The sequence below is a fragment of the Mytilus edulis genome, chromosome 14, assembly GCF_963676685.1.
Source record: "Mytilus edulis chromosome 14, xbMytEdul2.2, whole genome shotgun sequence".
Taxonomy (NCBI): domain Eukaryota; kingdom Metazoa; phylum Mollusca; class Bivalvia; order Mytilida; family Mytilidae; genus Mytilus; species Mytilus edulis.
Genome location: NC_092357.1, coordinates 8,102,183 through 8,174,271, shown reverse-complemented (window position 1 = coordinate 8,174,271; position 72,089 = coordinate 8,102,183). Strand labels below are relative to the sequence as shown.

The following is a 72,089-nucleotide window of genomic DNA, read 5'->3' as shown; positions in this document are numbered from 1 at the left end:
ATATTCAATTTGACAAGGTTTACAATGTCAAGTTGAATTAAGAATGAACATACCGTTTATTCCGTTTGATTGCTTAAAACACAACAAATATCATACTTGTATGCAATCATTAATGACGCAATAATGTTGGAAATGAACACACTACTCTGATCTAGAGCATAACTATTTCGCAATATCAGGAAGGTTTTGATTTTTTCCTATCCGTAAACGAAGGCCTCAACTATTCATAATTGACCAACTTTTTTCCTAACAATACAATTAAGTTCCTGTTTTGCATGATATATATTTTGAAATAAAAAAAAAAAATTTTGATAGTAAAAAAAAAAATAAAAAAATCTGTAATTTTCAATAAAAAAAAATGTGAGTGGATACAGTCTAATTCAACAAACGGATACCACTGTGATATCTTGCATTCATGATCTAACCTTTCCTGGTCATATATCCAATTCTATTTAGGTTTATTGTTATAAGTAGACTCTTAAAAGAATACGTCAAAGCCTACTTGTTGGACGCTCAATAATCCATAAAAGAAGATGTAGTATTAGTGCCACTGAGAGTACACTCCACTCAAATCCCTTGGTTTATTAAAAAAAAATGTCTCTAAGTCATATGCATCTCAATGATATCTTTTTTTCCACAAAATACGAAGAACTTAACAGGTAATTTGTTGAAGAATTTTACCAGTTATATATGTTATACAGGTTTTTAAATACTTTTTTCGGATTATATAGCAAGTTAAGGTTAATGACCCCTTCCATTATACTGTGTATTATGAATTATGGAATTTCCAAGTGTAATAATATAAAAAAGAGCTCAAATACTGAAAATAACGAGACAAATCAAGATGTATATTTTTATATTCATAAAAAGGAAATGTCTTTTACAGAAATTCTATAATCAGTAAAAGCTGCAAATGCCAGTTTTAAAGTCTTTTGTATAAGGCACTTTAGATATGAACCTCAACCTTCAGAAATGAATTACGTGATTTATATAGTATTAAACCCTTGTAATAATAAACAACATTGACTTAAAAATACCGAATCCCATGGAAAATTCAAAGAGGACATTATATTGTCAATGAGCAAAATCAAAGGCTAAAACACATTAAACAGACAACATCTGGTATACATGGTATATATACATGATATATTTTGCAAAAAACAAATATCTATTAGTTCATTAGAACATAATTTATCTATTTATCAATACCAGCGCGGGATATTTGTTTGTAGTTCTACTAAGTGAAACAACGTAAAGTGTGGTTTTAATCTGATTGTTATATACATTAATCAGATTATTAATTATCGTTTGGATATTTTACGTAGTCATTTCAAGGCCTTTAAAATCTAGCTATGCGGTTTGGTTTCGTTCATTGCAGAAGGTTTTATAGTTTAACTTCTACGTCAATCTGTTCTCTTGTGAAACGTTGTCTTTCTGACAATTGTTCTTTCTCTTTTTTTTATGTTAACTCTGTATATATGATAGTCATATTTCACTTCTTGTCATGATAACAGATTTTCTTAGTTCCGGAACCGATGAAGTGAAATTTTCAAACCTTGAGTTCGTGTATCTCAAATGGAGACCGAAATGTTGTTTTTTTTTTAATCATGATTGATTGCTCATTCCATTCATGTATTCAACAGCTGAGAATTAATTATTTTTTTGAAGCCTTTTGTAAACATTTTTATGAAGAACACATTTTTTAGAACTTAAGGATTTGATGTTTGTAGGCGAAAAACGTAACTTTACATCATTTAAATATGTTTTTTTTTTAATTATTATCAGATCCGCTCAATGTGTCTTTATCAGTAACGCTTGATTCAAAACAGTTCGAAAGTAAATAAACACTAAACTATCTTTGCTTGTCATATAAGATGTGTACTTTAAACAAAGAAAACTGTCTTCCTGGTTTAACAATTCATTATTATGTATTCATTACTCCTCTAAGTATCCAATAAGTAATCTCTGACGCATTTTTTTAAAGTCTATTTAACATCAAATTTAATAAACCTGTATAGTACTTAATACAAATGTATGAACAGGAAACGTAAGATCATTTGGGCAAGATATGTTAAGTGGTATAATGTCCTTGAAAAGGATTGCACCATCAATTGAAAATCACAGTTTTTTTAAAACCTTTTTTGATAACTATTGAATATTTCTCTTTTTTATTTCAAAATGTGGACAATGTAATACAAGGAAATAATTGTATTGCTGAAGAGAGAGTTGTTAAAAGACATGGGGCTATCTTTTATTGTAAGGCAAAAAACAAATCTTCCTTCAAGTGCTAAAACGGTTAAGAAATGGGTTTACATTTTATGTTGCGCATTTATAGTTTTTTCAATTTTGTAGCGTCATTAAATAATTGCAAATAACCACAGGATGATGATGTTTATGTAATAAGTAATTGTGTGGCAAGCAATGCATGGACATCCTTTGGTATCTGTTGAGGAGTTTTCTTATTACCCAAATATACTTGTACCACATATTTTATTTTGTATTTTTTTTTGTTTGACACCTTGGCATTGTAAGTCTTGTCAAATTCAATATATTTTTTTTTTTTTTTTTTTTAAATCATGATTAATTGATTCACTATATAAGAGCATGACATATTCCAGAAATTTTATTAACAGGAAATCTACTGGTATGTGATTGTGTGGCAAATATAAATTTTTAATACACAATTAAAAAATCAGAGTTTTGAGGTTATCTAAAAATAAAATAATTCAAACTATTTACAAATGAGTGTAAAGAAATGAGCTGATTCTAAAAGCAATTAATATGTGTGAAGACCGATATATTTGTCCATCCTACTCATTCGCTTTACATTTTCTGTCCTCTTTTTTTTCAGCAGTTCGGAAAACGCAAGCGGTTTATTGACAATTATCTAGAGAGCTCAGTTTAAAAATAACCATTCAATTATCGACCACTTATGTTTTGTAACCTCTCTTTTTCCATTCACAGCTTATCAAATTGTTTAAATTTTCTCCTTGTGTATTAAAACTTTGACATCTTTTTCCTTAAGTTGTCTGATAGAATCTAATTTGTGTTATTTTTTTCGCATAACAAGTTTTCTCATCATCATATCGGACAGTTTTGTCTCTTCAGATTTAGATTTCCCGGTTATTGTCTGGTACGAATGTCTAGAAACTGAATCGTTCGGTATTTAGATTAATCCCTTCAGTCTACATCTTGTTTGTAGTAACATGCAAATTAATTTTCAGTAGGAAAGTTAATAAAAGACTTTCATGTCTGAACTTGTATAAAACTTTTCAGAAAATAATATCGAAAAAGTTAAAACTGCAGGCGTGGTCATTGCATCAGATTAAGAACTGTTGAATTTCACTTTTTTATCATTTCTAGAAGATTCAGGAAACGTATCGCATACATCACCTTCATGTGTATGCATGGTGTGGGCTCCTTCGTCAACGCTGAGGAACATCATAAATTATCTGTATCTCGTTCAATATTCGCATGTCATGTCAATAGTGTGATACCAATATCACTTCGATCTGATCTCGGTACTATATCTCTCAATATGGACGTTGCCCTGAGATGTGACGGAAACATAGACATTCTTCCTCATGATACTTCCGATATAGTCCAACTGTTAATGTAATGTTGGCTCTGGTGGTATTTTTGTCTCATAGCCAATCATACCACATCTTCTTCGTTTTACGATAGTAAAATAGTTGTAAAAACAGCTCCTATAACAGTGAAAATATAACTTATATAAGAGAGATTTGCAACAGATGCGTTTGTCCTGCTTCCAATATTAGAATGGTTCACAGATAAGACTGAATTTTTAGTTGTAACGAGTTTTTCTCTTATGCTCATAAAATGTTGTAACGTAGTATTAACTTTTGTTGCGTCAACGAAGGTCCTAGGGGTAGATATCCACTGTCTCTTTGTCTTTGAAGACGAAATGAAAGGCTTAGTGGTAAATCTTGTTACTAAAATAGTTTTGGTAGCTTGTTTGTTAAGGTGCATGTCTAGTTCGCTCATTTTCCATACATTGTTTGGTAATTTGTGAACATTTCTATCCTTAAAATCCAATGGTTTCTGTTGTACTGAGGACACTGTTACCAATAGTATGTAAATGACCAGGTTAACCATGATTTCCTACAATCAATTTAAATACTGATCATCAATATAGTTATTGCATTGATCATATTAATTTGTATTACAAACAAAACATCAATCTTTATTCATATAATAGAAAAACAAAAGAGATCGGGTATCCATCATGTCCATGTATCCTCGACATAAGTATAGCCATAGCTATCAGAACACATACAAAAAACAAAGGAACAGCGCTTCATATGACAGTCACATTGATACCCTGATCACTGCAAGTTTAAAGCAACATTTAGCAACGGATTTTGTAGATTATTCTACGTGGAACAATAGGTAGGAGGTATTTTAAGGTTTAAACAATCGTCATTCTCATTCCAAAAAACTTTGCCATTCTTTTGCCGATTTGGGTCCTTATTCATATGAGACTGACTTGATACAAAAACATTTTAGGAAGAAACGAAATTAGTTAGCAGTATTCTCAACCCTCCTTGGTGCTATATAAGTTATATTCTCTAGCTAAATGATTTAAAATCTTGGTGATTATGTCGAATGCATATATCCCATCGAATTTTAGAAAAAGGATACAACAGATACAGTTCAAACTGCCTCATATCTTGACTTACGTTTAGAAAATGATAATTAGTGTCGGTTAAAACAAAAGTTTTATTACAAAAGAGATGTGTTGATCTTCCCAATTGTGAACTATCTATTTCTATGTATCAACATTCTAGCAGCGCCTGCTTATGGGTTATATCAACAGTTGATATAATATTCCTCGTCTTTTATTTCATATAATGATTTCATTGATAGAAATATGCTATTTAACATAGATTTCTAAGTGGTGAAGCTAAAATTGTCCCTTCGTATGTTTTGCAGACGCACCAACGAATCGAATAAACGTTATGGCATATCCGTTTCACAGATGATAGCGAACATGTTCTGCTTATTATTAATACCATCCCATTCCCTGTTACCGAATGTGACCAAAATATTCAAAATTAATATTAGACCTTAAACCTAGAAACATTTATCTTGTTCGCACATCGCAATAGATTCATTCATAATTAGTCAATATTTTTTATAGATGACTCTGTATGCGTCACAGGAAACCATTGTATTTCATTATTGAAGGAATGACTGTAATATTTTTTCTGTCTATGAAAAAATAACATAACGAATTTGATGCACACTGAATAACGCGCGTAGCGGGTTATTTAACATTGTGCACCACATTTTTCTGTTATTTCGAATAGACAGAAAGAAATATTACAGTCTTATAATTTAATTCCAAATTCCATTTTAAACCGTAGAAAACCATGAAAAAACGTTGATGACATCACGGTCACATGACTTACTTATGTCTATGGGCTGATAACAAAATAACGTCAGCCAATCAGAAGATCCAAAATTAAATTATATAAACATGGTTGTGTCTTACTTTTGTTTATTAATAAAAAAATTAAGTTGATAAAGATAGTAGCGTATTATGCTGGCGTATTTGCTCTTATATTGAACATCCTTTCTTGTAAATTTAATCAATATATATAGATAAGTGCGTACTACTGGGCTGGTGTAACCCTCGGCCAAATAAATCTCCACAAGCAGTGGCATCGACCCGGTGGTTGTAAATAAACTCATCCTAGATACCAGGATTTAAATTTTATGACATACATTTAATTAAAACCATCTTAAAATGTTTTACCTACCACGAAATGCGTCTTTCCGTGTCTGTTCTTTTTTTTATTATTATTACGAATGATCCAATGAAAATAATATGCTCTTATAGCGTATTAAAAATTTCCATTCACATCTTCTATTAATAGATTAATATTTCCCCATTGCTATTAATATAGTATAGTCGTACGATTTTTAGATCGCGCCTTTGATGTCATCGATTATTTTTAGAGTATATATTGTATACCACCATAATCTTATTGCAAATTAATTCATGGAACCTATAGAGTTTTGTGAGAAATTTACACATAGCCTCGGCCATGTGTAAGTTTACAACGAATCTTTTTGATTCCAAAGGAACAAATACGGTCAATCCTTAACCTGAAGCGGAGATAGGTATTTCGTGTGTGTTTGGTTGTTTTAACCCTTACTCCCTATTAAATAACTAAAACTTTCCAATAAATATATAGCCCGCACGAAAAAATGTTTTCTTAAATAACCGCTAGAAATATCTTTAACTGTTTTAACATTTCTACGCTTGTATCTTGTACGATACCGTCACATTCATAGTTTACATTTTGTAACGAAATAGCCACCATGTTAACTAGCTGATAAAAGTAAGAATGCGAATAGTAAAATAGAATAAAAAATGTAACAACAGCGGTATCTATCTCAAAACTCCATGTTCATTCAACATCATCTGATTTGGAAAATTCACAGAGCGAAAAACCTTTCAGCTTTTAAGTTTTCATTTGTATCAGTGAGGTTTTGAAATGACTTAAATGCACCAATACTATGTTGTCTCTGTGACACATTCCCTATTTCCATTCTCAACTTGTTATCCAAATTATCAGTATGTATACTATGTCTTGGCTTAACTTGAAAAATATATTGAATTTTACTAGGTTTACAATACAAAGTTATACTCGGAATGAACAAAACGTAAATTCCATGTAATTGGCTGAAACACACAAATTATCATACTATACAATAATGACGCAATAATGTTTAACACATTTGAGCACACTACATTTATCTATTGCATTACCATTTCGAAATATAAGGAAGGTTTTGATTTAATTTTTTATTATTGACGAACTATTTTTAGAACAATGCAATAAGTTTCCTTATTATATTTATATTGAAATAAAAAATAAATTAAGGAAACAAATTAATTTTTTATAACTTTTTCCATGAATCATGTTAATGATGCAGCCCTATTTAAAAACATATACCACTTGCGATCCATAAGATATCTTTCATTTATGATCTAACCATTCCTGATCATATACAAAAGTATTGAGTTTTATTGTTAAGTAGACTCTTTATTAATTTGACTGTCCCTCTGGTGTCTTTTGTCCCTCTTTTATACAGTATATATGACATAATCTGGGTTAATATGACTATCTATTGGGATGTGATTTGCTGCAAATCAAAATCTTAATTACACGATATGAAAATTGTTTTATTTTTCTGTATTTAAGGATTGATTCAAACTATTTACAAATGAATGTAATACTCGTCTTCTAAAGGAATAAGATAATTCTAACCGCACTTAATTTGTTTGAAGTACATATTAATCATTCACACAGTATTTACGTTTGTTCAGGATCTTGTGTACATTTTCTATTCCACTTTCTTTATTTTAGCAGTATACGCATACGATTAATTAAAAATTATAAACTCTAGAGAGCTCTGTTTTGAAAATAACCATTCCATTATCGACAACCACCACAAAGGTACATATATGATACGTTTTCTCATCAACTACCAGTTCACGTATGTCTAGTTCTTATGTTCTGTTTGTTATATTCTCCTGGTGTATTGAAACTCTGGCATCTCTTTCCTTTTTTGTCTCATAAAATCAATTTTTTTTTTTCGTATAAAAAGTTCTTCTCTTATCCTATCGGCCAGTTTTATCTCTTTAGTTTTAGATATCCCGGTTATTTTCAGCTACGAACGTCTATAAACTGAATTGTTTGGTATTACGATTAATCCTTACAGTCTACGCGTAAAAAATATAACGTGCAAATTAATAATAAGGAGGAAAGTAAAACTTTGAAGTTTCAACTTGTATAATCTTTTCAGAAAAAAAAATCGACAAAGTTACAACTGCAGGCGCGGTCAGTCTATTACATTAAGAACTCCTGAATATTGATTTTTGTTTTTTAACATTTCCAGGAGAAACAGAAAATGGACCGTATACATCACCTTCATGTGTATGCGTGGCGTGGGCTCCTTCGTCAACGCTTAGAAAATAATAAATTATCTGTATCTTGTTCGATATTCGTCTGTAAAGTCAATAGTGTGATACCAATATCACAACGATCTGATCTCGGTACTATGATGATTTCAGTTTTCCAATTTTGAACTTCTCTATTCTATGAAACAACATTCACTTTAGGACAATAGAGATGATTTCAGTTTCTCTAATTGTGAACTAATCAATAAACTATGTAACAACATTCAAGTAGCGCCTACATACGGGGTATATTTCCTATTTGAGACAATGCTCCATTTTTTTACATTCCTTGATGGAGGGTTGCTGCTCAGAAAGAAGCTATCAAAATTAGGTTCCAAGTAGTGAAGATAAAATCATTTCAACGTAACGAAATGGTTGACCGTTATGGAATATGCATTTCTCAGATGAAAGGGGATATGTTCCATATGTCGTGACTACAATATTGGTTCGTGTTCCCGAATGTGACCAACTAAATTAGAATATTTACCAAGTTCTTACTAACATAAGCAATACGACGACTGCCTCAGTTTTATTTGGAATGTTATTTCACAAAACAAAACAGAGGTAACGACACTGAGGAGTTCTCGAATCTAGAATCCCTTGGAAAACGTTTACCACAACAGGATGATGCGGATTAATCAAAACTTACAAACAGGCACGTTGACAAGAATTTGATGAAAACAGGAAGCATATGTGCGACATCGAGAGAACATTGAAATTGAACTAGCGAAAAATTGACTACTAGCGGACAACTATCTGTTTAACACGGATTTCGTTAAAAGTGAAATTCGTTAATAAATTTACTATTTGAATTTGTTTTCAACTTTGTACTTGTTTGACTTTATAATAATTTGATATGAGCGTCACTGATGAGTCTTATGTAGACGAAACGCGCGTCTGGCGAACTAAATTATAATCCTGCTTTTGATAACTTTTAAGAAATACACTTAACTAATTAATTTTCAGGTTTTGTTTTCTTTTTGATAAAAATTTATAATATTTTTCATTTGTACTTAGAATGTAGGGAATTTAACGCAATTTACAACAACGCATTTATCTATCTGTCACAACATACCGTAGTAAAACACAAAATGTATAGATCCTGCCAAAATCAGTGAACACTATTTTAAAAGGCACTGTATGCGACACAGGACACCATTGTATTTCCTTTTATTTAATATTTTGAGTTGTTAACGTTATCAACGACAGAAGCAATAACATAAAAAAAATTGGTGCACATTGAATAACGCGCGTAGCGGGTTATTTAACAGTGTGCACCACATTTTTTATGTTATTTCGAATAGACAGAAACAATATTACAGTCACTTCTTATGATTTAATCCTAAATTCCATTTTAAACCGTAGAAAACCATGAAAAAACGTTGATGACGTCACGGTCACATGACTAAATCATGTCTATGGGCTCATAACAAAATAACGTCAGCCAATCAGAAGACACGTTACATCCAAAATTAAATTATTCTTATATATTAGCTACAATATAACACAATCATTACTGGTAAGTTTTAACAATATGAACGGGAAAAACATTTCCTGTCATAGATTTTAATCAGATTCGATAATTTAATTAAATGAAAAGTCAACATTATCATTAAATATGTAATACATTTTTTTTAAATATTTTACCTGCCTCCAAATGCTTCTTTCTCTGTGTGTTTTCATTATCAATGATCAAATTATAAAGCATGCTCTTAAAAGGCATGTAAGCTTATAGAAAATTTCCACTACATCTAATATTTATAGATTAATATTTCTCCTTTTATCAATATAAATAAGTCATACGACTGTTAGTAGTTAGGTCATGCCTTTGTTTTAACGACAATTTTGGCAGTGAATCACCATAATCAAATTAAGAACTGTTTCATGGAAGCCATATGTAAATTTACAACTAATCTATGTCTTCAATGAATCATTCAGATTGTTATGGGACAAGTACGGTCAATTTAAAAACTGAAGCGAGAGGAGTTGGTATGCCGTGAGTTTGGCTGTTATATTTTACCCCTGTTTGACAGCTTAAACTTTCTAACATTTGCCATATTCAATTTGCCTTTTCTTAATCTACCGCCAAAAGCATTACTGAAGTTTGCCATGTTTGCCGAGCCCTAATGTATGATTGTTATTCACTAGAAGTAGAATTGAGGTTCTGTAATGTTTTTTCATTTGTCATTTTTAACACAGCGAAATTGACATAGCGTTTGCACATGTTGGTTTACGCGGGAGGTATTCTTGAACAGATATTATTGTGTTGTGTCGTGTTTATTTTGATTGAGTCTTATGTAGACGAAACGCGCGTCTGGCGTACTAAATTATTATCCTGGTACCTTTGATAACTTTTCGCAAGTATTTGTTTACGACCTGTACTGCAGCGTACAACGATGCTGTTACAATAGTACACTGCGAACTGTTTATGTGCAATCTCAGATGAGCAATATCTGGTTTCGTGAAAAAAGCGGATAGGGCACATAGAACATTTGTATTGACAAGATAATTGTTTTCAGCTTTTTATATTTTTCATATTTAAATAATTTTTCAAAACAAATTATAGTATTGCTTCATTCACAGAACTACATTTACATCAAGGAATACTTTCTTGAATTTTCCCGGAAACGTAAAGAAGATGAAATGTAGCGTTTTAACATTATACATGCAAAATCTAAATTGGAATATCACGGAAAGTAAGTCATGATGGTAGATTTTGCTTTGCTTATTTCGGTCGTGCATGTCAGTATTGGCTTTGTCTTAAACTTTGAAGGGCACATTAAGGCAGATTTTATCCTGTATCGTACAGCATTGATCGCATAACGTCCTTTCCTAAAAAATCAGGTGATATGAATTATAAAAATAATTCAATTGTGTTACTTTAAAATAATAAAGATAAAGCATTAACTCTTGTATTTAAATGCGTATATGTGTCCTAATTACAAAACATGATTTGAGGACAAAGCATGTGATGGAGAACTTTAGTGTACCACGCGATTCAAAATCAATAATGCCGTATTTCCTGTATTTCCTGTTTTCCTGTATTATAATGATGTTTAGTCATTTAACAATGCGGAAGTAAGCTGTTTAATTATCCTTTATATTCTATATGGAACATAGTATTTTGCATGTAATTATTAAGTCACCATCATTTTTCTGTCCCCTCGTATTTTTGTATTGTTATATAAAAGTAAAATGTTCGAGCAAGTACGATACACTGCCTTTTATGGATATGCATAATTAAGAATATCTATGTTTCTGCCAATATAATAGTTAGTTTGCATACTACTCGATTCTTTTAAATGAGTTATTGGACAATTCAATTTATGAGTTTCAATGCACGATGGACTACTACGTGTGTACAGTTGTCTGTGAACGCATGTTTCACTGATTGCCGACACGTTATTTCATTTCATCTTCTCTTTTTCTTGTCATATGATTACATTTAAAGACCATGGATTAAAGTATAAGTTCTGTGATAAGCTTAATGATTTATTGTATTTAAGGAATGACTGTACTATTTTTTCTGTCTATGAAGAAATAACATCAAAAATGAAGTGCACACTAAATAATTTTAAAGTGTGCACCACATTTTCATGTTATTTCGAATAGACAAAATAATATTATAGTTATTTCTTATAATTTAATTCTTAATTCATTTTAAACTGGAATAAACCATGAAAAAACGTTGATAACGTCACGGTCACATGTAAAATAAACACAATTAGGATCTATTATCATATAAATATTCTCAACCGTATGTTTGTTGTAACGTATACTATATTGTCTAATCTACCTTTAACATTGAAAAGATTAGTACAACTTCATAAACATGATAAAGGGAATTTGTAAAACAAACAAAAACATCAGATACAAGTTTTGAATGAATAACCACTTTAAAAAAGGCTGTTCATGGCCTTTGCACCAAGTGATATCCTTAATTTTGTTTTTGAGTTCTTCATGTGGTCACCTCGACATCGAAGAGGGTGTGATATATATATATATATATATATATATATATATATATATATATGTGTTAATGAGACGACAACTAAGCAAAACAAAAACACACAACCAAATGAAAACTAGATATTAAACGTCGAGTGCTACACTCAAAGAACAACACTTCTTTTCTAACTTTCAAACTGTGCATGTAAATTAAAGTGTATATACAATACATATACAACAGTACATCAACACAATAAAATAGTTATCAAAGGTACCAGGATTATAATTTAGTACGTCAGGCGCGCGTTTCGTCTACATAAGATTCATCAGTGACGCTCATATCAAAGTTTTTATAAAACCAAACAAAGTTGAAGAGCAGTGATGATCCAAAATTCAAAAAAGTTGTGCCAAATATGGCTAAGGTAATCTATGCCTGGGATAAGAAAATCCTTAGTTTTTCGAAAAATTCAAAGTTTTGTAAACAGGAAATTCATAAAAATGACCACATTATTGATATTCATGTCAACACCGAAGTATTAACTACTGGGCAATGAGATTCCGATAAACAAAAAATATGTCAAATAATTCTTTTCAACAAATATCACATGTTCTTAAATTTTAAAGAAATATGTGTAACCCACAAATCATTGAGTTAAGTGGCCGATTTAACATGGGCATGCATACATTTCAATATTTAGAAACTATCAATTCAAAGTCATTCTTATGTCGTAAAACTAAAGGCCTCGACTACTAATAGCTCCATCCGTTCATTGAGATGTGTGTTGATAAGGATTGACTATCACAACGGTTCTTATGATAAAACTGAGAAAAATAATGAAATTTCATTAAAATACACAATTGTTCTGCAACCAAAGAAAGGTATGCCCTTCCGATGACTCCCCCAGGGTTCTGTTCCTGCTTGTGGTTTGTTACAGGTTTTAACGTTTCTATGTAGTGTGTAGTGGACACTTTCAGTAGATTACAGCTTTTCCATATCATCATCAGTTTAAAACTTACGACTTATGAGTTCGAATTGTTCTATCCGTATAATTCCTAAATCTGTCAATTTATTTAAAAAAAGAAGTGTTTTTTCGCTTGCTCTTGTCTGTCAAAAGAGGCCTGTCCACATGATGTTGATAAACAGAACCATAATTTACTCCTTAACACACCAACATCATCCAAATACACAAAAACAACACATGCAAATTTAATCATTTATTAGATTTTAGTTGTTTATATACTTCTACATATTGGTCGTGTAATTGTTTTACCATTTTCTGTTCCTTTTTTGATGTTTTAGAGATGCCAAATGATTTTGGAGGCTTTCCAGCGATGCCACAGCATGATGAATCTACACATGATCTCTGGACACATTTACAAAAGCACAGTTTTCTACAGAAGCTGCAAACACCAATTGCACCAACGAGTCTTTGTGATTTCAGTATTTTCTCTGAAAGAAAAAAAAGCTGAAACATAGTAATTAAACTGATGTACTTTTAACAACACAAGAAACACATCACATCCTACCCAGTAATAAGTAGTTTCAAAATTGTTATTGCTACTAATTCTAATATATTTGTAGCATACATAGAGAATTTACAAAGAATTTATAATTTTAATAGCCATACAGTGAATGGCATAACTAGATAGAAATGTGACGAATCTTTTTAACATTGTCCTTGATAACGCAACGGTTCATACTCTCATTATCCATGTTATTGTTGAAAATATACATTTATTCAGTTCACATTCAAATATTAATGAATAACATTAGTGTACTTTTAATTAAATTGATAATAAAAAAAGGAATCAAACAAAAACATAAGATGGTTGTACTGTATATTTATATATGGAATATATGAAACGACATTGTTAGCAATTAAATCAAACGCTGATAGTTTTATTTCTACTGATGCGCAATATTCGGCAACACAAGTCTCTTGTAAACTTATTCTGTTGACCCATATGATATACATTATTCACGACTTGTGAAGTTTGATTATCCACGTAGTATCTTCCACAAATTTCAAATTACTAAAAAAAACATGGATTTTTATAAGTATTTGTATAAAAGAAACATTTGACATACAATTATATTACAAATGACAAATACATTTAAAAATACTTGCCTTTCTTTATTACAGGATGCCTATTACGTCTATACGAAAGAGATAGTCCAATCAACATGAACAATACCAAATAAAATAGAAAATGGTATTTGAATTCCATATATATCGTAGGGTAAAACGTTTAGTTAATAACTTCTGAATGTTACCCTCTGAAAAACAGTTGTTGAGTTTTGCGGTTTCAATTGAATATGTGTATGATTGACTTTTTCGTCGATTCTAGTAGAACACGGTGTAGGATAGTTTTATGTTTCCTGTCAAATAAAACACTGTTTAAGATTGTTCTAAATATTTCGTCTCGAATAACTCAAATGGAACAACTGTTGTTTATTATTTATCCTCTTTGCTCATTAAAAACAAAACCATTCCCAGTTGTCTTTTGGTTGTATTTGTTTGTTATCTCACTTTGCAAAACTGTAGCTGATGTATTTCATTTCTCTTAATTAACTATGAAAAACTGAAATTGTTATATGCAATATGTTTATCAAACCTCACTAAGTGCAACGAAAACAAGCATGTAAATTAATGTGATATATCTTACGATAATGGTTTCAAGAGAGTTTATGACCTAGATATAAAGAGTTATTAATCACGTGATTGTCAACATTTTTATACTTAGCCTATTTAACATGTTTAATGAACTTATACTAATAAACAATTCATAAAATTATAAAATACTCGATAAAATGTATCTTAATTGATAGGTTTTATTATTGCAAAAGTATATAGTATTGGATAAAGACAATTTAATGACCTTAAATATATGCAACATATTGTAACATATCGTGACCAGATTCTAAGTAATTATTGAAGGTAATGTTGACAATTATAATATTCATACTTCATTTAGATTTTCCAAAATTTTGATTTCATACTCATATACATTTATATAAAAAAAAAAGAAGATGTGGTTTGATTGCCAATGAGACAACTCTCCACATACATATGTTCGTTATCTCTTTAAGATTTTAATTCTGATTTCGGGGCCTTTTATATATGACTGTGCCTAATGAATTTATTTCATTATTGAAGGCTGTTCGTTAACCTGTCGTTGTTAATTTCTATGGCATGTGGTCTTTTGTAGTGAGTTGTCTCATTTTCAATCATATCACATTTTTTTTAGTATGTTTTTTTTTCACATATTAGTTAATTAGCGATACATTTACTGAGTGTAGTCAACATTGAGAAATGAATGTAATGAATGATCGAAAAAAAAACCTGAAATTTAAATTATCTGACTTCATCAGCACGATTTCAACACAGATACGCAAGAAATTGTATCCTTTTCTACCGATCATGCAAGTGTAAAATGCATTGAGGTGTAACCACGTCCTAATGCTCAACTTTAAGGTCAGATCACACTCATCAGTCATCAGTCAAAATATTTACTGTAATTATCATTTTCCATATATGTGATACATGTTACTAAATTTGCATGACACACATTAAAATCCGACCAATCTTTCTAAAAGGACGTTACAACATGGAGGTGTATATTTGCATTGGAAAATTATAATAATTTAACTTCAGGGTAACACAATTCAAAAAGACCGTATATATATAACTATTTCACATAGCTCAATGTATTGACTAAACATGCGATAACGACATTCAACAATTTCATTAAAGTATGTGTGTTTGTGACATAACATTTTGACTTTTCTTACTGAACTAATCTATAAACATGATAAACATGATAAATAAATTTCTTCTTTTTTTTTTGTTCGAAAAAACAGTAGAAATACTGTTGAAATATAACTCTGTAGAATAATATGTTTCATTAACATGCAAAAACTAAAATCGTTAATCAATTGGCAACATCAAAAGCTCAAACACATCAAACGTATGAACAACACCTGTCGTAGTCCTGCATTAGAAGAAGCGTTTTCTTACGTAGAAAGCATTTGGCGTAATAATTTCCCGAAATGTGACCCTCTGTTTTATGAAAAAAAGTTTGAATATGTGTGAAAATAGACAAAAAAAAAACATTCTTTTTATAAAGCATTCAAACGTTGTCTTTTGTAATTTGTTAGAGGACATGTTAACTTAATTTCATTTGTTATAATGTATTAGATACAATTGAGTAATGTTCCACATCATTTTGATGTACTACTAATATGAGACAGGCATTACCTGTGAATGGGGACGAAGTTTATTTAAATTATTGTTTTGTATTTTAAATATTTGTTAAAAAAAAGATACGGAAATACCGTAACGTTTCCGGTTTTGGTTCTGTTGTTAGGGATTTTACTTGTGACGTTATTTAAGTTCTGACGTCATGTTCAATGTAAACAAAGAAACGCAATGCATCAGGTAGGCCTAACGTTTATTCATACCAAAGACAAAGAATGATTAAAAATGAAATATTGGTATTGTGTTCCTTGAGTTCCTATATTTTACTAGACTAATCAAAGTCTCACGACAAAAAGACCGGAAGAAGGAAGTAGAGTTATGTGTTCTGCGCAGATCCGGAAATTAAAAAACACGACAAAAAAAAAATTGAACGATTTTGAGTTCATTAGTACAATGAAAAATTCGGGAAATTTTCCCCGATTTTTTTTTTTTTTTTTTTTTTATTGAATTTTCTACTGTAATAGGGGACTTCGTCCCCATATTACGTGTGTGTTGATGGTTTTTTATAGTTGATATTGAAATTAAATTTGTTGTGCTTTGTCTTGAAAGAACCACTGTTGTACATGTTATAATTATTGATATGATTGTGCCAATGTTTTGTTTTTGTTACCTGCCTTTTTTCACTTTTTAACGGTCCAGATATCATTTTCAGATAAAATTATGTTTGGTATGTTGGAGTGGAAGCACATGTTAACCAAAATAAAACTAGCTGTCAACAGTAACCAGACAAAATGTTCCTTACTCCAAAGGATGCAAATATTAGTTTTGCTACATATCATTAATCACCACTCTACTGAAGCAAGGAAGGGGATAACGCATATGCTGCCATTTGACTGAAAAGTATCAAACTCTAATCTTTTAAGTAAAGGTTCTTTTACAATATTTATGAAACAAAATCGTAGTACGTAAATGTCTATATTGAATCACAGTCTATTGCCAGAAATCTGTTCAAAATACATTTTAGTCCGCCTCATGTTTCGACTTTCGTTTAGAAATTAAGGGCATACGATACAGTTACAGGGGAGGTAATGACGTTGCTAACGTAAATGTTATTTTCGCGACGTCAAACTGTGACATATCGGGAAAAGATGCAGTTTTAGGCTGATTTTTATCATTCAAACTGATTTGATTTGAAAACGAGTGAATGGACTTCCACTTTTTAAAACGAAATTTTGTGTCATTTCGCAGTGAGATTATGTGGACCAAATTTTAAAAAACTGTAAATAGTGCAATTTTTTCAATTTGGATAAATAAACAGCAAAAAAAGACGTTCTTTTCTCAATTCATGACCATTTGATAAATATAGATTCGACCACTGCATCGAGTGTAATACAATATTTATCCACTCGGGACAGTTAAATTTTCAAATTTAAAACGCGAGGCTCGCCGAGCGTAAAAAATATTTAAAATTTAACTGTCGAGAGTGGATAAATATCGTATTACACGAGATTTAGTGGTGGCATCTGTTTCTCTAATGATTTGAAAACAATACGCAGGCAAACTTATTCCTTCTCTGCGACTGATCTGCAAACAGATGTGTTCTTTCTATGTGACGTCATCCGGCATGGTCGCCTTTTTCATGCCGTCACAATAGGAAATTCAGAGGAAAACTAAGAAAATTCGACGTCATAATCGGATTTTAACCAATGAAGAACTAAGATCAAACGAACCACACGTTGATTAAATTTTTTTATACAATAGGTGCAGAAAGGGATAAATTGACGAAGAATTAGAGAAATATGAGTTATTTCGGAATAAAAAATGCATAAATTTTTATGATTCTTATAAAAAACAGAAATTACAAATTATTTAACAAAAAAACTGTTTGTATTTTTATCATTTAAAACAAAAAAGTTATGTCTTTCTTTCGAAAAGCAAAATACGGCTACAAATTTTATATGCAAATTTTCTTCAAACTTTAAATACGGGATCAAAACTTTATCGTATGCCTTTAAGGATGTTTGCCAAATGAGAACAAAGCTTTTCTACAAAGAAATGAAGTCGGCTTCCAAAATGTAAACGTTCTATTGATATATAGAATCATTGCAGAAGTGCCAGCAAATAACGAATGTGTGCTAGTATTCAAGTTGATACCTTACAAATGAATTTAAGAGCTTGCTTTTTATCATCGATATCGTTTCTGTTATGAAGGGTTGTTGCTCAACAGGTATATATGTAGCTTTGAAACAGAGATTCCACGATTTCTAAGAAATAAGGTAGGAATCATCCCTTCGAAACCTTTAACGGACACTATCGCGAGTTTATCAACGATTATGAAATATTAGATATACGGATACCAACGGATATGTTCCACTTGTCGAGAGCAAATCCGTGCTCTTTTCCTCGAATATGAGTATCCGAATAAAAATTGACTTATGTTTGTACCTTCTTGAACACCACGACAGGTACCATATGGTATATGTGTAATTTCCCGGAACAACTGATATCACCAAATGTTTTAGTTAGGTTCAAGTTAATTTTTTATTTTAGTTTGTATGGCTTTTTTCTCGAAATTGTTGGTAGATTTTGGTTTTTTTTGCCATGGCTTTGTCAGTGCGTTTTAGACTTAAACGTTTAGTTATCCGTTTATATCTTTTGTCGTTCGTATACACTACGTATGTGTCGTACCTATTACAGATAACCAGTGAGATCACGAATCACGAACGTATCACCTACTTTGCCGTATGACACGAAGCGGGATCATTAATTTCAAGTTAGAATGCTTAAGTGTTTATGATTATCTCGCTTTGATTATAAGTGCATTTTTTATCGATTGACATAGTACTGCAACTGTCCTCTAAAAGACTCTTACGTTAACGAGTTTAATGTTCCGGAATAAATTGTTTTAAATGATAGAATAATATTTATATTTTAATTTCCGTCTGGTCGTAAAAAGTTAGAAAATAATTCTGTAATATACTGTAGTGAAAAATTATAAGCTATTTGAAAGTTGATGGATGTGAAAAGGTCAAGGCCCCTTCTTTTGCTATGCTATAAATGAAAAAGACCAGAAGGTTCGAGATCAACGCCATTTTGTAATGGCAGCTCTTCATATAAGAAATTTGTAGGTTTAACATCGTTTATGGTATATGCTTATGATTGGACCGTTTTTGTAGCATTCTATTGAATAAATATCATGAAATTTCTCCTTTTTATCCTAGTGGTTGAAATATTGATATTTTTTGGTCTTACTTTTGACCTCATTTTCAAAAAAATGTCACCACTCTGGATTTTACGACCAAACTGTTCTTATTGTACACGTTGTCCTCTTTGCATCGATATACAATTTAGATATGTGTTCTTCCGGAACATTAAAGTTTAAAAAAAAACTCTGTTTGCAGTACTAACTACACGAGTACTGTCTTTTTTATTTTTTTTATTTTGTATGTCGTTAGTGACGGAGCAGTTTCTGGAAGGAGTTGATGGAGGGGAGTGGGGGGGGGGGGGGGGGGCATTCTTATATTTTTGAAAAAAAATATTTTGATTCTGATTTTTGTTAAAAAATAATTCTGGCCAGCACCTAGAGTGAGGAACGACCGTTTGATTTGTAGGGGTTTTAAATAAAAAGGCAGGACAGGTCATCCAAGATGGGAAATGGCATTAATTGTAGAGCTTTATGCAGCTCTTTCTAAAACAAGGGCTGATTATCTGCAGAATTAGCATATCACTTACAGCATTGTGTTAATAATGCTTATAAATGTATATAAACATTTTGTTGTAAATTATGAAGGTCTGATATACCGTGCAATAAAAATTGAATATTAATACAGACGACAGCTCCATGGTGACAAATAAATAAAAATACTTTTATAATCTATGTTTCATGTAAATTTTAAATGAAGATCACCTTTGCTTTAGTATTTATATTTATTTGTCAACTTGAAGCTGTCGTCTGTATTACTATATTTACTTCTTGGTTTGAATAATGCATGAGCATGCTGGGAGAGGAAAAAGAACAACATCTCATGTATGCAAATAACAACTCCTTTGATAGAAAAGTGATATCTGACAATATACAACTACCTGCAAACTTGAAGCTTTTAAAAACAAGTAACAACTTTAATTGGATGCAGTACCAAACTCTCCCAAACGGTACACACATTTCGCGTTGAAATTGTGACCAAAACATGAGTTAAGGGACCGACCATTTAACTTGTATGGAAAATGGGGGGAAAGGGGGGGGGGGGGTAGTTCCGGAAATAAATTTTTTGATTCCAAATTTCAAGAGACTGAACGAAAAACAAAATGGCTAGAAATGAAAGAGACAAAATTAATTTTTGACGAGAAAATTGAACATGCCATTCCCCAATTTAAATGGCTGGTCCCTTATAGTTACCAATTTCTGCCCTACTCATAGATTTGTCTGATAGTTTTCGCCTAGTCATATATTATGCCTGAAATTACCGGCCTATTCATATAATAAGGTTTAAATTTTATACCCAGTCATGTATTTGACAAGTTGAAAAAGGATCAATTCTAGCGAAACGTCTGTATATACTTTTATATAGAAAGTGACCCCTCCGTTGGTGCATACGCAGGCAAAGCTTAAGAAAGAATTAACTGAAAATTTGTATTAATCCGGATCATTGTTTAGAATAAGCTAAATAAAAAAAGGGAGGATTCCTTGTACTCTTTGTACTTAGGGAAAAATGAGAAAAAAAACGAATACCGAATACTTAACAGAAAACTTCATATATACTATTGTTCTTTCGCAGAATTTTCGATCAATAACCAAATAAGATATAATGATATAATTTTATAATTCCTGCGTATTAGATTCCAACTTTATTTTTCGGCATACTATTCTTTTTTCTCGAACCAAATATTTGAAATAATACCAACGATACCGCATACTAAATGGGGGTAGGGGACGACCCTTTGATTCTAGAATCGGAGCTGGCAGGCTTTGTAAATAAATTTATTTGTCAGGAAAAAAATACAAGTAAATATGCTGGCTACCACCTAAAAAAACCTGGCCTCCAAATTCTATTATATAGTAAAATGGTACATGTGTAATACATAATCTTGCGTGTAGAAGTTGAAATTATTTTCTAAAATGAAAAATATGGTTGAACAAATTTGCCAGGCCGGCCCCCTCAGAATCAAATGGTTGCCTCTTTATACTCTCCTCAAAGATAGATGATCGATACCCGCTATAACGGCGATATACAATAAAATATAGGAAAAAAACGGGGAAAAAGAGGGGGGGGGGGGGTAAAATGATTTTTTTTATTATTTGTTGCAGATTTCTTGTAAGGGACAGTCCCATGCAGTCCCTTGCAAGAAATTTGCAACAAATAAAAAAAAAATTGTCGGACCGACCATTTAACATGAAAAGGGGGCGGGGCATGTTTCGAAAATAATATATTTTGATTCTGAATTTTGAGAAAACAATTAATCTGACCAGGTAAGGAAGAACAAAATCTATCTTGGATAATTATCACAAAAAAAAATAATGTTAAATATGAAACCATGATTTAATCATGCTATCATTCCACGTGACTATTAAAAGTGTAGAAGGTGATCACCACAGGTATACATTTATACGTTCTTTTTCGTTTTAATCCGTACATAGACAGCCCGATATATAAGTTAAAAATACATAGTCTTATATATCCATCCTTATACTTGAAAGCTCGTATTTTATAATCCTGGTACTTTTGATAACTATTATCATTATTTTCTAATAAAGGAAACTTTTTGAGGTGTCAAGGGGTATTTTAGTCGATTATTCGATTTTAATGAGCTTTACCCAGGCAATATCAAAATCACTGCTCCCAATACGTTCAATCGTCATTATTCGCCGGTTCGGGATCTCACCGTTTACCGCTTATATGTATCAACATAATTCTTTCCACCACTAAAAGACAAAAAACCAAGGGTAAACAACTGCGTATCAATACAGAAGTGCATTCAAAAGCCAGCAACCCAACAACAATAAGGTATAAAAAGTATGATGATGACACAAATTGAAGCTATGTTAATGACAACCAAAAAGATAATGTATATTAAAATATTGAACGAAAGGCAATCTGAGTAAAATGCAATAAATAAAAACCACTAGATTAAAGTATCCAAGCAGAAGTATGTCTAATAAATACAGGTACGTTAAAGTGTGTAATCATATCTTTGCATGGTACATTTCAAAATGCAGATACTTTCAACATGTTCAATTAAGTTTTTGCATAACAACAACAAAAAAGTCAGTTTCTATAAATTGGCAAATTACTTCTAAATATTACAGCACACACTTTCGTCAAGTTCCGGTCATTAATGTTATAGTCGTAATAGTTTTCGGATGCTTTTATTGAGAAACATTCCATTTGGGTCAGCGCCAGACTTTTGCAGCTGCTCCTTGAATGCGTCGATATGTTGTCCCATATGCTGCAAGATTATGAAAAAAGTAAAATAACAAAAACTATAGGACACCGAATGGCCTTCAACAATGAACAAAGCCTATATCGTATGGTAAGCTATTAAAGGCCCCTAAATGCTGGTAATAGAATAATGGCCTTTTAACGTGAAACGTTATAGGACCGACGTTCTTCATCAGGTTATCTATTATTATACTGAGACGTATAGCTGATTACATGTAGTCTTGTGCAGAGTTGTTACTTTTTAAATTTTACCACATCTTGTTCTGTTTATATACTTATACTACAACAAAACTGCTTAATGGGCATTGGTAATATTTCATCTCTTCGCGGGATGCAATTTCAAGCTACTGAGAAATCGTGGCTACAGTGCTTGGATTGCAATGCAATTCTATGACCAATATATTAACAAGAAGACGTGGTTTAATTACCAACTATAAAACTCCCACAAAGGAACATAAATGACACAGAAATTAACAGGTCACCGTATGGCCTTCAAATATGAACAACGCCCTTACCACAAAGGCAGTTGTAAAAGACCTGGAAATGATAAATACTTAATGTGAAACAATTAAAAGGAGAAAAATAATCCAGTCTGTCTATTGGGGAAGAACATACGATAATTGCTGTGTTGATCCACTGACAATCAGTGCGAGAAAAAAATGGTGTTTTTGGTTTTCTAAATTAAATGTCCAAATGCTGAATAAACATTAATTGTAAGTGTCAATGAATTTTTAAATATAATTGTTTACTTTATATAGCTGCTGGCGGACTGATTGTGTTACTAGTGTTGCTGACCAGATAACATTTCTGGTCTTTAATTCAAGTTTCAATGTGACTTTTATAAACACAAAGCTTATCTTTATTTATTACCTTGTAGATATGATCCTCAATACCAGGAAGAAAGTCCCACTGCTTTGCTAAATGTGGAACACCATCTAAAGCCATCCATTCTTTTCCTACGTCTGTGGCAAACTTTCTCCATCCTTTGGTGTCGACAATACTTAAAACTTCTATAGTAAAAGTGCAACCAGATCCACCATATGCTGGATTTCCGATTATAGCAGGAGAAAGAAATGAGTCACTGTAATTAATTAAGAATTTATAGTTAAAAGACACCTTTGAAAAAACAAAATACAACATCACATATAAAAAAGAAGTAGACAGTTGCCTATTTTGCCACAATGATGTTCCTGTATGTGTTAAGATAGTAAGGTTATAATTTCATAGTACATATTCGAATAATTTTGGATTGGTGTTATGTTGTCAAAATATTGAAAACGTGTTTATATAAATACTACAAATGGAAGTTTTTAACGACCTTGACTGGCTGTACAGCCCTTGCACGGTCGGTATATAAATACTAACGCTATTTTTTTGTTTATATTTACCTGTAACCCATCAGGCGCATTTCCATAACAAGGTTCAATGGATACTCATCTTTATCTTCGTGATGATCTACTTTTTCCACCACGACTTGAATAATCTTCTGCAATCGTTGAGGATTGAAATCGAAAGCAAACTCCATGCAATTCACAGGGGCCTTATCAGTATGCTGCCTGTGAAAGTAATTTTAAGGTAACAAATAATTAATGAGTTACCTATTTTCAAGTATTTTTTACTGTAATATCATAGCTAAATACAGTTCACCTTGAAACGAAATAACTATAATTTAAACTTACAAATGAAATATGTACTACATGTTATTAAGCAAAGATGCATTCTATAAAATCAAACAGGTAATTTTGTATTTAAATACCGTGCATGCGTCTGACATTGTTGCCATAAAACACAAATACATAGATGGTTAATGAATGAACTAACATTGATTGGAAGAATAAGTATAGAAACACAAAAATGTTATAATATGTTTATTCAAGAAATGTTTTAAAAATATTCAAATTACTTCATATTTTTATTGTCATGAAATATTACCAACCACTCAATCAGCTTATTCCAAACAAATTATATCTATTCATTATTATACAATTAGATTTTCATGGAAAACGCATGTATAGGATTACTTGTGCCAAATATTGTTATGTTGAAATCCTTCCCTGGCCTGTGCCTCGTTTGACATTAGTAGCCTATATTATGTTAGTGCGATAACATATCCATATCAAGGGGTTGACTCATAAATATGAAACAGTCTTACCTAAAATGAACAGCGTGAGGAAGTTCCTGATACATTGGACCTTTGGGAAATACGATATGCTTCAAACTTCCAAAGGCTGCCCACGCAAACCATGGAGTCAAAGAAGGATTTTCAACTACTACTGATGACACGATCGACAATCCTTCTGCGGTCAAACAATCTTTCGTTTCTTTCCAGTCGTAGTATGTTTGGGTTTCTGTCTTTACTTTCATTGTGTCCTTCGGTTTTTTGTTAATTACACGGATCCATAATTCATCATCTTTTGGATCGTAATCAAAAAGTCCGAGTGAGTTGTAAGGAAACCAAAGAATCTGAACTGACCAGTTTTCCTCAAATATGTTTTGTAAACTATCAGGTTTGGAGAATAACTCTTTTAGTGGCTCGTACCGATTTTCTACTTTTACGATAACTTCAGGGACGACTTTTATTGTCATGTCGAATATAACTCCAAAACATCCAAGGTTTGAACTTATCGCTTTCAACATCTCTTTGTCGTCTGATGTATAGGTTCGCAGTTTACCATCGCTTCCGATTACGCGCATTCTCACTAAATCATCACCTGGTGTCTGTACATCCTTTCCAACACCCTATATGAACAAAATATTACATGTTATACATATAACCATCTGTAAATTAAACAACTGTTATACGTATAACCATCTATAAATTAAAAAACTGTATGGCATAAATGTACATGTCATTACCTGTGGTAATGCAGGGCTTAAACCATAATTTGTGTTTACTTCATCTCAAATGCAGCCTAAAAATTTCAAAGAAGCAGGAATTTGAAACCCGCTTAGGGAAGGAAAAAAATTAGGACAAGCAGATTTGCAGATCTGACACTGTTTAACTAAATTTCATACGAACTATATATTTATACAGTATATGTCTAAACGTAGAACAAAAACCCCGAACTCTAAGATAATTTCACACACAGAAACGAACTATTACATATTACTGACTTGGTACAGGCAATTTTTTAAAGAACAAAATGTTGGGTTGAACCTGGTTTTGTGGCATGCAAAACCGCCCTCTTTTATTGACATGTTAAATATAACATTAAAATGACAACACAACATTGCAGGACTACAATACAAATAAATAGGAGAATACAATTGACAAAGAAACTAATAAATAATAGCTAACAAAAGGCACCAGGTTTAAAATTTAATACGCCAGAAGTGCGTTTTCTCCTCACAAGACTTACTAGTGAGGCCCAGATACAAAAGTTTGAAAGCCAAAACAAGTACAAAGTTGAACAGCATCGAGGACCAAAATTTCAAAAAAGTTGTGCCAAAAACGGCCACAAATCAGCTAACTAAAAAGGTTATTCGCCGGTGATTAATAGGGTCATTCACCGTTGGTGGAATTTTTTTAGGGTTATTCGTCCTTCCTTGCAATTGAATGAAAATTAACTGAATTATTCCATGTCACGTGATAGAATTGTTTGAAATATATGTAATGTATAATAATATATTAATTTCCTTCTGGGGCCGAATAATTGGTCATGTCACACCCCCACCCCCACCCCCCCCCCCCCCCCCCCCCCAGTACCTAAATATAACCTTCGCAATACATGGAACATATTTCTATAAGAAGTTAATATTGGAATGCTTTTATATTCAACACATTGATTTAAAAGAAAACTTACATGACAACCTGTTGCTACAACACTGACCATATGAACACAATCTAAAACAACATTACCAGGTATATTCACTTTGTGTTCTAGTTGGAAATTTTTAAATTCTTCAGTCGTAGCTCCGGTCATAATGTCCACTTCTCTTTTTTCACGCTGAAATGCCGTTAATATAATATTATTTTTCATTTTATAACAAGAGTATAAACGAACATGCCATGACCATTTTCCAAAAAAATATTAAGTCTGGTTATGTATATAATGAGGTCTGTTTTTCTTCGGAAATCAAGAAATCGTGACAGGCTTTTAATAGGTGTTGTTATAGATTCATTTATTCATACTTGATTTATAAAATAGTAATTGTACTTGATTTGACTGTTACAAATTTATGAATCGAGAATCACTATCAACCTTGGTTAGACAATACTCGCAACTAACGTCCAAATTATATAGCCGTGTATCGTTGATGATGTTATTTATCACAACACATCCGATCCATGTTAGTGTTATCTTCTCTTTTTTATATAATCCACAATATACTAAATTTCTTTTGATATATTGAATGGACCCTAATGTGATGGACCGATTATTGTCCTCAGAATCATTTCGATTTTGTATGTCTAATTAACGTTTTCAAAGCATACATTTTTTTATATACTTGTGTAATAACGCTTACATCAGATATTCTAATTTTAGACCCATCCTTGTAATCGCTTTTCATATCTTCTACATGAATAAGTAGTTGATTACTGTCCGAGAATAATGGAGCCCAGCTGTGACCTCTTCCAGCACATCTTACACTCAGACCTTCTTCAGATGCTGCTAACACCAACTTTTGAAGTTCTTCTTTTGTTGTAGGGGAAGACGAAATAACCTCCATAGATTGTGTCTTACCCCAATTCACAAACCTTTCCTTCTGAACAGTTGGTGTATCTCCAATCCGTGTTTTTAAACTAGCTAACGTTTTGTCAATTTCATCTTCAGCACATTGTGTCTATAACATGTTCATGTATCGTAAATACAAATATATGAATATGTCTATTATTTCTTAAGTTTAGGGCAATTGTTGACTACTTTATAAGTGTGAAAACTTTTATTTTTATTTCTGAACATAGGCAATTTTCTGTTACCTCAATTTATCAGCTAATCCTTTTTTTCTTGAAGCTAAACTTTTTCCATTCGAACGAATATTTAATCATTACCATACTGTTCATTTAATGTATTTTGTGATGTTTCTATTCAATATAAGCTTTTCCCGTATGTTTTTTATGATATGTGTATGACTTGACATTTTTATGAAAAATTCAATTACAATCTCAAATTGTTCAATTTTTTTGTATCATTTATAAAGCTGCAATGATTTTTTTTCTATCATTAAGTCTTCAACTGTTCAGTTTTAAATTCTAGATTTAGTTTGCCCAATTATCATATTAACAGAATATTGCTGCTGCGTTGAACATTTCTTTTTTGTTCATTACATTTGACGTTTATATAGTAGAACTTTGAACATTTCCAGAATAGGTTAAATATACTTTGTTATACCATGGTGTTTTGTTTTAAATGAGTTTAAGAAATACTTTGTTTTTAGATAAATTTGGCCTATAAATAAACACATCATAGATACCAGGACTAAATTTTATATATACGCCAGACGCGCGTTTCGTCTACAAAAGACTCATCAGTGACGCTCGATTCCAAAAAGTTTTTAAAAAAAAGCCAAATGAAGTACGAAGTTGAAGAGCATTGATATACAAAATTCCTAACAGAAGTTCGTATTAACAAATCATATCACATCAAACTTTTTATTGCCATATAAACCAAATTATACGATTTGTGACAAGAAAAACATTAACGTAATGACAAGAAAAAGCATGTATTAACAATGAACTCATCTATCCATTTTTTGCCATCTATGTTTTTAGATGCTTACCTGTTCCGACAAATCGGGACAAACAGGTTGTGACGTTGAACGCTTCATCTGAAACATAGACAGTATTTAAATTTAAAGTTCCTGATATTAGTAATAACTCAACTCTGAGAAATAATACCTGTCAAATCAAGCAATAAGAAAAGTATGTATATCTGTTTTCATAGACAACAAGATTAGAAGAGTCGAAAACGTTGACCTTTTCAACAAAAATTGTCTTACAAGATAAAAGGTTAAACTATTTCTGCCTGTTTGGTCAAGTAAAAGGTTCAGCTTATTGACACGTCCATTACATATGTATTGTAGTGTATTCTACTTTAAAGAAAGTCGACAATAATACATGTAACTTATTGCAAACCAAATAGTGCTTTAAATGGTCAATTGTACAGTTGTTCGTCATATTTTGTAACAGAAAAGTGATATTTACGACTTTTATGTCCGTGTGTTATATTAACACAGTATCCTTATAAGATGGTTACAAATGGTTACCTGTTCATCATACAAGGATTTGCAGTCAACCATAACTATTTTTTCATTACACCTCGCATCTTTTATCCAATCTTTGTCTCTGTCGCCTAATGCTAGTATAACCATCTTTTTCTCATCCATCGCCTTTTTGAAACATTTTTTCAGCTGTTCACAATCATCAGGTTTTTCATGGTCAACAATTTCCGGCTACACGAAGCGAAGAAATAGGTATAAAAGTGAAATATAAGCAATGTGAAAATTGTATTAATAGCAGACTTTAAATAGTCAGCTTGTTCACCATGTCCATAAGTCGGAAAATTTGTTTCGTATACTGGGTTTATTTTTCTTATTTTTTTATTTGACCTTTCACATTTAGCAAGATCAGTTGAGATTGAACATTGTGTTACTCTAACAAAACATAAATGTTCAACCGCGATATCTTGTTTGGGCTCTTGTCGTTTAATTGTTCCGATACCATGTTTGTGTGTGAATTATTATTCTAGACGTATGGATAGCAGAGGTTTTCGTGATAAAGTTCTTTTGTCTTATACATATAGTTTCAATAGACTTATCCTAGTCAGCCTTGATTGATCTACAATGTCTATCGATATAAACAAAAGATTTTAAGGTCTATAAGCGGATTAACATTTTAAATATATTCTCAAAACACTTAAATGTGTAGCTTTTTATTATGTCAGACGAAAATCTATATTACTCTTTTTTTTATGTTGACACCAATTATGAAAATATAAATGTCCCGAAAAGACAACTGCTGTTCTGATGTCTTTTCATCCAGCTAACCATAGGGCAGGCAATAGCAGAAGGCCACCAATGGGTCTTCAATGCGACGGGAAACTCCCGCACACGGAGTGATCATTCAGCTGGCCCCTAAACAAATATGTTACTAGATAGATATAGGAAGATGTGGTGTGAGTGACAATGAGACATCTCTTCATCCAAATAACAATTTATAAAAGTAAATCATTATAGTTCAGTTATAATGGACGTCATACTAAACTCAGAATTAAAAACTAGAAACTAAAATTAAAAATCATACAAAACTAACAAAGGCCAGAGGCTCCTGACTTACAAAAAAAAACATTAGACAGGCGCAAAAATGCGGCGGTGTTACACATGTTTTTTGATATCTTAACCGTCCCCCTATTCCTCTAGCCAATTTAGAAAAACAATGCACAACAATACCTTATACATTTAAGCGTATGCATATAGTATACATTCTGTTAGATTTCAACTATTCTTATTAGTTAATTCTTGATCCCAAACCATAAAACATTATACCTAATGTAGGACTCCTTGACTGGGGAAAGTTTTTTGATAAGGGGTCAGCTGTAGCCTGCCATAAGTTTCTGTGATGAAGACCCATTTGGTGGCTTTGAGTTGTTGTCAATTTTCAACTTTCTCCATGTCCATTCTTCATTTCACTTTGCTGTAAATAGGAGCGCTTCATAAGCCAGAAAATATAAGATGTGTATTTCATCCATTGTCTTTAGAGCTGTTCAATTGAAATGGTTGTTTTATATCTATAACAAACCAACTGGGACCCACTTCCCAGTGAGGGTTTTTCTCGATGCGTTGTAGACCCATTGGTGGGCGTCGGTTGTTATCTTCGGTTGGGTCCGTACAAACTGACAAAACCAAACTCTGCCACCGTTGACAGACAACAAAAAAGAACAAATAACATAGTTCTGACTTGTAGAAAATGGAATGTCCATATATAATTTAAGGAATCTACAAAGGTTATTTATCTTTAATTTATTTTGGATGAATAAGGTATTTCGTATTAGCTTGAGTGTACCTTTTCAATTCAATAGCATAACTTACAAGTTGTAACATGAATTTTACCTTACCTTTTCGTTATTGTTTCCCATTTTAATTTATATTACAATCTGAAATGAAAATAGTCATGGAATTGTTTTGCATAATTTATTTATATATACATATCAAGTTACGCATTTTAGCTACAATCAAGATTGTATTGTGTAAAGTATCTCTTAGGAGAAATGTATTTGATGGTGGATTTTTTTTTCCGAGGGCATCAAAGATTTGCAAAGAACATAGAAGCTCGGAGGTGTTGATTTTTTTTTTGTGTTAAACGGTTTTTTTCTACCAAGTTGGTGCCATGTGTATTCCGAGCTATTCAGTAAATGCGCTATACTACTTTACAAATCACGGTTAATCACGATATCTTATTAAACAAAAACAGATAATCTTCTCGTTTTGGTAGAGATGAGCTGTTAAAACGTTGAGAGTCAATACCTCTGCTGGTGGATTATCAGTCCCTTAGGGTAATATCAGCTCAGTAGTCGGTGCTTCGGTACTGACAATAAATTGAGAACGGCCTAACCCATCAGACGGATACAATTAGGAATCCATGTAACAAACACACGGATGTTATGTGACTTAGTATTTGTATTTCCAAACAACAAACACGCACTAAGTACTGATCTGAGAGTATTCGAAGTTACTGACTGCTAGCTCAAAGCCACTAGCAACTTATTTAAAAAATAATGTATCTAAGACAAAATTATCAATCATTTAACATTCCACATCCAATAGATTAAGTGTAAAAACTTCATAAACAGTTAGAGAAAAGCATTACTTTTTGTTATGCCAGGATACAAGTATCGACAGAATGTAGATCCATAAAAAGGTGAATATGTATATAACAATAATATTTAGTTTGCTTTTATTTACTGATGAAAGAATCAATATTTATACCAATAAAAACAATGTTCCATGATATAATTACAGAGGTGAATTGACAACCTTTTAGAATACGCGTATTTAAAAGATCGATAAGTTTACCGATCAACTCTGCCAGGCAAATATGTACACCGTAAAACATGGAAAACATTTTATAATATATACACCGATTAGATTATACTCATTATTCATAGTTTTTAATTGACTCATTGTTAGTTTTTAACGCCCTTTTTAACGCTACTTGATAAATCATGTCGGCTATGTGTTTTGTTAGCCTAGAAACCGTGATTACCACGAAGGAACCCCGACTCCCGGCAGGAACATCGCGATCACAATTAATTAAAATATATTTAAAAAGACGAGAAACTTATAAACCTACTTATATCACTCGGTCATAAATGTTTATTATCTGAGAATAAACCATATGCATAAATGTAAAGAATAAATTTTGTGTTCTTGTCTTTCATTTTTGCTATATGCGTCGGAGTTCAGTATTTTTGTAATTTTACCTTTTGTTATAACGTTTACAGAAAAAGAAATATTAAAAGTTTTTTTCCAACCGTTTTACAATTAAAACAAGAATATATTCAAAAAGTGAAACAATAGCGTACTTGAAGTATGGTTTCATGTTTATGATTTTGAATAGTAGTGTTGTGTTTAAATAACCTTAAGTTCTCCCGTTACATTAATTTAAACATGTATTGTAATTTGAACGACATTGAAACAAAGACCCTAGCAACATAGGCTTGACATGCACACAATTGTTCACATTTTGTCTTGCATAGCCAAAAGTGTCATGATTTTATCATGATACGGTATTTATTTTTTTAACTTGCTTATTATCAACCATATTTTGTGCATCGGTTAATGTTTATTCGTGTCGTTTGACTTTTGTGTAATGCTTTCTATATGAATCTACTTGTATTGACCACAAATTGAGATTAAATGTTTTAAGAAAAAATCTATTAAATGCTATCAAAAACTAATTCAATCTAAAGATGAGCTCAACTGTTTAATATAAGAACGGCTTGAAATAATCAGAATGGATTTTGTTGATTTTTATAACAATGTATTTGCACCTATTATACTTCCAAAAAATAGTAGGTTAGTTTTCCATAGTATCATAAATCGCGTAGTCAATGCATAGACTCTCAATTGAGTTATAATATCGATTTGTAAAGATTACAATTAAAATTAGATATTATTAAAACAGTTCCAAACTTCTTCGGACAACGGTTACCGTAGACAATCCTGACTTTTCTTTTACAGTCTATCATTGGCATAGGCCACTTGTTTTTATACATCCATATATTTGACCTTTTGCTGGCCAATACATGATGCACCATTTTCATGAAGAGATATTTCCATTGTATTCGTCTTTTTTAACACTGATTATATGGTACCATTAAATAAGAAAACTATGAGTTTAATAAATCGAAATCCTGATAATTACTTATGTTTCGGCAGCGATATGATTCAACTAGAAAATAATAGAAGGTAATTTGATGTCTTCGTTCTCATGGCAAGTTATTTTTAATGTAAGTAAAAATAACAAGTTAACTCATTAATTATTGTTGATTTGTCTTGGACTAGTTTTCAGTAATAGCGAGTATTTTTATATTGATACGTTTAATCATGTATGTTAGGTGATATGATTTTTCTGATTCGTTCTTGAAGTGAATGGGTTTTTTTTTTTTAGAAATAAGAGACAGTTTGTTCTTACATCACCGCCCAAGATTAAGGAATCTTGATCGTTTTAACAGCACTGTGTCGATACCTCTCTTGTTTGAATATCAGACCCCCAAAAGTATTATCATATCAAAAGGTTATTTTAATGTGAGATTTCAGAGTGACTAATGTTTGACAATATCGTCTTCTTCATGATCAATTTTATAATAACTGACGACTTTAAACATTGCAGAAGTAATATGTTATCTTAGTAAAGTATTACGAGAAGCATATGATTTTAAAATGATATGTTTAAGTTTTAAAAGTAACAAAACTTCTATAAACCATATTATAAAGATTTAGATTTTTCAAATCGTTATGAACAAATGTAGGGTTCTTAAATAATAAATAGTTCCTCTGTATCACTATCCTGCCAACATTGAGATGATGATTTCGGGTTCTGCACGTGACAGGTTCGTACGCCTCCGAACGTTGTGTTAAGGATGTTTGCTCCTCTATTTGTTTGATTTTTTGCCAGATTTTCAGATTCCTCTGGTTTTATCCATGCATTGTCATTAAAATATTTTGCCCACTAACCCCTACTTTTCTTTTCATAATTTCATTACATAAAGTTTTAAAAAGCCATATTTCAAAAGTTTATAAAATTCTTGATGTTTTTTCCTAGTTTTCGAAACAAATGAGGTGCCATTGTTAAATGTATGAAAAATCTATAGAGAATTATTTCCCGCCAAATTTTCAATAACTTATATCTCGAAAACGACCACACGGACCTTCCATTTTTTTCTACTTTTTTAGTTTCTTTATTTATATACCATCAATTCATTACAGCTTTTAAAAAGCTTGTTATTTTTTAACAGAGTAGCGAACATCCTTAAAACTAATAAATTTTCAATGGCTTATATCTCGAAAACGACCACACGGACCTTCCATTTTTTTCTACTTTTTTAGTTTCTTTATTTATATACCATCAATTCATTACAGCTTTTAAAACGCTTGTTATTTTTTAACAGAGTAGCGAACATCCTTAAAACTAGTATATTATACAATCAATTACATAACAGTAGAAAACCGCTGTTTGAAAGTCATAAATTAATTGAGAGAAAATCCGGGTTACAAACTAAAACTGAGGGAAATACATCAACATCAACATCAGGAAAACAACGAAACAATAGAAACACTTAAGTGAACGAAAACAAACGACAATGAAACACACAGAAGCAAACCATATAACACTCAAATGACCATTATATGACAGGAATACAGTACAAATAAATGCAAGCACATTCAGGAGAGAGACATACACAAATAAACAATATCACATTTTGACATGCTGATCATTTAAAATCGAACACAAACACGTAAAACAATATAGGTCAGCACACCAAAACAGCACAATAAAAACACGAACTGTCTTTCACATGGCTTGATCAACGCCAAAAAGTCACGTCACAGGCAAATTTCTAATAAAATTTGATATGGTTCAAGATCAGGTTTTTAACTATGTCAAAGATCCACAAATGTGGTTCATAAATCTACACATGTGTAAATATTTAACAAGCGCGTACTAAATGACAGTAACAGCGAGTATTCCAAGATCTGTACTTAAAGATTGTTTGTGTCTATAATTCTGATGAATTGAACGGATTCTTATAGTTTGTTCTTATGTTGTACATATTTTGATATGAGCGTCACTGATGAGTCTTATGTAGACGAAACGCGCGTCTGGCGTACTAAATTATAATCCTGGCACCTTTGATAACTATTTACACCACTGGGTCGATGCCACTGCTGGTGGACGTTTCGTCCCCGAGGGTATCACCAGCCCAGTAGTCAGCACTTCGGTGTTGACATGAATATCAATTATGTGGTCATTTTTATAAATTTACTGTTTACAAAACTTTGAATTTTTCGAAAAACTAAGGATTTTCTTATCCCAGGAATAGATAACCTTAGCTGTATTTGGCACAACTTTTTGGAATTTTGGATCCTCAATGCTCTTCAACTTCGTACTTGTTTGGCTTTATAAATATTTTGATATGAGCGTCACTGATGAGTCTTATGTAGACGAAACGCGCGTCTGGCGTACTAAATTATAATCCTGGTACCTTTGATAACTATTTACATCACTGGGTCGATGCCACTGCTGGTGGACGTTTCGTCCCCGAGGGTATCACCAGCCCAGTAGTCAGCACTTCGGTGTTGACATGAATATCAATTATGTGGTCATTTTTATAAATTTACTGGTTACAAAACTTTGAATTTTTCGAAAAACTAAGGATTTTCTTATCCCAGGAATAGATAACCTTAGCTGTATTTGGCACAACTTTTTGGAATTTTGGATCCTCAATGCTCTTCAACTTCGTACTTGTTTGGCTTTATAAATATTTTGATATGAGCGTCACTGATGAGTCTTATGTAGACGAAACGCGCGTCTGGCGTACTAAATTATAATCCTGGTACCTTTGATAACTAGTTATATTACACCACTCTCCAAGACTATGGTTTTGGCGCTTTCAATCATGAATAACCCGACCACATGCTTTATGTGACTGTCTCAAGTGACGTGCATGTAGTTCAGTAGTTGTCTTTCGTTCATGATTGCCACATTAGTGTTGTGTTTTAAATTAGTCGTTCATTTTCTCGATTGAATTCTTATGTTGAGTAGGAATAAGAAGATGTGGAATGAGTGCCAATGAGACAACTCTCCATCCACATAACAATGTATAAAAGAAAACCATTATAGCATTGTATAGGTCAAGGTACGGACTTCAACACGGAACATCGGCTCACACCGAACAGCAAACTAAAAAATATATGCATAAGAATTAACTTACAATTGACAAGGACATCAATCTACAAGTCCTGAACGTTTTTCTTCGGCGTTTAAATTGAAATGAAATGTACAAATTTTCTAAGTCCAATATTAAAAGTGACTTATAGTTTGCATGTTAAATATAAGCACTGCGTTGTGTGATACCAAGACTTAACTTTATATTTCACAAATCTTTGTTCGATCAAATCGCAATGCATTGTCCACGTAATGTTTATTAACACATGCGTGTTAAGGTACATAGTAACTATGCATTGATAACCACTATCTATGCACATTTGCTGGTCCGAGACCTAAAATTATTTCGTAGTGCATTTCTTTTAGACAATCAATGCAAATTTAAAAAATCCCACCTGCGCTTTCTCAATAAATTTTAAAAGTGGATTGTACTACTTTTGGGACACATTATATCACAATTACAGAAAATTTCATCGGCTCTAACTTAAAATATGAACAGTTTTATGTTAAGGGGGTTTTGAAACTTTTGACAGCTTCCGAAGTGCTAATTTTTAACCTTTTTCAACTGAAACAAATTACTACTTTACTTTCGAAATCATCACCCCATTTTTTGACAGTGTCATTTTATCCCTTGACTTACTATTTGAGGCATTAAACATGAAGAAATACATTTGGAAGGGGTATAAACAAAATTGAAAAGTGATACACTGTCCACACTAGGGACTACAATCGTGGACAACTAAAATCAAGGGACGACAATTGTGCTCTCGGACCTGCTGTGATTGGTTAGAGGATCAATTAAGGCTTTAGTATAGTTTTAATAAAAGCAAGTGTGCCAAATATCTATGTTAATGTCTTATTGATAAAATATAACGAAATGCCTGTACTAAGTCAGAAATATGACAGTTATTATTCAGTCGTTTGATGTGTTTGAGCTATTGATTTTGCCAATTGATTATTGACTTTTCGTTTTTGATTTTCCTCGAAGTTCAGTTTTTTTTTGTTATTTTAACTTTTATAACTATTAAATTTAAGAGAACTGAAATTTAACAAAGCAAACAGGGTAGTAGCTCTCTTATACAGACATTTGCCGCATGAATTAGAAAATTCATTTGATCAAATTAAAACTATATTGATTATTTTTCGAAATGTGTTTATATTAATAACCCATTATACATTATAAAACTGCTTAAGTAAAACATGCTATTCAGTCACCTCTATAAAGCGTAAACGTCTCAACAGATAACTTTCCGAAATGAAAATTCTTTTTTTTATCATTTACTCATGAATGTATTCATAATAACAAACACAATCTAAGCTACTGTAATTGCACGGATACTTCACAGATATCACAACTTGCTTATTCCGAAAGATTTTGTCATCATGTTATAATCGTAATAGTTTTCGGATGCTTTTATTGAGAAACATTCCATTTGGATCAGCGCCAGACTTCGTCAGTTGTTCCTTGAATGCGTCGATATGTTGTCCCATATGCTGAAAGATTGTACAACACTAATAATTGATTGATTGATAACTACTCCACTTTCAGCACTAAATTAATAAGGGGAGCCAGAGTATCAAGATGGAATCATGAAGCTCCGGTAGAAAAACTGACTGTTCTATCAATTTAAATTTGTATTCGATTCATTTTTTCTGCAAAATCCGGTCTTATATGAAGGATTTGCTTCATAACAAAGGGTCACCTTTTAAGAAATGTCCCATACCGAGATAACGTAGATGTTCAATGTCCGTTTTAATTTTGTTAACTACAAACGGTTGAATATAAGATATTTTATAAATGAATTATGTCTAAGAAAGTTTCATGTGTTTATAACATTGATACTTTAGTCTGGGAGTACATATGTGTATGTTATCTGTAGAAGGCTTTGAAATAGCAATCAATAACTGCGAGGACTTTTATGTTAGTGCTTTGTGTTGTATTATGTTTTGTGTTTCGTATCTTAAGAACTATGTTTGCCCTTCTTTGTTTTGTTACACCAATAGTAGGTCCTGAGTTGAAAAATTATCTAAATCCGCCATATTCCTCTTATTTCTTTTAAACGAGGAGCCTGTCATTCAGTGTTTGTCATAGATTTATATTTATTTTTCGTAAATTGCATAGTTTTCAATTTATTTTGTTCTTTTAATTGTTTCACATTTTGTATGTCGGTATCCTTAATGACTAATGTGCTGTCAGATATAAGATTTTCCCCTTAGTTCAGCGGTGATATATAATTAGCTATATATAATCATATCACTTGAAAAGTGGATAGCTGTATCATTGGCAATAGTTCCACTCCTCTAGGTTAATGTTGCATTTCATGTAGTCTTCATTGAGAAAAAATTCAAAACATGATAGTTATCTAATTTGACTGATCTTTGATTTAGAAAATAATATATTGTAGTCGTATGGTAACAAACAACAACAATAAAAAAAAATAACGTTACAAGTATTTTAAATAAAAAAACAATTTCTCATTTAGCTGATAACCATCTAGATGCAATTCAATATTATATTTTATTTCCTTATAAAACTGAACATTTCAGGCAGGACATGCTTTCTGACATATCAATACATAGCAAAACGAACGTCACTGTATGTAATTAGAATAATTGCATTCCTATTTATGTAGTTTTATAAGGTTGTTAAAGTATTGAACGTGCAACATGTTAAGTGCTAGATATTTCATTAAATTTTTACAATGAATCCAGTCGTTGCATTTTTTGGTCTCATTTGTTTAACTTTCTAGTTTGAACATGAAAATATATTTGAAAAAGCTTACATTTTGAAATCAATACCTCTATAAAAGTAATGATAAAAAGTATTATAAACGGACGTTTTCTTTCATACTTTGTTAATATGGTCCTCGACACCGGGAATAAAATCCCATTGCTTAGCTAGATGTGGAACACCATCTAAAGCCATCCATTCTTTTGCTACATCAATACAAAATTTTTCCCATCCTTTTGTGTCGACGACACTTAAAATTTCTATATACACCACGTGACCAGATCCGCCATAAGCAGGATTTCCAATTATACCGGGACACAGAAGAGTATCACTGAAAATGCCGATTAGATTTTTATCTAAACTACAATCAAAACGCATACATCATAGAACTTTTATCATAATATTGTGATGCTTTGCTCAACATGCTTTTTTTCAGAGGATGGTTCTCATTCATTTATGATCATTCAAAAGGAAAATCTAAGATTGATGAAAAAAACTTATGAATCCAAATGTGTTGACAAATTCGTATATGCATCCACATCAAATTACTGTAAAAGAACAGTATAACAATATCTAATAAATACGAGGAAAGGTCTGAGTAAACTCAATGTGACCACTAATTAGTTTGATTATCATATTTACATACGAATAAAGCAGCAATAATACGTGTATAGCAATGAAACATATTGACATACATCGTATATTTCGTTTGCTTTTGTGTTTGATAGCATAATTGAGTACATGTAAATATGAAATAATTATAGTTTTATGGCACAGCCAGTGAAGTTTCGTTTTGAAGCCCTATGTGTTGATATAACATAATTTCATAGAATTTGTCTTGTATTAGATTTCAAGTAACCTGATTCGAGCCTCACTTATAAGTATTATGTAGACGAACGGCGCATCACAAAATTATACGTCTGGTATCTTAGTTTTTGTTTATTTTTAGATTTACCTATAACCCATCATGCGCATTTCCAAAGCAATGTTCAATGGATACTCGTCTTTTTCCTCGTAATGATCTACTTTGCTCACAACTACTTGAATTATCTTCAATAGTCTATGAAAATCTCCCTTTAAATCGAAGGCAAATTCCATGTCATACAGTCCCTGTAACGTAAAAGTTAACACTTTTTTCGTTCGGGAATCGTACGTACAGCGTTCGGTAATCGTTCGTATAGAGTTCGGTCATCGTTCGTACATCATTCGTATAGCGTCCGTACAACGTTCGGTCAGCGTTCGTTCATCGTTCGTTCATCGTATGGTAAATGTCATTTGAGGGTTTTGTATAACGTATGGTTCATGGTATCGTTAATAGTTTCATTTGTCGTATGGTATATGGTATGGTTTAGCGTTTAGCGTTTCGTTTATCGTATGATATGTGATATCGTTTAGCGTTTCATCAATCGTATGGTATATCGTTTTGTTAAGCGTTTTATATACGCGTATGTTAGGGTTTTATTCCAGAAAGTTATTTCAATTATTATAGTTTTGAGTTAAAATGATTTAATATAAAAAGATGCGGGATAAAAAACAACAATTATCAGTTTGGATTGGATTAAATCTCTAACTAATATCATTATGGAATATATATAAAACGAAGGGGAAACGTTTCCTCCCATCACATTTTGACATTAATAACATTAGACCAAATACCGCGATATAAGTCTCTCTATGTCTCTCTCTCTCTCCTCCGCCAAATATTTCTCTGATCCAAATATTTCCTTGACACAATAAATTATATATAATGTTCTATAAACGAGGCTTTATATGTAGTACACGTTTTATATCTAAATGTATTAAAAAAAAAACACACACATCCATGGTATTTGTTCTCCTCAATGTCAGAGTCTGATATAAACCGAAAACTGCAAGGGATATATACAAATTCGTTGAAGATATCTATGGAACCAGCGTCGCTTGTGATTCCTGCTGTCGGTGTTAAAACGTCGCAAATTATTTACCTTAAATAACCAATCAATTGTATTCTAAAAGAAGTTGATTTGTTCTTTGTACGAATACATGAAATATTTGTCACTGGACGTTATGTTTGCAATCGACGATCAAATACAAATCTATAGTATTTCTATGAAAGAGACTAAGTAAAATATTTTTTTTTATTATCTTACACATATTTGAAGGACCGAAATATTCAGTTCTACAAATGGATGTTATTTAAAGACTTGAAATTTTACAATTATCACATGCATCTATACTGAAAATTTTTATCGACGCAACAAACTTTTCCCTTTCATCGTTGCTCATTTTCCGATTCACTCAAGGTTTCTAACGATCTTCTTACTTGTTCGTACATTCTAAAATTAAAATCCTACACAAATTACAAAAACTTTTATTCTCCGGCTAGACTGCGTAAAAGATGAATACTGTTTGATTTGTGTACACACAATGTTTTGATGGCCGATATCCAGTTTCGCTAAAAAAGAATTAATTTGCGCCACAACTTATTTACGCCAATTCTTTTTTTTTTGCATCACTTTATTGTAAAAACTGCAGCATTCATTTGCGCCAATAAAACAACCATTTAATTGCGCAAATATTATAGACTTGTTTTCAAATGTTTGTTCTTAGTGCACCGAGGAGGTCCTTTCCGGTATTACAGGTACAAGTAGAAATACCGCAAATTTAGGGCCTCCTTAGTGCACTTAGAACAAAATAGTGCACTAAGGACCTGAATGAATGATAGAATGTACATTAAAAACATGGCATACGGAAGGAGACTTTCTTAAAGTACATAATTTCAAATTTTATAAATTTTAGTAATTATAAAGTTATTTAACAGTTGAAGTCAGTATTCTAATGTTACATGTACGTGTAAATAGGCTAATCGTTTCGAGGTAAATATGACACATCACTTTATTGTAAAAACTGCAGCATTCATTTGCGCCAATAAAACAACCATTTAATTGCGCAAATATTATATACTTGTTTTCAAATGTTTGTTCTTAGTGCACCGAGGAGGTCCTTTCCGGTATTACAGGTACAAGTAGAAATACCGCAAATTTAGGGCCTCCTTGTTGCACTTAGAACAAAATAGTGCACTAAGGACCTGAAGGAATGATAGAATTGACATTACAAACATGGCATACGGAAGGAGACTTTCTTAAAGTACATAATTTCAAATTTTAGTAATTTTAGTAATTATAAAGTTATTTAACAGTTGAAGTCAGTATTCTAATGTTACATGTACGTGTAAATAGGCTAATCGTTTCGAGGTAAATATGACACAATTAATAAAATCGAGAATGGAAATGGGGAATGTGTTAAGTTCCATTTATTGGCGCAATTCATATTATAAAAAAAAGATGAGATGAGCGCGATTCAAACCTTTACAATATGACAAATTACACCTAACCGTTTTGACAAACCAGTAAATTCTTCGCCCGGGGATATATGCCTGACATTAATATTCCTTCAGTAATTTTACAATACCCAGTCGTGTCATTTCCGTATATTGTACATGTAGATAGCACGTGTGATATACACCAGTATACTCATTCAAGTGATTTTTATTTTTAGAAGAACTCCATATCGGGTAACATTAAATATACATAAACATAAAATTACAATTGAAAAAAAAATGGTAATAATAAGTTCAAATGTTGTTTTATAAAATGCACCTAGGTATGTATTTGAAAACTTATGTTATTACGTTATTTCATGTATCTTTTTTTTTGTTTGGCTTCAATTACTTTTTTTTATCATATTGACTTATTCGTAAATCGAAAAACGCACAAATCTGAATAGAATCATATGGCATTGAATGATTTCTCTAACTCAAAACTAGATATACATGTACATATAGATGTTTCTTAAATTTTATTTTTCTCGTTGGGTTGCTTGTCCATTACTTGACGATTACGCTATATTCTTTTGTTCGGTATTTGTAAAAAACTGCTCATCTATCAATTTCACAAGAAATATAATACTCGTAAGTCATGAACATTGAAGTTTAACTTGCTATTAATTTTTCGTATACGCACAAACATAAAATAAAATTAAACACTTTAAAGCTGTTTAAATTATGCAATGCATTTTGAAAATATAGTTTTTAAAAACCGGTTATTTTTGTTTAATACTTTTTCTGTCCCTATTCGCTAAAAATTAGGACACGTGTCATTGGTTAATATAGAACTAGTCAACCATGAATAATCCCAAACAATAACTTTTTGATTGGTTTGTCTCACTTGCTTATATTATCAATATTACGTATTGTTTTCGGCTGAGACTACTACATGTATAACAGTAACTGTTATAGTAGTCTCAGTTTTCGGCAATATTGAAACAATATCCTTAAGAATTTTAATTGCTTCAGTCATTTAATATATGAATATATATTTATTTTTTCATGATTAATATTTTTAGATTGATAACATAATTGCATCATTTTTTAAGCATTTATTTATTTATTTGACATTTTTAATATTTATTTAACGTGCATACCGATTTGATAACTTTTTAAACACTTGACGCCATATTAATATTATATACGAAAAATAAGGTGGATATTTAATCATCGGCTCTCAGGAAGTTTTCTTGTAGGTTAAAAGAAGGGGGACAATATACCTCTTAGTAGTAAAACTTTAAGATTGGTATTCTTTAAATTGTATAACTTTCTTATTCATGCTTTCTCCTCAATTTTTAAATTATATTGAGAATCACGTTTTTATGTCAGATATTTTATCATTTATTCTGTTAAATCAAAGACATGTAGTACATGTATTCTATTTTCCGGGATAAATTATTCACAATGATAAAGAAATAAGGGATGATTTAGAAATGGGCATGTTGTGTATACACCTATCTATTGATGAACACTATAAATGTTGCCCACTAGCTGTCCTTATGTGTTTTTGTTGTTTGATTGCTGTCTTGTTGTTGTTAAACCCACTATGATCTCCTACAGTTTCAATATATATTTCCCTTAAGACTTTGCTCAGAGAAAAGTGATAGAATAGGTTTGTATATACATTTATCGTTTCACTTTTCAATTTTTAACTCCCCAAAATTTTATTTTAAACTATTAAATTTGAAGACGTGTGTTATCTAAACGAAATCTAAATGGTCACCAACTTACTAGTATATTGTTTCCCTATTTGGCACACACCTAAATATAAACCTCATTGTAAATACAATTTAATTGGTCGTAGTAAATTCTATTAAGCACAAAACAAATCCATGTTTTTTTTAAATATGAAAAAAAATTAATATATTTTTTTTTTTCATTTGAAACAAGGAAATAATACTTTAAATTACATTGTGCAAAATATTTCATATAATCTTCCTAGGAATCAGAAACTCTTTTCTTCATAAAAATGTTTGAAATAGTTTACACTGGACATTAAGCAACTGACAATCAATCAACTAAAATATATCTAAGGGATTATTATTATGCATGTACATGTATATAAATGCCGTATACCATATACATATATTGAATAATCAATAAAATATAGTGATGTCAAAAAGAAACATTATCATTAGTATATCAAAAATAAAATAATTTAGTTTTTCTTTCAAAATGACTTGCAAACAGTCCTTTTTCCGGAGCATTTTTCTGTCTGTCCTATCGCTCTGTGTGGGTTAATTATTTCAAGCATAAAGTTTATAAATCGATCTCTGATTATATATAGATTTAAGTCAAAGTAAAGATTATATATATTGTTTAAGAATTTAGTGTTTTCTTATTCATTCTGACATCGGTGTCCATGGATCTGAACAAGAAATTGCGAAGACGTTATGCATAAATCTGTTTACCTTTAATTTTAAAAATGATTTTTCAACAGAATATTATATATATAAAATTGTTTAATTTTGTTTTTCTTTGCGAAAACAAAATGGCCCTTAAGCTAAATGTCATCGTCAGCATGTATAATGGAAGGCGATAAACACTTTAGAATATACACCACCTGCTGGATCTTTTTACCTGGGCACAGATCTTGTGACGTAACAAGTATGAATGTAAAATTCTCGATATGGTATATTCAGTCGAATATACACGGTATCTCTGGACTGGGGTATTTAAGATATTTTGATCTCATAATGTAACATGATGTAAATTTATTTGCGCTTTATGTAAAACAAAAAAAAATGCATTTAACCATTTTATTTTCAAAACATTTTTTAAAATGAGTTGACTTTGAGCATATATTTATTTTCAAAACCGGGTACAAATCACTGATTTCCAATTTTAGACCAATCTTATTATTATCAGCAGTGGGCAAAGTATTTGAAAAAAACTTGTATTTAAAAATGTATTTACTCACTTAATTAGTTATATTTCAAATATACAAAATGCGTTTCTGTTTCAAGTTCATATTTGCCTTTTGAGAATACTAATGCAGGAGTTCCACAAGGCTCTGTATTAGGTTCCCTACTATTCCTTATTCATGTATATGACATAGCTGGTAATTTGATAAGTCTAACTCGATTGTGTGCTGATGAAAAATCCATTTCTTATTCAAGTACTAGTCCTAACACAATAGCGAATTTCTTAAATAGCGATTTAGAACAAATTTTAGCATGGTCTAAGGATTGGGTTATTGATTTTAATCGGAACAAGACAATTACTATGCTATTCTCCTGTAATTCTTCTCCAGATGATATTAAAATAGAACTTCAAAATCAAGTAGTAGAATTGTCTCCTGTCATAAACATTTGTATTACTTTTGATTCCAATGGTAAACTCTATACAATATAGAAAACGTTTCAAAGCACAAGATTAAATTTCTAAAAAAAAATGAAATATGTATTGACTAGGAATTATCTTATTCGCATAAACTTAACACTTATAAGACCAATTATGTAATATGCACGTGAGTTATGGGATGACTGTACTCAACAAGATTCCAACAATCTGGAACATGTCGTTTAGTTGGACGCAGGAAGATTAGTAACTGGGTTGCCTACAACTACAACTACAGGTGTTTGCTAGTCCGGAAGTTATATATATTTTCAGTGGACAGAAGAAAATCCAAAAAAGCTCAATATGTTCTATTCTTCACATAAAGTGGGACTGCCTCTACGATTTAATGCCAATTTTTTCAGTTATAGGTAGAATATCAAGAAAATCCTTTTTTTTCATCTACTACTATCGAATGAAATAGGCTTAACCCTGACATATGTACGTCCAGAAATATGAATATATTTATCTAACTTGACATAGACACAATTGCACGTCAATCTTTACAGTTGATTGGATAAAAGTGATGGATTGCCACGCCTATATTAGAACTGATATCCTATGAACAGACTTCAGATAGCGCCCAGTATTCGAATTTGATAAAAAAAAAATAATTATATCTTGTATTGTTTCAATATTAAAAGTAAAGGGTAACGTAGTTGAATTTTAGATTAAATTTGGGAAGTCGTGTATACATGTATCCCCATTTGTTAGGACAGTATGACTGAGGTTATTCAACATGAAGAAATGAAAAAAATATCAGCTGGTTTTAAGAGTTGCAAATATTACGTGACAAAATAAATTTATGATACAGAATTATTTTTTTATTTGTGTTCCTCAGCAGTGTTTGCTTAATATTATTTTCCTCGAATCCCGAAAAGTAAAGAGTTTTTAATACGTGTAAATCCCGAATTCACATAAACGACGTTCATTAATGGTCTGTTCAAGAGTTTAAATTAACTTTTCAAATTATTTCAGACACGTAAATAATATAGGTTATTAGTGCTAGCTTCACAAAGAAAATATCCACTGACATGCATAATATCTAATGCCATGGGTCACGCATGGATTGTCTTACTTTATAGGGATGCCCATGTGGCACATAAAAGATAAGATTGATTTAACCATTGTACTTTAGAATTGCAACAAATCTTAAATTCACTTGAATACATTAACCTGTTATCTTGTCGACTTTACAGCTAATTTCCTAATGCTTGTAGAGTAAAACTTTGATAGGCTTGCTTGCTCTGTTTGTATAAACATGAATTCAAGCTTTGTAAATAACATTGACATCTTCAAACTATATAGAGGCATATTTTAATCTGTATATATTATATTTAAATTTGATTGGAAATTATCCCAATTACAATTGTAAAATATACAAACTAAGCAAGCAAGCTAACCAAAGTCTCGCTTTACATGCATTAGGAAATTAGCTGTAAAACCAACATACAGATAGCCGCTATATCCTGAGAAGAGACCACGATAAAATTTGAAAGTTAAACAAATCTTAGTTTTCACGGGAACGAATATTTTGTTAAAAAGTTGTAGTGATCAGATCATCAATGACGTAATTTAAAAAAACAAGACGACAAGGTCGAAAATAGTTCTAGACGTCTTATAGCAGGAAAGTCTCCCCACTCAGCTTGTGGTTATGTGTTGGTGGTGAATAGAGTCACACCGACTTACAATTGACTATTTCTATGCGGTTACAATTAAAGCTCGTTGTCGAAATCAGCACTAGGGAGATACCATTAATTTTCACAGGGTAGGGGTGGGGGAGTTGTGGCTAGGATGAAAAATGTTGTCCTGCATTTATCTTTCAATGTAATCTCAATGTAAATGTAGTCCTGCTTTTTTTATTTTACATTCTATTCTGTCCAGCCTTTCTTTCAGTTATTAATGTATCCTGACTTGTTTTTCATAAAGTCATCATGACTTTTCTTTTTGTCAAGATGGCCATACTGTCTTTTTTCTCTTAACTCCTGTCATGCCTTTTTTCAATTTTCATACGTAAGACAAACTTCTTCGTGCATGTGACTTCATATCTTAAAAGGGATAAGAAATGTCTTAATTGATAAGTTCTACATTGCATTTAAAACATTCATTGAAAGAATATTGTATAATTAGAAATCAATGTCCGCTGTTGGAAGTTCAGTTTCGCCATTTAATTTTCGTGCTTGTCATAAGACGATATTTCAGGGGTTTCGATTGTTAAACTCGTTAAATCAAATAACGAACATATTCCATCTCAACCCGAGAAAGAGTGGCTCATTTACATTAATTTTATCAATGATTATCGTTTATAAGATGTTGTACTTGCAATGCTATTTATAAACGCCGAGTAAAATTTTAAATGTTTGGCATACAAATTTTAAATTATTCATCTTAAAAAAATATTCAGAAGACAATGGGACATATCGAAGAATCTTTGAGTTCTGACGAAAATTATATTATATCATTCCACAAAGTATATAAAAGTACCAAGTGTTTTTCTCAACTTTGACAACCTTATTCTGTAACAGATCTTGGCAGAATTTTTCAACGGGAATTTTCAAAGCGCTTAGACAATTCCAGTGCACCGTTACGATTCAAATATGATGTAATGGTATAGGAAAACCTTGCAGCTGAGTGACTATTGACAAAAACATGCTACATTTGAGAAAAATCGCTGTAAAGATTTAACATATAACTACCGTCGCCACATTGGGATAGTCGTAATTCCAGTTACGGTTATCAGTATAATACCAGTACAGTTGAGAAATATGGTCACGTGCAGTTATTCATGTTATTCAAATGCAGATTTAAACCTTATCAATATTAAACCCAATTCCGCAATCAGCTGTGGTCATCCTGTTGAGGATAGTATTCACTATTTTTTAAGTGCCCTTTTATCAACGAAGCAAGAAAAATATTGGTTTCAAAATTAGAAAGATCTACTATATCCGTTTTGCTTTTATTGGCTGGTGACGGTGACCTTTCATTTCAGCAAAACAAAGACATTTTTGAGTCTGTACAATCATATATCAGAAATACACTAACTTTCAAGATTTAGAACATTCAATTAAAATTCGGAATTCCTACTTCCCAACTCTTCACTCTAGTTCAGTTTTATATATTACTCTTATACGTTTTGTTTTTGAAACAAGGCTATATTTTGTCAAAAGACAAGCACAATAACCGCAAAGCGAATTGCGAAAAGTGGTTACGTATTTCGTTTTCGTTAAAGAAAACAAATTCTAATAGTTTATGTAAAATACCGACTCTCGTACGGTGTCGCGTTTATATCTTTTTAAGGCATTGGTGCAATTGGATGCAAACAATAATGACCATAAAATGTCAGGTTTGCGAGATCAGACAGTAACCTAACAACTAAACAATTGAAAACCTAGAGATCAATGTTTAACATTCGCCAGCAATGAGCAATTTTCATAAAAACCTGATTTAGGTGAATTCTTTGCGAGTAAAGAAAAAGAGACTACCATAGATTTGTTATTAACCCCAGATGCTTAATGGGTACAAATCAGTATTCAGGAATTACCACTTTACATTACACCACATTACAACAGAAATTAGAAAATACATGTAGGGCCTCGAAGTATTTCTAAGACATTGTTATTTTCCTGTTCTATTTCTTTCTGGCAAACACGGTTTTATAAATGCTGACAGGCACTGACCATTGAAAAACAATCGATCTGTTTGAAATAAGAAATGAAAATAACTATACTCCCGCTTTAAAAAAGGGGGGTATACTGTTTTACCTCCGTCTGTCCTTCCGTCAGTCCGTCAGTCAGTCCGTCCGTCCCATGAATATTTTTCGTCGCATTTTTCTCAGGAACTACAATACAAGGATTTCTGAAATTTGCTTTCAGGGTTTATCTAAGTCAGCTATACCGTGTGATGCGTTTTCAGATTGATCACTTGACAACTTCCTGTTTACCGAACACTTGTTTGATTTTACACATGATAGCCAAGTTGAAAATTTTCGTCACATTTTTCTCAGGAACTACAATACAAGGATTTCTGAAATTTGGTTTCAGGATTTATATAAGTCAGCTATACCGTGTGATGCGTTTTCAGATTCATCACTCGACAACTTCCTGTTTACCGAACACTTGCATATTTTTACACTATTAATATTATCCACTTGCGGCGGGGGTATCATCAGTGAGCAGTAGCTCACAGTTTCACTTGTTGTTGTTTTTTTTATGGCAAATAAGAAAAATGAGTGTTTGATTTGAAATTGTTTAAAATTATTTAGAATAGTTTAAAATAGATGAAAATAACGTATTTTAATGTGAAAAGGCTAGACTTTAATTTGTGCCGTAGGGATGTGATTGAGTGGTTTTGTTTAAAATTATTTCCCATTATTTCCCTAGTGAAAATCTGCAATAGTTATTGTATCATCATGTTGTTTGATTTTCACATTTTAACAAAACTAAGAATATGACGGATGAATTTATAGTTAGCTAGCTGTTTAATGTCCAGTGGCAACTATTAGATGTATCATTAGGAGGACATTTACAATGTTATAATAACATAAGATGTATGTTTCATTATAATACGTCATTCTGATTGGCTACACTGCAATCTTGCGTTATTCCTTAATCAATTTCATTACACAATAAAATGACACGAGGTCCCACAATAGAGTGCACAGGTAAATTAAATAAAAACTTGATAAAAATCGTGTTTTCATAGTCCTAGCTAAAAAATGTATTTATAAGTATTGAATGCTTCTTTTTGTAACTTCATAGGGTTGTAAAAGCGTTGACCGTGAGCACGTTTTAAGAATGAAGCGCATGTGCTTCTTACAAAATGTACTTCGGTCAACGCTTGTACACTCCAATGAAGTTACAAAACGAAGCATTATGAACAAGGGCATCCTGTGTTATGCAAACATGTGTATTTCGGCACAAGCGATGACCTATATACCGTGTGTATCATATGTATATTTAGGGTGGGTTGCTCCGAATTAAGGAGGTATAAATACAGGAAAATACAGAGAAAAAAAATACAAAATTAGATAAGAGTATAACGGGCAAAATAAAGAACAGAGAAAAATGGTATAAGAAAATTCAAGAATAGAGGGAAATGGTCTAGTTTTTTGCCGGACAATTGTTGATGATTGTTAAAAGTCAAGTGCATTTATAGGTAAAATAATACAGAATCGTTTGTACATTGGTAGGGATTTATGTTTGGAGTTGATGAGGCAGATAATGAGTAATTCTTTTTATTTGAAATTTCTCGAATATTTGTTTTTTTTTCGTCTGATTTTAAATTGAATAAAAAAATCTATATACAAAAAAAATGGTTTAATTACGACATATAGATAAAACTACTATTCAGTCGATTTTAAAATACATGCTACATGTATAAAAGAGAATACATAAATAATATTTAACATTATTAATTAACTGGAGCTTATTTGACTAAATACGAGTAAAACTGCCAAATCCATAATTTTGTCCTATAAGGCCAATACGGATTTTTCCGTATTGGCCAATACGGATTTTTCCGTATTGGTCCGGGTTTAGCAAGCCCAATATTAGCATATTCGATTAGCTCTAGACTAATCGGTTAAAATCCCGATAACTCTAGAGAACTACGGCTAGTGTCGTCTGACAGGAGAAAATGACAACAAAACGATGGAGCAATAGCTCTATAAAAAATATAGATGATGCGATGGATGCGTTAGTTGAAGACTATTTTCACTACGACGATTTATCTAATAGGGAGGCAGAGTACATCAAGAGAAATCTCGCGGATGTCAATGGGGAAGGAAATTTGATTCTGGAAGAAGTTGATTCAGCGAATTTCAACTTCCCAAATGAAATTCTGCAGGACATTGAAAATGCACAGAATCATGAGATTGACGAATCAGACAAAGAAAATAGCTCGAGTAGCAAGAGGTTTCGCTCTGTCACTGATGAAGATACTGACTCTTTTCTAGCTTTAAGTGTTAACAAGAACACAAAAACTAAAACAAAGAGTGACTTGAAAGTGATGCTGGATTTTTTCATATCTGTTGGAGAAATGCGTGATTCAGTGGAAATACCTGCCAAAGACTTGGACAGTCTGTTATCAAGATTTTTTCTTGGAGTCCTGAAGAAAAATGGTGACGAATATGAGCCTGACTCTTTATCCTCTATGTTCAACAGCTTGGATAGACATTTGAAGGACTCAAAACGTAGTATAAGGTACGATTATTTTCATGTAGATTATTTGATATCTGTGAGACATGTAACTCCCTTGTCTTGATATAGCATGATAGCCTTTGCATTATTCTGTCAAGCATTATGACTCGAATATTCAGTGCCAATATTTTAATTTTAGCCTTGTGTCATTTTTTTTGGTAAAAACTATATATATCATCTGGGTCAATGTGGTTTTGATGATCTTAAGCTTGTGTACAATGAATATTCCTTGGTTTCTCTTTGCTATAAGTATAAAACATGTACATACAAAAATTACATGTCAGATATTATGCATATCTTTTCTTTAATGTTTCAGTATTAAAAAGGATCCTGAGTTCAACCACACAAGACGGGTATTAGAAGCGAAGCGAAAGGCATTAAAGTCATTGGGCAAGGGCAGTAAGCCAAACAGAGCTGAACCTTTGACGACTGAGGAAATCCAAATCTTGAGGGAGAAAGGCGTTATTGGAACACGTAAGTTTAAAAAAAATGTTGTATTCCAGCGTGTCAGTCAGTAACTTTTAATTAAACATTTTTCTAACCTTGTGGCAAACAAATTATTTTATTTCCTTGTCGCCCTCTATCCATCCCTGATTATTAAATGGTTGTTCTAATAAAAAATGTTTAAAATACACATAAGGTCTTGAACAATGAGAGTGTCTCCAGAGGTCTTTTGCATTTTGATACAGTATTTGTCCTTTAAATACTATTTTAAGTTGGATATTTACATTAAGATACATGTATTTTAGTTAAGTTCTTTTTTTTTCTTTTTCCAGAAAACCCTGATGCATTACTGAATGCTGTGTTTTTAAATAATGCAACATACTTTGGTCTACGAGGTCGACAAGACCATGTTAACATGACATGGGGAGATGTCAAGTTAAAAGCTACATCTGATGGAAAGGAGTATTTGGAATTTAATGGTGAGATTATGTTATGATTTCCATCATTTAAATAGTTGATATTTTAAATCTTTTAGAAATCACAGAATATATACTTCTGTGGATAATGGATGTACATGTACAACAGTCCTGACAAAAGTTGGTAATTTGTGCTTTTAAGGATATTAACCATTGTTTTATATTTATCAAAACAAATCTTATTTACTATGCAATACATGTTTTTTGTTATATAAAAGTGAAAGTTTTGTACAGACAGGAAGGATAATTCTTCTTTAAATATTGACATAAGCATACTTTTTTCAGAAAGAAGCACCAAAACCCGTAGTGGAGCAAAAAGCAGGGATTTCCGGGATATTACGCCAAAGATTTTCGGGGAAGGAGGAAGTAATTGCCCTATTCATGTTTACAAGGAATACAAACGGCATAGACCTCAAGACACATTAACTGATGAACATAGATTTTATTTGAGGCCTTTAGATAATAAACATGAGGAAATATGGTACACTCGCCAAACCATAGGCAAAGATAAATTAGGTAAAATGGTAAAAAATATGGCAGAAAAAGGAGATCTTCAAGGAAGAAAGGTTAATCATTCGGGACGTAAAACTTTTGCTACCACACTACTTCAAAATGGTAGACCTGCCAATGAAGTTGCTCAATTAGGAGGCTGGAAAGGCATTAGTACCTTAACTCATTATTCAGTACCGTCTATTGAACAACAGCAACAAGCTTCTCACACAATATCTAAGGTCATGTTGCCGAACTCAGATTTACAGACGACATCAGATTCAGAGGAACCTTGTGAACTTTCAAACTCAAATACATTAGTTCATAATAATTTAAATGCAAATGTATCAAATACAAATAATCAAACTGCTAACAAACATGACAACCCAATGGCCATGTTTGCAGGTGCAACTATAACAGGTGGTGTTTTCAATATTAACATATACTCAGGGGAAAGAAAGAATACTATAAACTGCAGCCAAGAGCTTTAATCTGAAAACTAGATAAAAACATGTTTTTTACTTGTTGTGTTTATTTACTGTTGATTATTTAATAAAATTGTTACTATTTTATTGTTTTGATTAAAATCCTCAATTTTCATTGATACATATTCAAATCACTACTATTGAAGTCCTGAATGTCAGATTTTCACACTATTTTCAATCTTCATATTGGCCAGGCTAGAGTTCATATTGGACTGGTTAATTAATAAAGGTATCATTGCGTAACAATTTTCATATTGGCTTAGTTATAGGTCCTCGGGCAGCCATATTGGCCTTCGGCTTCGCCTCAGGCCAATATGGTACCCTCGGACCTATAACTAAGCCAATATGAAAATTGTTACGCAATAATACCATAATCTTTTTGAACAAAAAGTCAACCTTAAGACCCCGAATATATTTTTGAAAGAACATTATATTAATTCCATCTAAAATAACTTGAATTGTTCATTTGGAAAAAAAATGTTGATTGATCCAAATTTTACGCATATTATCACCTATATAAAAAGATTTAACAGAACACAATTCATGTTTTCTATATTTTATAACATATACGCTAAACGAAACTTTGCACGCCAAGAAACGATGTACGCTAAACGATACGATATACGCTAAACGAAACGATGTACGCTAAACGATACTGTATACGCTAAATGAAACGATTTACGCAAAACCATACGATATACGATAAAAGGGCGCTAATGTTATCGTTTATGGTATGGTTTATGGTACATGGTTTCGTTCGCACATCATTCGTTCAGCGTCCGTACAACGTTCGGTCAGCGTTTCGTTTGCATTCGTACACCGTTCGGGAAGCGTACGTTCATCGTTCGGGCATCGTCCGTACATGGTTCGGGCATCGTTCGTATTGTTAACTTTTACGTTACACGGACTGTATACAGGAGCTTTCTCAATGTATTGTCTAAAATTCATATAAAAATCAAACATAAATCTGCTTATATTTTGATAAAAACGATATGATTAAATTGAAAAATTATATCAGTTTCCATGTTATATTCCAATCTTGGAACTTTTAACCAAAAAAATCGTAAAAAAAGTGTTCTATTCAAAACCATTTGATATTTTAGTACGTGTATTTGTTTGCTCATGGTGCGAACACAATTGTTTATATTGAAGTGTTGCAGCATTGTTTAAAAGTAATTTGTCGTTTCAGAATCCAAAGGTTTGTAGTTAATGCTATGGATTGTAACATGTGTAACTGAAATTGCCATTAACAACACATGTATTTGTTGATATTGGTTTGTTATGGACAGTGTATGTCAATCCCTAAGTTTCCGAAACCACTTTACAAACCTAGAGCTAGAGCTATCCAATAGAACCATACTAATTTAAGTTGTATTTTGGAAATTGTTGTATCATACCATCTACACAAGAAAATTTAGCTTACGTTTATTTCATATGTATCTAATGTGAAATTCGTGCCACACATTTCATTTCAGATTCAACTCAAAAGAGCTTAAACACAAAACATGTGAAACTCACGTTTACATTTTTATGTTTACTTTATTTTGGTATTATTTAATGTCAAAAGCATCAATAGTACACCATATATCGAGGTTCAAAGGTCATAAATACTTGGAGTAATGAGCGTGGTTCACCTATATAGATTACCTAAAATGGACAGCATGTGGAAGTTCCTGATATTGGGTACCGCTCGGGTAAATGATGTTCTTTATCGCACCAAACGTTGACCATGCGTACAATGGAGTCAATGAAGGGTTTCCTGCTATGATTGGTGACATGATCGCCAAGGCTTCTTGTGTAAGATAATCCTTCACTTCTTTCCAGTCGTAGTAGGTTTCAGTTGCAGTTTTAACTTTATTCGTTTCTTTGTTAATGACGCGGATCCAAACATCATCATTTTTTGGATTATAATCAAACAAGCTCAGTGAGTTGTAGGGAAACCAAAAAATCTCAATTGACCAGTTTTCCTCAAATAATTTTTGTATATTTTCTGCATTGAAAAATAAATCATCTAAATCCATGTATCGATTTTCTACTTTGACGATAACTTCGGGAATTAATTTTATTGTCATATCAAATATTACTCCAAAACATCCAAAGTTTGCACTTATTGCCCTCATCATTTCTTTGTCGTCAGATGCATAGGTGCGTAGATTTCCGTCACTTCCGATTATGCGCATTTTCACAACATTGTCACTTGGTGTGTTTGCATCCTTTCCTACGCCCTGTATGTAAAAATGAAAATATAGATGCATATAAATTGAATTCGTCAATATAGTAGTCAGAAACAATAAACTTTGCTCTAGTAGTATTGAAACAAGTGTGCACAGCTTTCAAGAATTCAGTTAGTGCTTTGTATTGACATGATAATATGACATGTATGAGGATTGTGTTATTGAAATTTACTTATACAAAATGTAGATATTACTGTTAGAAAATATATCTCCCTCATGGATAACTATGATTGCTTGTCTGGCTTTGGGCATACTTTTTATCCTGTTTTGGTTTTTAAGCTCATCATTTTATAATAGGTTTTGGATGTTAGAATATTTTGGCCCCCTCGATAATTACTGAAGAAATATTTGTGTGAAGAGCAGTTTGTACCTTGACTGGTTTTCTAACTATTTAAAATAGACAAATGATTGAGGAGTGTGATTATTGGCAGTAAAATATGTACCCACCATTAACATGATTAACAAAAGGGCAATGATTCAAACAGATGACGAAAATCGTAAGGCAGTAGAATTTAGAATCTCCCTCAACACAAGGTAGTTTTAAAAGCCAAGAGATTAACAATGTCAAATAAAGAATATCACCTGCCTCACGTAAGGAAGATAAGAAAACAAACTATAGAAGAAACCCTTACAAAACTATCAAATTATTAAAGGTTCTTTGTATGGGACAACCAACTAAGTCGGAAATTGTGCCATTAACATTCGTAATCTCCCCTTCTCTGTCCAAACTGCTGTAACATAAAAACAAAATAACAAATTGTAACACATATTTGAAAAGGGCCGCACAAATCAAATCAAATCAGTACATAGCTAAACCACAACTTACTCAAGGATTTAATTGAAGATATTGAAAGCTACATGTAGTACAAATCCCAATTTCTACTAAACATGCTAAATACACGATGATTCTCAGACTAAAACTTGACAAGAAAGAGTTTATATATTTAAATTTACCTTTGAGTTCGGACTTTATTATTTCACTTCATACCAATCAGTTCATAATTAACACGTGTAAAGACGATTAACGCAGTCTGACAAAGACACGACCTAAACTTATAAGTGTATGATATACTATAGATATATTAGTGCAATGCATGGTTAAACTAATCATAAAAAGTCTACATTTAAGATAAGGTGCAATATCAACACAACTATAACTTAATATTGACATGAAAACTCACATGACAACCAGTTGCTACAACACTGACCATCTGAACAACATCTAAAATTACATTAGCAGGAATATGCAGTTTGTTTTTTAGTTGGAACGTCTTAAAGTCTCCAGTCGTCACTCCGGTCATGATGTCCACTTCAAGCTTTTTTCGCTACAATTCAACGTCATATATAGAGGATCATATGATATAATCTATCAAAAAACATATCAAAATTGGTTATTATAAGACATGTAAGACATTGTGTAATGGTAAAGTCATATTGGTATGTATAATATGTTTGTCTTGTTGCAATTTGCGTTTGAGATCTTCTTAGTCTGACCTGCTGCGCCAGATTTTAGATTCTTATAGTTCACAAGATATACATCCACACGAAAACATAATCTTGACACATTATTCTGAAGCTGTTTCACTCAAGAAGAAACCGAACTTTGAATTGCTAATAAGAGACCAACAGAGAAGTGATGTGTCACGGACCAGATTGTATAAATAAACTCATCATAGATACCAGGACTAAATTTTATATATACGCCAGACGCGCGTTTCCTCTATAAAAGACTCATCAGTGACGCTCGAATCCAAAAAAGTTCAAAAAAAAAACAAACAAAAAAAAGCCAAATAAAGTACGAAGTTGAAGAGCATTGAAATCCAAAATTCCTGAAAGTGATGCCAAATACAGCTAAGGTAATCATATATAATTATTGTTTCTCTTGCCACTGCATTCACAAATGAAATGTAAGGTAATATACATAAAACATAAGAATATTTTGAATTATATTGTTTTATATATAACGACTTGCATTAGATATTCTAATTCTTGATCCATCCTTGTAGTCGCTTTTCATATCTTTTACATAGATAAGTAATTGCTTGCTGTCTGCAAAAATTGGTGCCCAGCTGTGTCCAGTTCCAGCACACCTTACACGCAATCCTTGTTCAGATGCTGCTAACACTAACTTCTTCAGTTCCTCTTTTGTAGTTGGAGAGGAAGAAATAACTTGAATAGCTTGTGTCTCTCCCCAGTTTTCAAACGTCTCTATTTGTAAGGATGGAGAACTCCCAATTATCATTTGTAATTTCTGTAGTCTATCTTCAACATCGCCCTGAAACAGATGGTGTATTCCATGCAATAAAATATAGTTCACTGATCAGATAATAGTTACATTTATGACTAAGGAACAACAGTATACCTTTATCCAATCTTGTGTGTTGGTTTTTCGTGGACAATATTAACTTTAAAAAAACAGCAACACAACTTCAGATTACTCTTCATGGTCACAAGTATACATGCGTAATCTCAACTTTATCATTAATTAATAGGATGCTATTTTATTGTAAAATCAAATTGTCTCCACTGATTACCTTTAAAAGGCATTATATTGATTGATATATTCTACAAGCGTTTACTTTTTCGCCCAAACGTTTTCGAGGGTTACTTTGGCTTAGTATTTAGTGAAAAAATTATACAAGTTGAAGACTGTTGTTTTTTCTTTTTGGCGTTGTTTCTTTATTTGTTCTTTTTTAATTATGTTTCGCCTGAACGTTACCAGTTTGCTTTCAACTTATGATCATGACAATTCAGATATCCCTTTGGTATCCACTGCCTCTCTCTCTCTTATTCTACGAATTAATATGTATTTGGTATTGCAATTTTAATATGCAAAGAACGAACAGTCTGAACAAAAGATTGAACGTATATATTTCGTACATGCATCTATGTTATAAACTTTATCAGCCTCTACATAATGTTTAGAATAGCATCAACGGTTGAATAATTAACTTCAGGAACCTGTAATACAGTGGTTGTCGTTTGTTTTTCTGTGGTACATATTTGTTTTTCGTTCATTTTTTTTTTAAATAAGGTCGTTTGGTTCTTTCAATCTTACACAGACTATTTATTTGTTTGCATACTCAGCCAATTTCAACATTTATAATGCAAGTGGTTCGTTTGAATAACTTTTGTTAATATTTTTTTTTCTAAAATGATTAGATTCAAAGCAAAAACTATTCATTATTTATAATGATAAATAAGGGCAACAGTAGTACACCTCTGTTCAATACTTATAAATCGATTAAGGTAAAGAAAATCCGGGTTCCAATCTAGGGAAACACTTCACCTTTGAACGAAAAGAATTAAAATAACAATGTACTGTCTTCACTCACAATGTACTATCATCTTAACAATATACAAAACATGTATAAATGTATCATTATCATTTTGCTTAGCTTCTTTTTTACATATTCTCCACATATTGAGACGTTATTGCATTGAAATTAAATACTGACCTGGTCAGACAAATCTGGTTGAATATGTTTCGTTTTTGGTTTCTTCATCTGAAATAAATACATTGTAGGAAATAAAGAAACAGTTATAATAATACATAATAACTTCATTACAATCGGAAGTGATAGTGATGCCACAGGTAACTCGTAATGGGAATAGGGTACACTTTTAGATAACAAGATCATCTTCCCTGTTTTCAATTAAATTCGTATTTTTTCATAACGTTTTACATCTACGTTCGAGGAACAGACCAATGTTTGCGTTTATTTCGTAAATGATTGTTCACTTTAAAAGTTTAAATATTCTTGTTTTAAAAAATATATACTGTGGATTCATTTATTTTTGTGGGTACCAATTTCGTGGTTTTAGGAAAACTTCCATATTCGTGGATATTTAATTTCGAGGTTTTGCTGAAGTCTGCATAGAAACCTATCATTATCATTCGATGAACATTTAATTTCGTGGTTTAACTGTGCCCACGAAATCCACGAAAATTGGGTATTCAACGAATAATTATGAATCCACAGCATCACTTATTGAAAAGTTTAACGTGTATACAATCGTGTAATTCCAAATAGTAAGTCATTACAAAAGGTGAACTGATGCCTGTAAAAGTGTGCGTGTGTGTGTTGTAGATAAAGTACTCAAGATTCCGTGAGATAGAGAAACATAAGAATACAGAAACAAGTATACAAAAAGTGAAATAATACCCAAACAAAAATGGTAATACCTGTTCTTCATACAATGCTTTGCAGTCAACCATGACGATTTGTTTGTCATTACATTTAGCATCTTTTATCCAATCATTGTCTCTGTTGCCTAGTTCAAGTAGGGCAATCTTTTTCTCCCCTAGCGCCTTTTTCAAACAGCTTTTTAGTTGTTCATTATCACTGGGTCTATCATGTTCGATAACTGCAGGATGAACCTACATTAAGAAAGACAAACTCAATTGATCATTTCCAGATATAAATACAAAACTACGTTCAATCGGATGTGTTATTTTCGTGTGCGTGATTTTTCAAACTTGAGTTCTTTTAGCAACAAGTATCGAAAAAAAAACTCATTGTTGAAGGCCGTACGGTACCATATAGTTGTTAATGTCTGTGTTATTTTGGTCTTTTGTGGATAGTTGTCTCATTGGCAATCATACCACATCTTCTTTTTTTATATATACGGAAAGAACTGTATGATATATTTTTGTCGAGAATATCAATTGTAAATATTACCCAGTTGTTTTGAAATGTCTAATTCAGCTCGTGAATTGAATATATGATGATGTTATCCTTACTTTGGCGCCTTTATGTGACTTTTACAACATAAACATAAACCACGAAATCACATTAGATATTTCGTTTTGTTTCTTAAAAATTCATAATAAACTACCCTTGATAAGCTTTATTTACGATTTCAGTTGCAATTAGATAATATAACTTATACTAGTTTTGTAGTACACCTTACCACCTGTGATGATGTTTCACAACCCATTTCAAGTTGCAGTCTGAAATCAAAATGTGAATAAAACAGTATTTTAGACAAACAATTCACGGAACATGTTGAGATTATATATCGGCTCGAAACGTATGTCTATCAATTTGTTCAATTGAAGATGAAAAGTTATTTTTATAAATGAACAATTTGAAATGACTATTCATTACTGAGCAGAGTTGCCGTTTTTCGTCAAGCGATTATACATATTATAGGAAAAGGTGTAGGTTCAGTAAGACCCTCTTTTAGCCCCAAAATATAGCAGTTTTACATAATTGTTTAAATGTAAATTTGTAGATATTTATTAGAAAGTAGAATACTTCTGCTACATACTAAACTACCCTTGATAAGCTTTATTTACGATTTCAGTTGCAATTAGATAATATAACTTATAATCTATTGAGATACTAGTTTTGTAGTACACCTTACCACCTGTGATGATGTTTCACAACCCATTTCAAGTTGCAGTCTGAAATCAAAATGTGAATAAAACAGTATTTTAGACAAACAATTCACGGAACATGTTGAGATTATATATCGGCTCGATACGTATGTCTATCAATTTGTTCAATTGAAGATGAAAAGTTATTTTTATAAATGAACAATTTGAAATGACTATTCATTACTGAGCAGAGTTGCCGTTTTTCGTCAAGCTATTATACATATTATAGGAAAAGGTGTAGGTTCAGTAAGACCCTCTTTTAGCCCCAAAATATAGCAGTTTTACATAATTGTTTAAATGTAAATTTGTAGATATTTATTAGAAAGTAGAATACTTCTGCTACAAGAATATGGGCTGGTTTTACAATACAATGTACATTTATCGGCTACTAGCATCATTAAGTCATGATAAATTACTGAAATCTTCACAATTTTAGCATTTATTTACATTTTAGACGGTTTCCGTATTACATGGAAGTGGTTGCATTTGTGGTCATTCTTTATATTTAAATGTAAGTTGTATTTGATGATAAAACATATCATATATAAAGGTTGAGAGTTAACATGGATGCGGCCACTTTTATTTTTGTCAAAAAACATCCAAAAAGTGGAATATTATGGCACATTTTACAGATTTGTCACATTTAAGCTTGCGTTCGAGCGTCTTTTGTGATAAAAATCAGTTCAAATCTTTCACATAAACTATTTTAATCGACTGAAGTAGACATTTTACTGTCCATTTTATCAGATGAACTCGAAATTTGAGGCCAAAATCAGCTATAACCGGATCTACTTCTTTATATTTTAAATATTGCGTTCGATAAGACAAACAGTATGTTAAGGGAACATTAAGGAATGTCGTGTATTTCTTATGTTTCATGTGTGTTTTAGTGCAGCAATATTACAAGACGGTTACATTCAATTTCGCTTTTTTTACTTAACCTTATATGTAATAGTAGTTTTAAGTAATACTAAAAGGTATTTTATTATAAATCCATCATGATCATACCCATTAAAATATGTATATGTATAGATAAAGAAATGAGAACATTCAAACTAGACAGAAGCTCGAGTCAAAGCAAGCATAAACTACTATACAAAAAATTACAAATTGTTTCATCTATTTTGGCTAAATATAGATTACTACCAAATGTCTCCGGTGAATGACGTTTACATCCGTTGAAACCGGTTTATATGTAATATTTATCTTTAGTACAAATAATCAATATATATATTTGTTACTGGTAAATGAAATATATTTAAACATGTTAAAATACTTTTATTAATGTCAATATAAGTGATATTTGCATCCTTAATACATTAATGTTCGTCTTAAACTGCCCTGTTCTGAACAAGAATATAATTCATGACACTATTGACCATATTAACGCATGTACCAAGTCAGTAATATGACCTTTTTCATTTAATTTGATGTGTTTCAGCTTTTGAGTTTGCCCTTTGTGAAAGGACCTTCCGATTTGAATTTTCTTTTGTGATTGGTATTTTTTGCAATTCATCTTTTTAAGTATTTGTATGTATATTTTTTTTTTTGGAAGATGTGGCCGTTTTTTTTAAATACTATATGATGATGATTTGCGTATCAAATTATTACCTTTGATAACCATTTAAGGTCAAACTATACTAATATAAAATATGGTATTAAGTTATTTCTATAATATAATTTGAAATAAATTTGATATTAGATAGACAAAATATTATGTTCAAACAATTTATGAATAGTAGGACCGTTGTATCTTAGGTTTTGATTTTCAGTATTTTGTGATTTTACTTTTTTAGTTAGTCATCTTCAAATACATCTTGTAATGTAAGACAATCGTATATGTTTTGACATAAGGCAAGATAAAAGATGCACCAAATTTAAAACTAACTGTCATTTTTGGAAATAATTTGCCGCCGTTAATCATGTATCTTATTCATCTTATTTTGCTTAGTCTCTAGTTTCTGCCTTGTGTACTATTATTTATCTGTTTGTCCCCTTTGTTTTAGCCATGTCGTTGTCAGTTTATTTCGATCTTTAAGCGAAAGAGGGACGAAAGATACGAAAGGGACAGTCAAACTCATAAATCTAAAACAAACTGACAACGCCATGGCTAAAAATGAAAAAGACAAACAAACAACAGCACACATGACATAACATAGAAAACTAAAGAATAAACAACGCAAACCCCACCAAAAAACTAGGGGTGATCTCAAGTGCACCGGAAGGGTAAGCAGATCCTGCTCTACATGTGGCACCCGTCGTGAAAGTGTCCCACTGGTATATTTCGCTACTCTGTTATATCATGTAAACGTTTTAACATGTGAGAAAAAGATTCAATAAAAACAAATATTAATTAATGCAAAGACAAAATAAAAACTCCACTTACCAGAATATGTGTTGTGAATGTGTTAAAATCATAATGATCGGCAAATTAGTTTGAATCCGGTTCTATACTTTAGATGAAAAACCCTTATACAAAAAAACTAAATAAATTAGCTTACTTACATCAATATTTTTAATTTTTCACAGTTCACGTCAAATTTGTACTTTTGACAGTATTGATTTAATAATCCTATTAGATCATTTGCATTAATCAAGTATTTGCTGGCGTATCCGTATCGACGTATCGTATAACACGTATACAAGGAAAGAATAAATTAAGTCAGGTTGGTCCCGATGAAAATATTTTATAATGCATAAAATACAATAGTAAGAAGGATCAATCATATATAAAAAGTCACATACATATAGATGTCGTTTGTTTATGTAATTTATACGTGACTGTTTCTCGTTTTCCGTTTTTTTCTATTTTATATAGATTAGACCGTTGGTTTCCCCGTTTGAATGGTTTTACACTAGTAATTTTGGGGCCCTTTATAGCTTGTTGTTCGGTGTGAGCCAAGGCTCTGTGTTGAAGGCCGTACATTGACCTATAATGGTTTACTTTTTTTAAATTGTTACTTAGATGGAGAGTTGTCTCATTGGCACTCACATCACATCTTCCTTTATCTATATAATATTAAATAAACCCAATATAAAATTAAATAAACAAATTGGTTCTTCGGGCCGCAAAAGCTGCACACAAACAAACAAGCCTAATTAAAGTATTCCTATGATGTCTGTATAAAGTTCCAACAACTCTAAAAAGTTTGAGTAACCGAATAACATGCTCTACATAGACACGATACTTTCTCACCACACGGTTAAAATGTCTTAAACTTCGTCTACGGGCAAACGGACGTCGATTGATTTGAGCTGAAGTAAGTGGTGTTATCAGAGGATGTCTCGATGGATATATGCAGTCGCCAAGTAAAAAACAGTGAAGCGGAATAGGGAGCTGTCCATTTTCGGAAATATCCGACATTAGAGCAAACGATTGAGCATCGTTGGTATGTCCTAAAAATCCAGACTCTACATGTCGTATTCGCAATTCATTGTCCATAACAACTCGCGTATGTATACAATGAAAGCGACGATGACCACTGTAATACATCTGTTGTATTTCGTTGTTCGGGCGATATATTTCGTGCGAGTTGTCATTTATACAACCTACGACCTCGGGAATATGTCTCCATCTGCCCCGCATACCCAACCATTCCTCGAGCTCGTTGCTTGGCCAAGTAATAGTATGGCATAAATGGGCCGCAAGTAATTGCCAGGTCGCGTGAACATTGCGTGATGTTTGGGAAATGCTTAAGTCAAAGATCACAGAAAGTTGATTCATCAATGGGTATGATTTCAGTCATATAAATGTCATCAACAACTGATTTCGGCGATCAATCCGGGAGGGTCTACGTCGGGAATTAGGAACCATATTCTGATAAAATGAGTAATAAATATCTAAAAATGTTTCTGGTGTTTCTCCTGTCGAATTATAAAATTGGCGACATCGCAGAATTAATGATCCAAACACATTTCTCCCCTGGTGGTGTGGAGATGGGGGGTCATCCCAAAATAATATATTTCTAGAATTTGTCATGGAACGTTCAGGTGGAGCGGTGATCATCGAAAACAATTCATTCAAATCTACATCAATAGGCGCTGAAAAGTTTTGGAGCATTTCATGGATTTGCATAACGAAGTCCATACCGGCATCATTTCTAGAAGAAGAATGATGAAGGAACCAAAATATAACAAAATCATTCTACGTTGATCCTAAAACAACAAGGAAAATGTAAATACATATTATAAAGTAGTTTATAAAACACACACATAGCTCTCTGACCAAAATGTATTTTTATTCGCAAAGGTTGTGAATGTTGTAAAAAAAATGGGGCATTAAATTGAGCGTTTTGATACTTATTTCTGAATCGAGTACACCCATCATTCTTAAATATGCCATACGAGTTTCTGAATGAATTGTTAACTGTGTCTAATTGTTTGAGTTGATCAATTTACATTGAAGAAGTTATAAAAATCCGAATTTATAATAAACAAATATCTTTTACTAGCGATATATACTGCAATTTTTGTTCGTAAGAAAAGATCCTGGATTTATGGTAGTGATTGACAAAAGTTAGAAACTGTCCTCGTGCGTCCATTTTACACATAACCGCGTACGTATCAGAAACTGTCAGAACGAGTGCACCTTACAGACGAAGACAATTTGAACAATGTCGAATAAAGATAGCGTATGTATTTTATGTATTCAGGTTCATCATAACAAACGGACAAATATAGCCGATTTTTTAACTCAAAAATTACTCTGTGTGCAGACTTACCTGGGCAGTTTGAAAGTTTTAAGGCCTAGCATCCACTAGATATATAAAAGTTAAACATGTTAAATGTATCTTGCATATCAGATAGATGAAAAAAAATTTTGGATTTTATTTGGCATTTTTGTTCCTTCCTGTAGAAGGGGTAAAATAAACTAAGTTGGTATATAATTTTGCTCCCTCTTAGGTAAGAACTGGTTTGTCTTGTTTGGTTGACCTTGATTGACATGGACAATAGATATCTACACATTTATAGATGAGTTAAAGAGTTTATCTGAGTGGACAGTATCAAAGTAATTCAGGTGTTTGTTTATTTTTACATGTTCTGCAGGAAGGAAAAAAAATGCCCATCAAAATCCAAAAGCGATTTTATCTTTTTGGAGCACAAAAAGCATTTAACTTTCATATATCTAGTGGATGCCAGGCCTTAAAACTTTCCAAACTTCACAGGTAAGTCTGTACACTGAGTAGTTTTAGAGGTGAAAATATGGCCATATTTGTCCATTTGTTATGATGAACCTTAATTGTACTTTATTTGCGATTTTTATATATTGTATGTATTATATTTAACAATATAAAATTAAATAGTACTTACCATAATTGGTGCTAAATACAGTTTCAAGTTTAAAAAATGTGCTGGACTTGATTGATACTCTCAGTCCAATTCATTTGTCGAGTTGGACAACCCCAGCCCCTTTTTCCGGCAACTTGTATTTTATTTTTATTTTTATTTTGTAAAACACGATAAAAAGAAAAACTCGTCTGTCTCTAGCGTCTCTCATTATCGAGGAATTAAAAATGATTCCACAAATTAATCATATTATTTAAAAGGGAGCAATTGCAACCCGCCGTCTTCATCTCACAATCTGCCGTCAACATCTCGCAACTTGCGGTCAACATCAAATAACCCGCCGTCAACATCTCACAACCCGCCGTCAACATCTAACATCCCGCCGTTAACATCTAGCAACCCGTCGTCTTCATCTCACAACCTGCCATCAACATCTCGCAACTTGCCGTCAACATCTCATAATCTGCCGTCAACATCTCACAACCCATAGTCAACATTTCGCAAGCAGTCTTCCGCCTCTCATTCCTCTACATCTCACATCAGGCCACAACAATCATCCTCTCGCAGACTTCCAGCCCCTAGGCAGAATATCGACGACAGAGTTCGCCGACATTAAAGGAATGTAGGTGGAGATGCTCAGTCAGATCAGCAACTTCAAGAATCCTCTGACGATGATGTGCGTCTTGGAATGGCAAGACGCATGGCCAGACATATTGAAAGATCCCGTAAGATATCCACTAGACAATTGATGAGGAAAAATGAAATTTTGAGGCACAAAATCTTGAAGTATTTTTATAAACATCGACAAGATATCTTTGGAATCTCTTCTTCAGGCTCTTCTGATTCTGAGTCCATGGAATAATGTACATTGTTATTAAATATAAAAAAATAGACAAGATGTTTTGGTTCAATTAAGTGTTAACGGAACGAACATTTAACAGCTAGGTGATTGGGGTTTATGTTCTTTTATTTGTTTTAAAAAAATTAACATAGTTTAAGGGAGGCTGACTGGGGCGGATATAACGTCCTAGGAAAATTGAGAATTGAAATAGATAATATGGCAAAGACAACAATCGTACCAAATTGGCGAAAACTTGCAAAGGCTACCAATAGGTCTTCAACGCAGCGAGAAATTACAGCACCCAGAGGCGGTCCTCAGCTGGCCTCTAAATATAATTCTGTACTAGTTCAGTGACACTGGACGTCATATAACATATAAATGAAATTAAATTAAAAAAAGCACTATGATACAAGACTAACAAAGAGGCCCCTGACTTGGGACATGCGAAAAATTGTGGTGGGGTTAAACATGTTTTGATAGATCTCAACCTCCCCTTATACCTCTAGCCAATTTAGAATAAAGAAACGCACAGAAATACGCACCGAAAAACTCAGTTTAAAAGAAGTCCGACTTCAGAACAGGCAACAAAAGTAACTAAACAAAATGACAGTGACACATAAATTAACAAAGGACTACCAGCAGTTACTGATATGCCAGCTCCTGACCTCAATGAGCTAATATTATTATTATGTTTAGAATATGTTTTTCCTTTTTATACTGAATGACTGCAAAATATGAAGATTTGGTAAAAGTATATTTAATTCCAAAAAAAAAATGTGTAAAATATACAAATGATGTTCTAGAATAGCCACTTTTTTTTAAAGATAAAGCGTACAAAAATGAAGCCCTACATACCCCAACCAGTACCCTTGTGTTGAAATAACTTTAAATAGCTGCAATTTAGAGTTAACACGTACAGGAACAGATTAAAATATAAACTGGGGTAGTAAAGCAAAAAACATAACTTGTGCAGCAATCAGTGGTGGATTCAGATTTTTGTTGGGAGGTAGGTGCTAGGGATAGTCTCGCTTAATTTTACGATATTATAAGCAGTTTGAAAATGGGGCCCGGACCATAAAATTCCAGGAGAATTTTAAATAAATCGTAGATAAGGGGGACAGGGCCCTTTGTGTCCTCTCTTAACTCGCCTCTGGCAATAAACACACTTTTATTTACACAAAATGTACCTGTAAATTTTTGTAACCAAGGTGTGCTCGATTTGATCCTTTCATATTTGTATATGAAAAAGATACACTTATCACACACGGCTATTAAATACGAAGCATGTATGTGTCCAGGTCTAATAAAAGCAATAAATATTTAGTGTTTTAACTATATATCAACAACATTTGGTTCATATTTTACATATGTTTAGTTTTAATTGAGGTCGGGACTAACACATTATTTTATACAAATCTGCCCGATACGTATACGTCGATCCGTGCACGTATCAATAAACGTGAATAATGCAAATAGTCTATTGGGAATTTAATACCCAATGAAGTGCTACCTTCAATTACCAACATGACATTAACGTTGTTTGTTTACAAGTTGTATCTTAGGAAATAACATTTATAATTTAAATGCAATAAAGAATTTTAATTTAACAAAAACTGTTAAATGTCTTTGAAAGTAATAGTTCAACGTAAACCTAATAAAGTGCGTTAAACGAAGCGTAAGCAAACTATAAAATGGATTCCATATATTTGCTAGACTAAACATATGAAATGTTTCAAAAACATACGATTAAAAATTCAAATTATAAATAAAAAATCATTAAGAAAGCTGTAAAAGATCCCGAAAGACAAATGTTGATATTCGCAAAACGCCTAACAACAGTACAATCGTCACAGGAAAACGGCGACAACATTTTTATACTCTCTTGAAATCAAATATGTAACAAAACATACTAAATCCCTTTTCTGTGACTATTTAAGGAATGACTGTAAAAATTTGTTCTGTCTATGAAGAAATAACCTAAAACAATTGGTGCACACTGAATAACGCGCGTATGTTATTTCGAATAGACAGAAAAAATATTACAGTCATTTCTTATAATTTAATTCTAAATTCCATTTAAACCGTAGAAAACCATAAAATAACGTTGATGACGTCACGGTCACATGACTAAATTATGTCTGTGGGCTCATAACAAAATAACGTCAGCCTATCAGAAGACGCGTTACATCCAAAATTAAATTATGCTGTTTTATTTCTAGAAAGAACTTATCTTTTTTTCCATTACAAGTGTCCATGTCACAGTAAGTAGTTTTCAGTTTTGAGCACTTTTGCTATATATAAAAACATTTTCGCAGATATCCGTGTATTATCTAATCTGTAATTATATATTCAAGCAAAATGCACCACCTGCCAAAACATCGACTTTCTTGGAAGTCATAACAGTTGCGGCAATGTTATCATACTCAGACTCGGAATTCAACCCTAAAATTCGTGATAATTGCGTAAAAGTTTGATTACAACGGGCAAAACAATAAAATACTTGTATTATGTATCATTCAAAAAGTAGGTTTTGGTCGATGTATATGTGTTTTTCTATGTTTGTATACACATTTTTAAATGATTAGACTGATTCAAATAAAAAATTCTCTGAAACTGACTTAATCAAGATGCTTGATTTCTTGATTGACAATATATTTGTTACGTTTGGAGACATGTTTTTAACAGAATGTCGGAATTCCAATGGGAACCAATTGTGCTCCTCTTCTTTCTGACATATCTCTATATTATCATGAGGCCAACTTCATTCAGAAACTTCTTAGGATGAAAAATAAGAAGTTAGCAATATCTTTTAACTTTACTTTCCGCTATATAGATAATGTTCTCACACTAAATAATTAAAATTTGGTGACGTTGTTGAACGCATTTATCCCATCGAACTAGAGAAAAAGGATACAAAAGATACAGTTAATTCTGCATCATATTTTGACTTACATCTAGAAATTGACAATAAGGGTCGGTTGGAAAAAAACTTTACGACAAACAAGATGATTTAAACTTCCACATTGTGAACTTTCAATTTCTATGTAGCAACATTCCAGAAGCGCCTGCATACGTAGTATATTTCTCTTAATTGATACGATATTCCCTCGCTTGTATTTCTTATCATGGTTTCCCTGGAAGAGGATTGCTGCTCACAAGGAAGCTATTAAACCAAGAGTTCCAAATTATGAAGTTGAACTCATCCCTTAGTAAATTTTACGGACGACATCACGAGTTGGTTGACCGTTTTATAATAACCGTTTCACAGATGATATCGGATATATTTCTAATGTCGTAACTTCAATCCTCTTCGCTTTTCATGAATGTGACTATTTACCGAATTTATAATAACATGAGCAACACGACAAATGCCACATGTGGAGCTGGATCTGCTCACCCTTTCGGAGTACCCCCAGTAATTGATGGGTTTTGTGTTGCTCAGGGTTTATTTTTCTAAGGTGTTTTTGTGTACTATTATTTTTTGTTTGTCTTTTTCATTTTTAGCCATGGCATTGTCAGTTTATTTTCTATTTATGAGTTCGTCTGGTATTTTTTTACCCAGCTTTAAAACAAAAGAATGTGATATTCTTTCTAGATGACTGTTTACCCTCAGCCGAAAGTTAAAACAGTGACTTTGTAATACGATTTTGTTCTAGAACATGATAATCTGTCATAATTGATAATTTGATGGTACCTTTACCTTCCCGTATAGTTATTCATCTATGCATGTATGAAGCAAAGTGATTGTAATTATTTCCGTTCAAGCCTCTGCTAGAGTTTGACATGACCAGTGATAACAGGCGTTTGTTATGCATTCACTTTTACACCCCGTATCGATTTTGTGATTGGAATTACTTCACCAAACTCTTACTGTTGGAATCCAATGTTTGGCACCGTCGTGAACGTCATCTAATACACTGCACATGCAACATTATGAAATATTTCATACGGGATTCACCTCAAACGAGATTATGTGTAAAACTGTCGTCTGGATTGAGTGAAATCCATTTACATGAATTGAAATTTACACAAATAGAATGTGATATGTTTCAAATAAAGTTATAATCAGCCTTATAAAAAAAATAATTTGAATGTTTTCAATTTGAATTGTTTTTTTTTTTTTCATTTTAATCAAATTTCCTATTTTTACGAACTTCACATTAAAAATCCATGCGAGTTTTACGTGATGACTAAAAAATCTGTTTCTACAGACTAGTGGTAGCCACTCGAAGGGGATTTTAGTTTATCAAATTTTAGCTTTAAATCATTGGAGAAACACAATTCTAAATAGTGATCGTGTACTATCCAATCTTGGACTTAGAAATTCAATAATTCAACAATCCTGACTGGTTAAATTCGACAATGCTCTTGTACCAATATAAGAATCTATTTATAAATCACGCTGGTATACTTTAATGCAGGATTAAAGGGAATGTTAAAGTAACACCTTTACGCCTAACGTCTATTTCATAGCTAGCTTCCAAACCCTTCATTTACAAACGTAACCTGTAGCCTGTTGTTTAGAGTATGATGTAACACGCTTGCACATATTTACATGATTATACTATTCTATTGAATGTTCAATTACGCTTGACGTTTTCCAAATACATCCCTCACATCTCAGCTCACTCTGATCAAACTAAAATATAGTTTTGATGTTTCACTTTGTCACACATTTACATGATACTCTATTAAACTTCAAATTACGCATCAACCATATCCGTTTGCATAATAGTAACTCTCTATCCAAAACCACACTCTATACACCTCGGCACAGGACCTTAAATATCTCAATCTAGCCTGCATTTCTGTGATATATTATTGCAAGTTACAAATTATATTTAGAATCTACCTTATCT

General features: G+C 32.1%; 4 protein-coding genes and 1 long non-coding RNA gene across 5 annotated transcripts; 2 read left to right on the top strand and 3 right to left on the bottom strand.

The window, feature by feature from the left end:
* Positions 1 to 2,611: 2,611 nt before the first annotated feature.
* Positions 2,612 to 6,653, bottom strand: LOC139503217 (uncharacterized). The gene is made up of 2 exons (XR_011659067.1): positions 5,784 to 6,653; positions 2,612 to 4,122 (listed from the first exon to the last, which is right to left on the bottom strand). It is a non-coding gene; the product is annotated as an uncharacterized lncRNA (long non-coding RNA).
* A 15,580-nt stretch (positions 6,654 to 22,233) lies between these two features.
* LOC139503214 (L-gulonolactone oxidase-like) lies at positions 22,234 to 36,171 on the bottom strand. The gene is made up of 10 exons (XM_071292976.1): positions 36,011 to 36,171; positions 30,632 to 30,670; positions 28,785 to 28,970; positions 28,299 to 28,346; positions 27,045 to 27,362; positions 26,381 to 26,524; positions 24,730 to 25,316; positions 23,966 to 24,133; positions 23,448 to 23,658; positions 22,234 to 22,584 (listed from the first exon to the last, which is right to left on the bottom strand). The coding sequence occupies exons 2-10, from the start codon at positions 30,650 to 30,652 to the stop codon at positions 22,477 to 22,479; spliced, it is 1,791 nt and encodes a 596-aa protein (XP_071149077.1). The 5' UTR covers positions 30,653 to 30,670; positions 36,011 to 36,171; the 3' UTR covers positions 22,234 to 22,476.
* Positions 36,172 to 37,103: 932 nt separating this feature from the next.
* LOC139503215 (L-gulonolactone oxidase-like) lies at positions 37,104 to 63,735 on the bottom strand. Its single transcript, XM_071292977.1, has 10 exons — positions 63,609 to 63,735; positions 60,635 to 60,674; positions 59,907 to 60,101; positions 59,179 to 59,226; positions 57,693 to 57,995; positions 56,902 to 57,045; positions 55,121 to 55,711; positions 39,651 to 39,805; positions 38,816 to 39,026; positions 37,104 to 37,458 (listed from the first exon to the last, which is right to left on the bottom strand). Exons 2-7 carry the CDS (start codon positions 60,659 to 60,661, stop codon positions 55,130 to 55,132), a joined length of 1,299 nt encoding a protein of 432 aa, XP_071149078.1. The 5' UTR covers positions 60,662 to 60,674; positions 63,609 to 63,735; the 3' UTR covers positions 37,104 to 37,458; positions 38,816 to 39,026; positions 39,651 to 39,805; positions 55,121 to 55,129.
* On the top strand, positions 51,030 to 52,110 carry LOC139503953 (uncharacterized). The gene is made up of 2 exons (XM_071293996.1): positions 51,030 to 51,595; positions 51,909 to 52,110. The coding sequence occupies exons 1-2, from the start codon at positions 51,030 to 51,032 to the stop codon at positions 52,108 to 52,110; spliced, it is 768 nt and encodes a 255-aa protein (XP_071150097.1).
* On the top strand, positions 51,595 to 53,605 carry LOC139503216 (uncharacterized). The gene is made up of 3 exons (XM_071292978.1): positions 51,595 to 52,066; positions 52,369 to 52,515; positions 52,798 to 53,605. The coding sequence occupies exons 2-3, from the start codon at positions 52,452 to 52,454 to the stop codon at positions 53,490 to 53,492; spliced, it is 759 nt and encodes a 252-aa protein (XP_071149079.1). The 5' UTR covers positions 51,595 to 52,066; positions 52,369 to 52,451; the 3' UTR covers positions 53,493 to 53,605.
* Positions 63,736 to 72,089: the final 8,354 nt, after the last annotated feature.

Coding starts and splice junctions, on each gene's coding strand:
- LOC139503215 (XM_071292977.1), bottom strand. CDS start 60,661: ATGGGTTGTGAAACATCATCACAGGTG. Junction 57,046..57,692: donor CAAGAATTAGAATATCTAAT/GCAAGTCGTTAT, acceptor GTTGAATTGTAG/CGAAAAAAGCTTGAAGTGGA. Junction 55,712..56,901: donor TTGTAGCAACTGGTTGTCAT/GTGAGTTTTCAT, acceptor TTTTACATACAG/GGCGTAGGAAAGGATGCAAA.
- LOC139503953 (XM_071293996.1), top strand. CDS start 51,030: ATGACAACAAAACGATGGAGCAATAGCTCTATAAAAAATATAGATGAT. Junction 51,596..51,908: donor GACTCAAAACGTAGTATAAG/GTACGATTATTT, acceptor TTAATGTTTCAG/TATTAAAAAGGATCCTGAGT.
- LOC139503216 (XM_071292978.1), top strand. CDS start 52,452: ATGACATGGGGAGATGTCAAGTTAAAAGCTACATCTGATGGAAAGGAG. Junction 52,516..52,797: donor GGAGTATTTGGAATTTAATG/GTGAGATTATGT, acceptor TACTTTTTTCAG/AAAGAAGCACCAAAACCCGT.
- LOC139503214 (XM_071292976.1), bottom strand. CDS start 30,652: ATGGGAAACAATAACGAAAAG. Junction 26,525..27,044: donor CTAAAATTAGAATATCTGAT/GTAAGCGTTATT, acceptor ACGGCATTTCAG/CGTGAAAAAAGAGAAGTGGA. Junction 25,317..26,380: donor TTGTAGCAACAGGTTGTCAT/GTAAGTTTTCTT, acceptor TTGTTCATATAG/GGTGTTGGAAAGGATGTACA.